Genomic DNA, 72,089 nt, shown 5'->3' with positions numbered 1-72,089 from the left:
TTAGTTTTCTAATATTTTGTTGAGGATTTTATGAAAGACATTGGTCTATAATTTTCTTGCGATGTCTTTGTCCAGTTTTGGTATCAGGGTACACTAGCTTTATAAAATCAGTTGAGAAGTTTCCATCATTCTCTTCTATTTTTTGGAGGGTTTCTGAAAAATTGGTGTTAATTCTTCTTTGACTGGTAGAATTCAGCGGTGAAGCCATTTGGGCCTCAGCTATTTTTTGTGAGTAGTATTTTGATTACTGATTCAATCTCTTCACTTGTTATAGATATATTCATATTGCTATTTCTTCTAGAGTCAGCTTTGATAGTTTGTGTCTTTGTAGAAATTTGTCCGTTTCATCAAAGTTATCTAATTTATTTCTTTTCAATTTTCATAGTATTTTTTATAATCTTTTTTATTTCTGTGAGATTGATATCAATATTCCATCTATCATTTATGATTCTAGTAATTTCATTTTTCTCTCTTTTATTCTTGGTCAAACTTGGTAAAGTTGGGTCAGTTTTGTTTTGTTTTATAAAGAACCATTTTTGGTTTCATTGATTTTCTACATTGTTTTTCTCTTTTCGATTTTATTAATTTTTCATTCTCATCTTTATTTCCTTCCTTCCACTTTCTTTAAGCTTAGTTTGCTATTCTTTTTCAGTGTCTTTTAAAAAACTTTTAAAAGTAATAATTGACAAATATAATTATATATATTTAAAGTGTACAATGTGATATACATATACATTCAGACAATTAAGTTCGTGAACTTATTGCAATGATGTTGCTAACCTTTTTTGATATCAAAGGGATTATTCATTACGAATTTGTACCAACTCAACAAACATTTAACCAAGTTTACTATTAGGTTGGTGCAAAGTAATTGTGGTTTTTGCAATTATTTTTAATCTTTTAATCCACAATGACTTTTGCACCAACCTAATATTTGGAAGTGCTGAAAAGGCTGCGTGAAAAAGTTAGACGACCTGAACTTTTCGCCAACAATTTATGGCTCTTGCATCACGACAATGCATCAGCTCACACGGCACTGTCTGTGAGGGAGTGTTTAGCCAGTAAACAAATAATTGCATTGGAACACCTTCCCTATTCACCTGATCTGGCCCCCAATGACTTCTTTCTTTACCTGAAGATAAAGGAAATATTGAAAGGAAGACATTTTGATGACATTCAGGACATCAAAGGTAATAAGATGACAGCTCTGATGGCCATTCCAGAAAAAGAGTTCCCAAATTGCTTTGAAAGCTGGCTAGATGCCGGCATCAGTGCATAGCTTCCCAAAGGGAAGGTGACCATAGTGATATTCAGCAATGAGGTATGTAGCACTTTTTCTAGGATGAGTTTGCAAACTTAATTGTCAGACCTCATATTTCATGAAAATGGAAACAAAATGAAGTAAGCTGTGGTAGCAACACTTATACCAGACAAAATAGACTTTAAAACAAAGGCTATAACAAAGGACAAAGAAGGACACAGTAAATCCAACTTCTGGCTATTTATTCAAAGAAACCCAAAGCACTACTTTGAGGGGACGTGTGCATCCATATGTTCATTGCAGCATTGCTTACAATGGCCAAGATATGCAGGCAGCCTGGGTGTCCATCAATGGATAAATGGATAATGAGGAGGTGGTACATATATACAATGGAATATTGCTCGGCCACGGAAGGGAATGGGTTCTTGCCACCTGTGGTGGCATGAGTGCACCTGGAGGATACTGTGCTGAGTGGAGTATGTCAGACAGAGAAAGACAGATGCAATGTGATTTCACTTATATTGGAATCTAAAGAACAAAATAAACAAAAACAAAACAGAAACAAACTCATAGATACAGAGAAGATTTTGATGGTCTTTAGATGGGAGGGGTGTTTGGGGTGGGTGAAAAAGGGGAAGGGATTAAGAAGTCCAAATTGGTTGTTACATAGTCATGGGGATGTAGGGTATAGTATAAGGAATATTGTCAACAATATTGTAACTATGTATGGTGTCAGATAGGTACTAGATTTATCGGGGTGATGGATGGGGGGATTGTGGGACAGAGTAAAAAAAGGGAAGGGATTAAGAAGTAAAAATTGTTACATAGTTACAAAATAGGCATGGAGATGTAAAATAAAGCATAGGGAATACAGTCAATAATATGGTAATAAATATATATAGTACCAGGTGGGTACTTGACTAGTCAGGGGGATCACTTCTTAAATTATATAAATGTCTAACCACTATGCTGTACACCTGAAGTTAATGTAAAATAATATTGAATGTCAAAATGAATAAAGTGAAAAACAAATGTTCCTCTTTGACTCTAGTAAGACTTTTTATTTTAAAGTCTATTTTGTCTATTAGTATAGCCATTCCAGCTTTTTTGTGTTTGCTACTTGCATGATATACCTTTTATTCCTATCCTTCTACTTTCAACCTATTTGCGCCTTTGAATATAAAGTATGTCTCCTAAACATAGCTGGATCATTTTTGTGCAGTCTGAGCATCTCTGCTGTTTGGTTGTTTAACTCATTCACGTTTTATGTCATTTTTTTATATATAGCTGGATTTATATCAGCCATTTTACTTTTTGTTTTCTATGTCTCATATCTTTTCATTCCTCTTTTGTACCTTTACTACACTTTTACATTGAGCAAATATTTTCTAATGTAGCATTTTAATTTAATTATAGATATGATTGATCTAGGGTTTAGCATTCACATGTTAACTTAAAATAATCAGCTTCAGTATTATGCTAGCTTAATTCTAGTAATATGTAGAAATGTTCTTCCTACAAAGCTCTATTCCCTTTTTCTCCATTATGTGGTATTGCAGTTATATGTATTACATCTATTAATGTTGCAAACCCAATAATACATTTTTACAATTATTACTTTATCATCTGTCATCATTTCCTTAGCTCATTATAGCTTTGCTCCCATTGCACATATATTTCTATATATTATAGACCCCATAAGACATAATATGGGTATTATTTTATACAATTTATTTTCAAATCAATTAAGAGAAGAATTGAAAGGAAAAGCTTTTATAATTACATAATTAATTTTAGCAGTGCTCTTTGTTGTATGGATTCAAATTACCATCTCCAATTCTTGCAACCTGAGGAACTTCCTCTAGTATTTCTTGTAAAGCTAAAATACTTTTGTCTAATTAGAATGACGTGTTATTTTCCACCCATAGAGTGGAGGTCCCTTCCTACGATTCTATGTTAGGCAGCAAAGAGTACCCGCAATGTATAGGACAACTCCTGAATTACAGTGAGCACAGTCACCCCAAGAATAATCTCAACAAATGATGTCCTTGTCTTACCTGTAAGGGATGCTTGCAAAAGAATCCAAAAAGGACTAATATTTTTATCAGTTAATGTTGTTTGGCCATATTGAGGAATTATTTTCCTCTGGATCAAAATTTTGATCCTTATTTTTTGTTGAAGTCAGTTTTCAGGCCATTCCCTTCTTCTTTCTATAATTATTTTCAGCTACTGAAATGATTAATTACAGTTGAATAAATATTAAGTGTTTATTAATATTATCATATTCCAAGGTTAGGTTTTAACATGGGAAATCATGTAATTCAAACCTTTAATTTTAGTGATGAAGAAATACAAGCTCAAAAGAGTAAATCATTGGATAAAAATATAGATCAGAATTCTGATCTCATGACAGTGAACACAGTGCTTTTTTCCACTGTACAACATATAGTCACTAATTGAACTCCAGAGTAACTCTGATTAAGTGAAATATTGCTTTGTATTGGAGGGATATTAAGTTGAGGTGTGTGGAATCCGTAGAGTGAAGTTTCACTCAGCTTTTGTTCCAGATCCTCTTCTGATCTCACATAAACTAATATGTTTAATTCCTGGATTTTGGACATTGGCATAACTGGGTTGAATCCAAATAATTAAAATCTTATATCCCTTAAACTCACTAATTCTTAGTAACCTACTCATTAATTAATTAGTTGACCAGATATTTACTGAATGCTAAGAAGTATTCTGGGTGCTGAAGATTCAGCATTTAACAAAAATGCAGGTCTGCCATGATGACTGAGAGGTAACACATCTAGAAGTGTTGCTTTGCTAGAGCAAAATAATAAGTATGTCATAATATGACTTCCTCAAATTGTCCTGTGACAGTTAGCAGGTGGGATCATGGACTTTTTCACAATTTTCATTTATTAACTACAGGTACTCAAGCATCACTAGCAGGGAGAGTTCTGCATCACAGCCACTTTCTTCTCTTATAAAACTAAGCAGGGACTTCCCACAAATGCATGAAAAATGCCATGTACCCTCTCCTCCCCAACTCCACACTAAATACTTAGATCCTCATTCTCTACTCTGTTTCACAACTATCAAGTGTGGAATTTTGGCTCTAAACATGGCATATTATTAGGTCTTTCCATAAATCAATGTTGTCAGTTGCTCCACTCACCACATATTGGTAATCCTGCCTCTCTTCCACCTTCTCAAGACCTGGGATCAAATCAGACCTTCTTAGTAGACACATCAGCTGGAGACAAGTGACACTGTTTCACTCTCTATTCTTATTGGTTGAAAAGAAAGGTCAATAAAGGGAGGGGATTTTCCAGAAATGCTTTTGTTTCTTAAAATGCCTCAGTGCAAAAAACTGGAATGCCTTCCCAAAAAAGGAATTAACCTGAACCTGAATTAACTGATGAGGCAGATTTTGGGTTTGAGGGCTGAGTCTGTAAGTGCTGTTTCTTAAAGGAGAGAAGATGCATTTCTTCTAAAAGGATTCATCCTTCCGTCTTCACCAAATTATTTTTCCTAGCATGATTATGAGAATATTAGTGTTCAGTAAATCTAAAGCCTCCATTCTGTCACTACCTAGCCTTGTAACAACACTGGGGTTACCAAAATGACTTCTTGTTCGTTTTCCCTTCTCTATGCAGATATGTAATTCTTTTGCTTTGTTGGGATGTTCCATCCTGTATATCTTCTCCAATTCCTTAAGAAAGACTTTTCTGTCAGCTGGGACTCTTCTCCCTGCCTGCATCTTTCATTTTTGTTGTCCCTGCATATCATTTTATTATATTTTCTTTGCCCTTTCTTTCTCTTAATCAACTTCAGTTATACTCCCTTTCCCCTTTTTATGAGGCTTACTATTTCACCTACATGTAGAACTCCAATCTTTAATTTTTATGGTTCTTATAGATTTGTAAAACATTTTAACACTTTTGAAAATTAATGGTTCTACCCATTTAACTCTCACTGTATGTTATAAACAAATATATCGAAGCTCATATAGTGTATCATAGCAAAATTATGTAAGCTTTGAATTCATAAGAAACAAGATCTACAGATCCCATTCATCCTTGTAATGCCAGCACTCTGAAGAATGCCTTACACAATTGTCGCACTAACACATTTTTACTAAATTTATATTCCCAAAAGAGGATATCTTTTTTAAAGTCAGGATATAGTTCATGTATTTCTACTACCACTTTCAAAATGGTATGAAATGTTATTTGCAGAGTTGTTATAAAGATTAAATGGGATAGTTGAAAAATCGGGGCCTAGAACTATTGATTTCATTTTCTGTCATTTTCCCTTCACTTTGTCATAATAACCAGAAGGTGGAGTGATGGCTCTTAATATCTTTCTCTCTTCCTCTCTTTCTCTCTCTCTCTCTCCTTTCCTCTCTCTTTTCTCTCCTCCCAATCTCCTCCCCACCACAGAGATTAATTTTCTATCAGCAATGAGATGCTAGCATCATAGCATTCTCCTTTCCGCTTAATCCTGGCCTGGGGCTTTCCCACAATGCCTGAAAGTGAACACATATCCTGATTACAGTACTCTACACCCATCTAAATCATGGCTGAAAACCAAAAGCAGGCAAGGGGTGGGGGAGGTTCCTGGCAACCCACATAGCCATAGCCTTTTTCTTCCCACAAACTCCAGACCTTCCTCTTACCACGTAACTCACAACCTGCCCCTGCTCCACTATCTCATAGGATCTTGAAACCAGACTAATGCTCTTTTAGTAGCATTACTTCGTGGAAGCAAGTGATGTGACTTCACCAAGTGGTTGTATAGGAAGGAAATTGATAAGTACAGGCATTTTCATAATGTCCAGCAAATCGACCTGCTTTATCCTACAGGAAAAAGTCTAGGACTCAGGAGAGAGAAGCAATCTGGGATTCAAGGACTGAATCTTTGGATATCACTCCTGAAAGAAGAAAAGAGACAGCTCTAAAAAGCTCTCCATTTTCTTTCCCTATTCCTGCAACAGTGCAAGTTTGTGAAGACGCAGGACATTCAGCACTATAGCTCTCGAGTCCCACTGTTACCTCCCTAGTCTTGATGCTCTTCATGTACCTGTATGGCACCTGGGTTACTAACCGTTGGTTTGGCTGCTTTGCATTTGTACATTTCAGTTCATCGCCTTCCCGAAGAGGTAACTCCTCCGTCCAGCTTCCCGGCCTTTCCTACAACAGGTCCTCTCTGCTTATCTTTTCTTATCCCAACTGTTCTTTAATCTGAACGTTCGCTCCTTACATTACTGCACCCCACCCCCCACCCCCCGCTACTGCTCTCGCTCATGTGACTCATGATTGTTCCTTTTCCTCTGAGTAATAGCCAGCTCCTTCTCTGCTTTACGTCTCACTTCTGTAAATGAACTGCATTTGAAAGTTTCCTCTGAATACTCCAACCTATATGAATATGCCCTTTTCTACTATTTTAAAATCTTTTACTTTCAATTATACCCATTTGTTTATTCATTGTAATTTATAATGCCTGTATTCGTCCTTCATGTATTATTTATTGATTCAACAACTATTAATGATTACTGACTCTGAGCCAGGAGTTTCTCCAGGAACTGAGGAGAGGATGGGACACAAAGAACGTAGCGTATGACTCCAGGAGTGGACACTGTCTGTGCGTTTCTTTCTTCCCGAGGAGGTAGTGATCCTCCCAAGATCTTCATCTGGGTATTTCCAGCCCCTGGCACACTCTTTTGAGCACAGGAGGTTTTCAATAAGTGTTTGCTATTTGAATTTCACCAGTTATATTCCATGCTTCTATAGTTCACAGAGCACTTAGCATAATGCTTGACATTCGTAGGTGATCAGGTGAAATTTACTGTTTAATTGATATCATTGCATCAGGAAGAAATTAACATGGACATTAGAGAAAAGTTTCCTTTTCTGACTTCAGACGTGCTTGGTGCTTGGGGGGTCGTCTCTCTCATGCCACTCCCCCCCTTTGCATTTGTACATTTCAGTTTACCACCTTCCTAAAGTTCACCTTGTTCCCCACATGTAACTGCCCCTTTCCCTTCAGTGATTTCCAGAGGACCTGAGGGTCTGCTCCTCTAGCCTTCTTATCTCTTTTTTTCCCAACCAGAGATACGGGAGCCCAGCTCAGGGGAGGCTTCTAGCATCAGCATGATATGCTCCTTGAACGTCCTTGGGAGTTCTCGTGTACAGCTCATGACACTCACTAGTCATGCCCAATAATTTCTTACTGTGTCTATTTAAATGTTACACTTGTGACTACCAGTTTGTCTTTTTCTTTTTTTTCTTTCTAATCCCTTCACCTTCTCCCCATCCCCTAACCCCCCTTCCATCTAGCAACCATCAGTTTTCTCTCTGCATCTCTGAGACTATTTCTGTTTTGTTTGCTCATTTATTCTGTTCTTTAGGTTCCACATATAAGTGAGATCATATGGTATTTGTCTTTCTCAGCCTGACTTATTTCACTCAGCATAATATTCTCTAGGTCCATTCGTGTTGTTCAAATGGTAAGATTTCATCTTTTTCTTTATGACTAGTAATCTTTGGATCCTATTTTAAAAATATTTTTTCTACTTAAATATCATAAAGATATTCTTTAATATTATCTTCTGAAGGTTTTCTTGCATTGCTTTTTACATATAGAAATACAATTCAGCTGGAATTAATTTTGTGCTTGGTGTGATATAGGTGTCAGATTTCACTTTATTTTTCCCAATAAGGATATCCAACTGATCCAACAGCATTTATCAACAAGACCATTCTTTCCCAGCTATTCAACTGAAAACAGTTAAGGTACAAAAGAAGCACAAAAAGAACATACTGTATGATTCAATTTATATAATGCTACTAAGCGCGGTTAGAGATGACTAGCAGGTAGGGAAGATACACTGAGAGCAGGGAAATGATAGCTATAGGAGTCTGGATAGTGAATCATCCTGGTGACGAGGGAGAGGAGTGTGGATGGGAAGAGGTGCATCATGGGCTTACGGGGCATTGCCCGGTGTCTTGTTTCTTGATCTGGGTAATGGTCCCATGCATGTTGGCATTAAAATAATCAAATAAGTTGTACACTTATGTTTCATGTGTTTTTATATGTGTGTTCTATTTCTTTATAAAATGTTAAAAATGTAAAATATGTAATTTCCTGACCAGAGCCTAGTAATCGATCTCTATTGAGTACTACTAAGTGATCAGCATTTTTCAATGTGCTGTTGACAGAACATACAGTGGATGCAACAGTTAACTGAAAATATAGGGGGATACAATGTACCCCTTGCAAGGCTATGATGAGAATTAAATGAATAAAGTATCTGGAAGTACATAACTCTGTGTGCCTGGCAGAAAATAAAAGATAATTTATTGCTTCATTTCCCTTTGTCTGTGCATGAATCCATAGAGCTCTCTCACAGTGCCCATCTCTTCTATGACAGGAATAGCAGGGAGATACCGGCATCATAGCTTTTTTATTTATGCCTTTTAATCACAGCCAAGGACTTCCCTCATAGGTATGAAAAATCAGGCATCACGCCGCTATCATTCTGAATGCCCAGCTCCTCCAATCCTCACTCCACGTTTTGTTTTAATCTGCAAATACTCCTTCCTAGCTGTCCACATAACCACGTCCTAATTCATTCCATTAAAGGAAATTTTCAGCCTTCTTATCATCTACCTTAGTCATCCTGTCCTCTCTGACTTCTACCCAAGACTTTAAAAGAGAGCTTCTGCTCAGATGTATCTGCTGGAGATAAGAGGTGCCATCTCACTGTGTATCCCCATTGGTTATAGAAAAAACAGTTGTCTGAGAATGGATGGGGATTTCCAGCAGATCTCTCTACCTCTCTCTCTTTCCTTTTTCTCCAAAGTGTCTCATCCAGAAAGGAAGAACCAACGCCTACACTGATCTGAGGATTGATCCTTTGGTGTTACCCTTATTCATCACACAGCGGGTTTTAATGCATATCTGGGAATCCAAAAGACGCGCGGTATCCTTATCATGCATCTCTGTAGGTCTATTCCTTTTGTCATCACTCTAATCTCTGTGCTCAATCCTTCACATCTCACCTTGGATTGCTAAAGGTTTTCCTAGTTAACACTTTTTCTGCTCCCATTTGCACCTTTCTAAAAGATGTCATTTCTTTACCAATTTTTTAATGCTGTCCCGAGCATAGTTTAACTCTGCACATCCACTCTGGTCTTACAGCATTATTTAAGGAGGAATTTCAATTGCTATCAAACAAGACCCCTCTCTATCTACCACCTCTTGACTACCCCCCACCTATGCTTTTCACTATTGCTCCTGTCCCCAGCTAGTCCCTAACCACCTTAAACATAACCCCTTCCTCTATGTTCTAAGTCTCACTTCCTCCAAAACTCACACCTATACAAATGCTTCCTTTTTATTGTAAATTTTAAGTTTGTACTTAATTTTAATCATTTTATTTCATCTTGAAAATTAATGTCACCAATTTGTGTTTTGACTTTTTTATAGATGCATCTATTGTAGATCTAGTCATGTTATTTTATATTAATTTTAAATGTCTAGCTTTACTGTGAGTTTTAGCTTCTTTAAAAGTAGGATCTAAATCATATCTTTGTATCCCCAGCATTAGAAAAATTTTGCACACATAGGAAGCACACAGTAAAGTTTTTGTGAATACACCCAACTAGATTATATATGTATGTACATATACATGTGGTAGGTTCTCAGCTAAAGATTACCAAATGGTGAATGGATAACATCAGTGAAGCAAAAAAAACCATGAAAGATAGATATTGAGAACATTTATATGACTGTGAGGATATTAGATTTGTAAATATATGAAGAGGAACAATCCCTTTCACAAAATTCTTTTTTCATCAAATTATTGCTTACTGCTGCCACCCTGTGAGGCTCCAACAATTTCTCCTGTGTCGAAACAGGTGACTTTTTCCTCCTATAAAATGGGAGGATAAACTGACTAGTGAATAAGGATTAACCTGTCCCAGGACCATGTCCTAAATGATACCTGATGCTCCTCATGTTATAATTCAATTATCAATCACAAATGATTTTTTGGATGCTGGATGTTTGGATCTTTTGGATGTCCTTTATTTCTACTTTCTCCCAATCCTCAATATACCTACAAACAGTCTTGTCAAAACTGGATCCTGATATTTCACAGAATTACTTCTTTCTAAATAAAGATTCATCTCTCTCATTTACTCATTCCCCAATACCAAGTGCTAGACTCCATCCAGTGAAAACAGGCTAGCATTAGCCATGTGCTTATTTTGGGGCCCTGGTTAAAAGCTTTTTTACAATATCCTATGGGAATCAGTAAACTTGCCCCAATATTTCTCATTATTTTCACATTATTCACGATCCCTATTCAATGCTACTGCTGAGGTATTACTTCATTTTTTAACTAGACTGTAGTAACCCTGGCCCAGGGTGCCATCTTGGTTCATTCTCCGTATGTTATTGTCTTTCTGTAATTCACACGTGCTACGCCACATGAACCATGTTCTTTGTCACAAAACACAATGACCAGCTTTTCCCCAGGTCTCACTCCTTTCCCTCAACTTGTGCACCCATTTGCTATCCATCTCCCTTTACTATGCTTGCCCTCTTTTATCTGCCCCAATATACACAAAAATATCCTGTTTTCCTGAAGCCTTTCATTAAAAATTGCTATTTTATTTGTTATGCATATATATACATATGAACATATGCATTTATACTTTTACTTATTTACATATTTGAGAACAAATGTCAGGTTAGTGCCACTCTTCCATCCCCATCTTTCTACTTGGTAACGATCTGCATTTTCGTGGGAGCAGTGAGAAGAGTGGTGAACAGCTGGTGAACACATTCATGTTCAACAAACACTCAATTTTGAGTCCCCAGCCTCCATTTCTGCCTTTGGCACTTGTCTTACCTTGGCTGTACCTCTACAGATTACTGGAAGTATTATTAATATCTTCTTCCTTTCATGCATCTGAAAGTTCCCTTCAGCCAATTGCTTATTTATAACTTTTAAAATTTTTATCAATGAGCTCTGCAGTCACCCTCCCCCAACCACCATAGATAATACTCTTTCTTTATATAACTTTATTAAATTGCCTTTTAAATGGATTCTTGGTATTAAAATTACATCTTAGGAGAAAGAAAAAGTCCAGTGTGTGATTCCTGGACATGATCTTGAATAAGAATATTTTTTAAAATTTTAGATATATTAAAAAATGTAATTAAGGTTCATATACTGTATCAATTAGGAATTTAATTCACTTGTTAATAATCTCAGACACGAAACCCAATAATAGTTACATTTTAAAATTATATATTTTACTGAATGATTTTGCTTTGTATCACATAAATTTTGTAACAATACTTAAGCATCATATTGTTTACATTAATTTAATACATTTAATAAATTTCATTATTATAGAAGAAAATTATCTTTATCTCAGGCTTCAATCAGTAGGACATTCTGTCAAATGTCTTCACTGAATTACATTTTCATTTCACATGCTGATCTTTTGTCAAGGGTTAATGAAAGATACGGCCATTTTATATGTTACTTCTAGAAAACAGGTATGTGGCTCTTCAACATTTGTATATCATTCACTGTGACTGTAACATAGAACCATGAAAATTTTTAACTGGAAGCATAGAGAGTATCTCTTCAAGCTCTCAGATGCTTTCCCTGATATGATAAGAGAAAGTTCATCATCCATCATATTTTCCTATTTCACTTTGTTCCAGAAATTTCAGCGTTAAAGGTAAGGTACAGTCAGTAATTCTGTTATCTTTGGTTTTATTGTATTTATTAATATGTCTTCCCTACCTCTTTCTATATACTTTGTTAATGGTGGTTCAATCACAAAAATAATACACGCTCATTACAGTAATTTAAGCATCTCCGTAATGTATGATTTAGGACATAAATGCCCCATCCTGCAGTTTCTAATCTGCTTTTTCAGAGGTAAGAATGGCTAATAGCTGGAAAGAATACCCTTTCAGATATTATATACAACACTCCTCCCCGCAGCCAGAATTAGTTTTAAATAATTTAAATCTTTAGCTTGCCTCTCTGAAAATAAGAACAAAACATATATAATTCATGATTCTTACACTACTTTTTCATTTAACCTCACTGTCTTTCATTCGATAGTGTATATAATATGTACTTACCAATATCCTTTCACAGGACTTTTTAAATCTCATCCCCTCCCCTGTCCACATAATTCCTTCATTACCTTGGTTGGCTAAATGCTCCCAGCAGCCTCTGGAGTTTCATTCACAGTATCTCTCTGCTAGTTTCTCCTATTTCCTATTGCCAAACCCAGAAACCTGACTTACCTAACATTCCTCAGAAGCCAGGGGCAAAGGGAAAGGCATATGGAAGGGGAAACAGGACGACATTCTCTTCCAAAGACAGTCAGATTTCCCAGGCACCATGGTGACTCCCCTGGAAGGGAAGGCGGTACAGCTGTGGCTCTAGAACAGGTGGTCACAGGGAATAGGCCCTGCCTGTGAGCTGTGAAATGCACGGTCTGTATGATTAGATGAGCAACTTCAGGTTTCTACAATGTCACTTGTTACATTAATACTATACTCTGGATTCTGAAATACAGATCCATTTTCTTATTTACACAAAGGAAGGGAATTAATCTAACCAAGCTGTTTGTTAGTTGAAATCCTTAAATATCACTTGCAAACAAAGAGGAAAAAAATTATTCTTGAACTGATTTCTAAATAGTTTGGTAAGTCCGATTCTTTGAGGAAGTAGATTGAACCATGAAAGGAAAGTTACCTTTCTAGATGATGTATTATAGAAATGTATACTTGAAACATATATAATTTCACTAACCAATGTCACCCCAATAAATTTAATTTAAAAGAAAAGTTACCTTATTTCTCCAAAAGAGTTTAAAAAGGGTAATGAGTTTCTAACTTCATTTTTTTGTATTGAAATGGTCAGTCACAATTATAAGTATTTTGATAATCATTTATATTTTTCTAACTTAACATTCTATCATTTTATTCTCCAAAAAGAAACAATTGTAAATTATAATAGGATATTAAACTTGTGAGATACATATTTATTCATCTTTTTTTTTTTTTTAAGATTTTATTGGAGAAGGGGAACAGGACTTTACTGGGGAACAGTGTGTACTTCCAGGCGTTTTTTCCAAGTCAAGTTGTTGTCCTTTCAATCTTAGTTGTGGAGGGTGCCATTCAGCTTCAAGTTGTTGTGCTTTCAAGTCTTAGTTGTTGAGGGTGCAGCTCAGCTCCAGGTCCAGTTGCCGTTTTCTAGTTGCAGGGGGCACAGCCCACCATCCCTTGCGGGACTCGAGGAATTGAACTGGCAACCTTGTGGTTGAGAGCCCACTGGCCCATGTGGGAATCGAACCGGCTGCCTTCGGAGTTAGGAGCACGGAGCTCCAACCGCCTTAGCCACCGGGCCGGCCCCTAGTCATCATTTTTTTGAGAGTGCAGACCATTTAGCAAAGGTAAAAGACTGAAACAATAAAGAAAATCTTATCTACATAAGCTTCTCACAAATGGTATTCAGATTGGCTGAAGTTATGTGATGTTTTTCACTGGCAATGTCTAGCATTAAGTGGTCCACAGAGATGTAGACTGTGGACAGGAAATACTATAACTAAGTAATATAAATATTTATCTCCTATTTGTTTGTTTGTTCTTTTTTTTTTATTTTTGCAAGTTTGGGAGTTCGACACTGTTTCTATTATTTGGTGATCACTCTAGAAATGACAACATACATACTTAAGTCCAAATTGAATTTGTATCTTTACCCAACTTTTGGATAACACATGGATTTTAGAATGATTTAACACCTCACACTCTCAAATTTATATTATAGTTTTGGGGTATTTAACTATATGTTATGTTTACCTTTGAACTCCAAAGGATAATTTTAGTATTGTTTTATTAGTTGATACATTTTAGAATGGCCCACCTATTTACCGCTGTTTGTTCTTCATTTCTCATTTCATCCCAGACTTTCTATCTAGGGCTACTTTCCTTTGGCCTGAAATATATCCTTCAGAATTTTCTTCATTAAAATTTACTAGTGGCAAATGATCTTGATCTTTGTTCATCTAAAAATGTTTTCCTTGTGTCGTGCGGGGTGTCAGGCGGGGTCTCTGGTCCCACTCCCCACATAAGAACACAGGACATGGTGAGGCCAAAAAGGAACACCCACGGAGCCATAGGTAGGGGAGTCATACCACCATACTCTCACTGGCGGCTGGGTTGGAGACACAGGAACCAGGAGCAACACAATTCTCAACCCTCACTCCGCCGCTTGCAGGCTCAGCCACCATCTTCTTGCTAGCTCCCCCTTTTTCTGCTAGCCTAGCCACGGCAGTTATATTAATGCCCAATGGCTCACTGGTTACAGCTGACAGCCAACTAGCCACAGCTGATGGCCATTTGATCACAGTCGATGGCCATTTACTACCTGAGCCAGCACCTTTCTATGTGAGGCCGAGAGCCTGGAAACTGCTTTTTGGGGCTCTGTCCCCACACCTTGTTCTTAAAAGATATAGTCACTGGGTATAGAATTCCAGGTGAGCAGTTATTTTAATTAAGCACAAGGAAAACATCACTGCACTGTAGCTGGTTTCCGTTATTACTGAAAGCCAGCAGGTAATCTAATTTTTACTCTTTGAAGATAAATCTGTTCACCACTGTGGGAACAGAGCCAGGAGTGCAGTTTCCAGGCTCTCGGCCTCACGCTAAAGGGTGCTGGCTCAGGTAGTAAATGGCCATCAACTGTGATTGGATGGCCATCAGCTGTGGCTAGTTGGCCGTCAGCTGTAACCAGTGAGACATTGGCCACTAATATAACTGCTGTGGCTACACTAGAAAAAAATGGGAGCTAGCAAGAAGATGGTGGCTGAGCTAGCATGAGCAGATTGCAGAGAGGCGGATGCCGCCAGCGAGAATATAGTGATAGGACTCTCCTACTTATGGCTCCTTGGGTGTTCCTTTGTGGCCTCACCATATCCTGCATTCTTATGTGGGGAGCGGGAGCTGAGACCCCGCAGGCCGCCCTGCACGACAACCACTCTGGCTGCTTTTTAGATAGTCTCTTACATGTTGTTATTTCACCAGGGTATGTCTACTATGTTTTCCTTTTTGTTTATACTACTTGCGTTATTTTGAGCCTTATTAATTATGTGAATTGGTGTTTCATCAGTTCCAGAAGACATTAGGTTGGTGCAAAAGTAATTGCAATTTTTGCAATTATTTTTAATTGTAACAACCACAATTATTTTTAATTGCAACAACCATAATTATTTTTGCAGCAACCTAATATTTTTCATAAGAGGTGGCATCATCACCAATGCTCATGAAGCATTCTCCAACATCTTCAGTATCTGGTATTAGCATCTGGCTGGCTGGCGGTGGCATAGGTTCAGTTTTTACTAGAGGGACAATTGACTTTTCACCAGCTGATGGTGACCATGGTTACCACAGTGCAATTCAGCACCTTCTAGCCAATGGTGATTGTATATAATTGTAGGATATCTGTCTGTACAGTAGGTTTTTCAGGCCACTGGGAGGGTTCCTGGCTCCTGATTGGGGGATGGTGCTATAATGACTAATGGCAACAAAATTGCCTTTCAGGTTAACGACTGTTTCTTGTCATGTTTGCCATATGTGCTGCTGTGGAGATCAGAACATTGTGACCCTGATACCTTTGGGCAGTTTTATAACATAAACATTATCAAATGTTTTATCTCCAGGATTCCATGTTTGAGAAGGGAGAATGAATTGAAGATGATACTAAAAGACAGCTCTTAACTTTAGATTTTCCATAGAAGCTGGGATCCAGAGATGCTTCTGTAGGTACTTGTACAAAAGGCTTCCTTTTATATAAGACTTCTTAACCTAGAGAACCCTTCATTACTGTCCCACTGTCAGTCTTAGAGATCATTGTTTTTGTGGGTTTGGAGATAATATTCAGATACAGTTAGGAGTAATGTTCCACCTATCGAGGATATTTTCCATGTTTCTGATCAGCATACGTGGCACGCTGATGTGTACTCTCTGTTGAACCCATGCAGAGACCAGTAAACGGCACCTGTGGACTCAAAGGCAGGAACCTGCTTTCTAATGGAACTCATGCATCTCTACGCAGAGGTTACAGGGTCTTTAAGGTATTTGAAATTTGGTGTTTTAAGGACATCCTCGCTGAAATCTTTGGACACTGTATCAGACTGCATTCTGAAAGTTTCTGAGTTTCTAGCTGGGTGTAAACTTCAAATCTGGAGGTCCAACTCAGAGAGAACTATCAGTCTGTTCCCATGAGATCAGCCTGAATTGTACTGAGTTTCCTGATTTCATTGTTAGTTGAATGAAATTGCAACAGACATTGCAGTCACAATTTCCAACACATTTTGGTTAAGAAATCTATGAAGAGTTTGAGCATATTTCTTCACTTTCCCAGAAAGTTTTATATTTAGACTTCACGGGTGATATTGTAAGAGTTATCTGCCAGAGGTATGCCAAAGACTCCTGCATGCCACAAATTTTTCCCAGATTTCATGACCTACTTGAACATTCTTGAACTTACTAGAATTTTACAACTCACTTAATAGTTTAAATCTTTATTGTGGTAGTGATTGTTTTTAACTAATAAAGAGGGTAACTAGAGGCTCACTTAGAAGCCTATCTAGGTAAACAGTCCAGTGAATTGTCCACATGAGAACACAACACAGAGTTTGTTTCTAACTGTCTTAAGTCACATGGCTATAAAACTATAGGCAGAGAGACAATGGTCAAGATTAATGATATTACAGTTACCATCAGCAATGACACTGAAAGAATTATTGACAGTTAAAATAATTTAGAGTTTAGCTCCTTTTCTAAAAGGAAAATAAACCAACTGCTATGTGTTTTGCCTAAAGGGCAGAACCAATCACCAATAGGACTGATTCTTGTTACGCTTTTGTCTTTTTCATAGCTTAGAAATTGTAAAAGCAATAAGGATTTCTCACTTCTGGAGAAGTTTAAAATTTCTAAGAGTCCTTATGTTATCTTCTGTTGTGGTTATTAGAAAGCATTTTCCTTCTGGTTCACAATTTTTAGATAATTTTTTTATTTACTGGCCCCTTTGATCTTATTTTAACAACTGACCGGTCAGACCCCCTGAAAGCTTTTTCTTTAAGGTCAGATCCCAGATTCGGAACTATAGAGACTGACAGGGTATTTTTTGCACCCAAACATCTATAGAGTCTCTAGATGGGTGTGTAACATCAACAAGTTTTGCTCCTTTGTCATGCTCGTTACCAAAACAGGAATTCCCGCAATAATTAGTAAGGGTCATATGCTCCAATGTTATCAAAATTGTTCTACAATATTGAAAGAGTTGGTTTGTTTGGCAGGTACCCACCATGTTGGAAGAGATGTCAAGACAAAGGTAGTAGCTTGTTCTTTCTTGGGGAGAATAATTACTAGTAAGTTTATTTTTTCAAGGTAGAAACTTGTTTATAAGGCTGGACTATTAGCAAAATAACTACCAAATGATTTTATCGTTTATTTTGAATAAAACGACATTCCAGGCACACAACCGGATCACTGGGCAGTTGCTAGTAAAATACCAAATTTTGAAAAATTAGTCTGGCTAGTATTTGTGCTGGATAAAGGGGTAGATTCTTTGCCTCAGCACAATGAACACAAGGTCTAAAACAAAGCAAAAGAAGACTAAAATGCTTCCTACGTACAATAGTAACGGACAGGCCCATGAGAATTCTCGATTTTCTCTGTGCCTACTCAATGGCAAATATTTGTTCTAGAACAAGTGCCGTGCTAAAGTATTATGAAACAAAGATAAGTTGAGTCAAAGAATGACCTTCGGAAATTAAAGAAGGCCTGTCAAATGACAGCACCCTGGTGTAAAGATGGGCTCCATCCAAAGATCCCCAATGGAGGACATGGCCGAGATCTCGCTGGGAAGGATCTCATCAAGCCTGCTGAGTGCTAATATGGCTTTTAAATGGCACAGTCTTCTGTTGAAAATGCATGTCTTCCCTAGTGAGAAGAAATTGGATCTGTTTATCCATTTCTTTTATTATATACAAAAATATTTATTTATATTTTCCCCTTATCTATAGGGACCAGAGACCTACTTCTCACTTTGAGTTCCAAATTAATAATGGTAGCTTTCTGAAAACCACAGAGAATAGTCTGTGGATAACAGACAGACATTCTATGCTAACTGTGGCTTGGTGATAACCAAAAGAGCCCATTTTCACCCAGATGTATGCGGTTGGACAATTAAATTTGCAAACTCATCTTAGAAAAAGTGCTACATACTTCATTGCTGAATATCACTACGGTCACCTTCGAAGTCCTCCCCTTGGGAAGCTGTGCACTGACACCAGCGCCTAGTCCACCCTTCAAAGAAATTTTGGAACTCTTTCTCTGGAATGGCCATCAGAGCTGTCATCGTATTACCCTTGATGTCTTGAATGTCATCAAAATGTCTTCCTTTCAATATTTCCCTTATCTTTGAGTAAAGAAAGAAGTCATTGGGTGGCAGATCAGGTGAGTAGGGAGGGTGTTCCAATACAGTTATTTGTTTACTGGCTAAAAACTCCCTCACAGACAGTGCCGTGTGAGCTGGTGCATTGTCGTGATGCAAGAGCCATGAATTGTTGGGAAAAAGTTCAGGTCGTTTTCATCTAACTTTTTCATGCAGCATTTTCAGCTCTTCCAAATAGTAAACTTGGTTAACTGTTTGTCCAGTTGGTACAGATTCATAATGAATAATCCTTCTGATATCAAAAAAGTTTAGCTACGTTTTTGCAACAAGTTCACAAACTTAATTGTCAGACCTCGTATAGCAAACATTTAGGCTTACTACATACAAGTAGGTCCCATTCTGATAATTGGTAGTACTCAGGACATTCTGTAATGCTATAAATTTCAACCTGCTTGTTCAACAAGAGTCTGTGCTTCTGATGTCACTTATTTGTTGTTCCCAAGAGTGTTGTAATTTATTTCATATAAAAGCAAACCTATGTTTTCACGCAAGAAGAGCAGAGACTGTAGAACTTCTGTACTGATAAGCACTTTCTTTTAGAAACCAATTTAACTACCTTTTCCTCAGGAAATAAGCTCTTATTCGATACTTCTCATACAGGATTTCTTCTCCTCTTGCTTTCAGTGAAGAGTTTCAGCCTAGAGATCACCTGCAGGATTGATGGTTTGATGGCAGTCGCTATTACCTGAGCTAATCTATATTGTATTATTATTGAAGAAAAGAGTGAGATATATAATATTTAAAGCAGCATATTTTTGTCGCTTATAAATGTATACAGCATACAGAATAACATCATTACCTGTCATAGTAGTTGGCCTATTCTTTTTAAAAATAGATTTGTATGATTTGTAAATTATATGTCAAATTTATAAACACAAGTTTTGATAGTGTTCTCTTTAACTATATTTCACTACGTTCTTGATTTAGAATTACTTTTCTTTTCCATTCCTTTCATTCTATAACACGAAGATGAAATTTAGCTTGGCTTTGTCAGATTATCACATGTCACAATTAGTTTGTTACTTTCTGAGTAAATTATATTTTGCTGTTTGTCAAATTAAATTCTACTGGTAGCAGTTGTACAACTTCTAGTAGTACTGAATTGTCATTGGGGTTTAAGGACATAGTTTCTTTTCAGATCTGGGGGAAATAATGATTTCTTCCCAACCTCTTCAAGAATATTTGACCTTTCCATATTAACAGAAATATATTTTTCCAAACTAAGTAAGATAAAATTACTATTCTATTGTGAGATTTTTCAAATTTTCACTTATATGCTGAAAAACCTGAAATAATGATTGAGAACTATAGATTGGATTTAGAAATTTGGAGGCCACAGTTATCTTTAATGAGAAGGGGACTTGTGCAGGAGCTATGGTGTCATTAATAAGATAAATGAAAAATTTGTCATTTCCAGGGAAGGGTAACTAGTTATGTGGAAATCCTTTGGAAGAACTAGAATTGCTACACTGTAGCTGTCTCAAATTATATAAAATGCTGTCATTCATTAAAAGGAGTAATCTTATTGTTATGTATATCCATGAATTAAAGTGATAAGAACAGTATTTTTTACATTAAAGTTTATTGGGGTGACAATTGTTAGGAAAGTTACATAGATTTCAGGTGTACAATTCTCTATTACATCATCTGTATATCACATTATGTGTTCACCACCCAGAATCAGTTCTCCTTCCATCACCATATATTTGATCCCCTTTACCCTCATCTCCCACCCCCCTCACCCTTCACCCTCTGGTAACCACTAAACTACTGTCTGTGTCTATGAGTTTTTGTTTCTTCATTTTTTGTCATTTTTTTGTTGTTTTTGGTTCATATACCACATATCAATGAAATCATATGGTTCTCTACTTTGTCTGACTTATTTCGCTTAGCATTATAATCTCAAGATCCATCCTTGTTGTCACAAATGGTACTATTTCATCTTTTCTTATGGTAGAATAGTATTCCATTGTGTATATATACCACAACTTCTTTATCCATTCATCCATTGAAGGACACTGGTTGTTTCCATGTCTTGGCCACTGTAAATAAAGCTGCAATGAACATTGGTGCACATAATGTCTTTATGGATGAATGTTTTCAGATTTTTTTGCTATATGCTGGGTTATATGGTAATTCTATTAAGTTTTTGAGGAACCTCCACACTGCCTTCCATAGCGGCTGCACCAGTCTGCATTCCCACCAACAGTGTATGAGGGTTCCTTTTTCTCCACAGCCTCTCCAACACTTGTTACTATTCGTCTTCTTGATGATAGCCATTCTGACTGTAGTGAGGTGATATCTCATTGTGGTTTTTATGTGCATTTCTCTGATGATTAGTGATGTTGAGCATCATATGTCTATTGACCATTTGAATGTCCTCTTTGGAGAAATGTCTCTTCAGGTCCTCTGCCCATTCTTTAATTGGATTGTTTGTTTTTGTTGTTGTTGTTCTTGAGCTGTATGATGAGTTCCTTATATATTTTAGATATTATCCCCTTATCATAAGTGCTGTTTGCAAAAATATTCTCCCATTTGGTTGGTTGCCTCTTTATTTTGTTGATGGCTTCTTTTGCTGTGCAGAAGCTTTTTAGTTTGAGATAGTCCCATTCATTTATTTTAGCTTCTACTTCCCTTGCCTTTGGAGTCAAATTCATAAAATGCTCTTTGAACCCAAGGTCAATAATCTTAGTACATATGCTTTCTTCTATGCAGTGTACTGTGTCAGGTCTTATGCTTAGGTCTTTGATCCATTTTGAATTAATTTTGGTACATGGTGACAAATATCAGTCTAGTTTCATTGTTTTGCATGTGGCTTTCCAATTCTCCCAGCACCATTTATTAAAGAGGTTGTCTTTTGTCTATTGTATGTTTTTGGCTTCTTTGTCAAAAATTATCTGTCCATATTTATGTGGGTTTATTTACGGATTCTCTATACTATTCTATTTGTCAGTGCGTCTGTTATTCTGCCAATACCATACTGTTTTAATTTATTGTAGCCCTGTAGTACAAGCTAAAATCAGGGAGTGTGATACCTCCAGCATTGTTTTTTTTCCTTAGGATTTCTTTGGCTATTCGGGGTCTTTTGTGGTTCCATACAAATCTGATGATTTTTTGTTCTATTACTTTAAAAAATGCCATTGGGATTTTGATGGGGATTGCATTAAATCTGTATATTGCTTTGGGTAACATGGCCATTTTAACTATGTTGATTCTTCCAACCCATGAGCATGGAATGTTTTTCCATTTCTTTGTGTCTTCTTCAATTTCTTTTAAAAATGTCTTATAGTTTTCAGTATATATTCTTTCATGTCCTTGGATAAATTTATTCCTAGGTATTTTGTTCTTTCTGTTGGAATTGCAAAAGGAATTTTTTTTATTTCTTTTTCTGAGATTTCATTGTATATATATATATATACATATATATACACACACACACATATATATATGAATGCATATATTGTGTATATATATAGTATTGTATTGTATTATATATATATACATATATATTATACAATATATATTGTACAAATATATATTGTACATATATACAAATATATGTATATATATTTTGTTCTTTCTGTTGGAATTGCAAAAGGAATTTTTTTATTTCTTTTTCTGAGATTTCATTGTATATATATATACATATATATATGAATGCATATATTGTATATATATTGTATTGTATTATATATATATACATATATATGTACAATATATATTGTATTGTGTATATATATATAGATATAGATATAGATATATGCATGCAATGGACTTTAGTACGTTGATTTTGTAGCTGGCAACTTTACTGTATTTGTTTATTTTTTCTAATAGCATTTTGTGGAGTCTTGAGGGTTTTCTATATATAGCATTGTCATCTGCCAAAAGTGACAATTTCACTTCTCCATTCCCAATTTGGATGCCTTTTATTTATTTCTCTTGCCTGATTGCTCTGGCAAAGACTTCCAACACTATGTTGAAAAGCAGAGGTGATAGGGGACAGGTGATAGGGGACAGTTCTTTCCACAAGTTTGGGAAGTTCTCATCAACTATTTGTTTGAATATACTCTCTGTTCCCTTCTCGCTTTCTTCTCCTTCTGGTATGCCCATTATTCTTATATTGCTCTTTCTGAAGGAGTCAGAAAATACTTGTAGAGTTCTTTCATTTCTTTTAACTCTCAAATCTGTCTCTTCTCCCATTTGGTTCATTTTCAGATTTCTATCTTCGACATCACTGATTATTTCTTCCATCTGGTCAGCTCTATTACCTAAACTGGCTATTTCATTCTTCATTTCTTGTATTGACTTCTTAATCTTCAGAAATTCTATTTGGTTCTTTTTTAAAATTTCAATCTCATTGGCAAAACATTCATTTTGTTCTTTGATTGTGTTTCTGAGTTCATTAAACTGCTTCTCTGTGTTTTCTTGCATCTCGTTGAGTTTTTTCAGAACTGCAATCTTGAATTCTCTGTCATTTAAGTCACATAGTTCCATGTCTTGAAGTTCATTTTCTGGAGACTTTCATTTTCTTTCTGAGCTGCCTTGCTACCTTGATTATTCATGGCAATTAGCGAATTATTATTTCTCTTCCTAGGCATCTACAGGAGTGGGTTCTGCAACAGGTTGGTAGGAAGAGGTCTTTCCTTTGCATTCCAGTAGATGTTGGTAGAATGCTTTATTTTCTTTCCAACGGCAGCCTTTTATTCTCTCTCACGCTGTAGTGTTATATTTTATCTGCACTGTTCTGGCTTCTCACACATTGGGGGAATTCCCTGGAAGATGAGCTTCTCCTCTGTGAGCAGGTTGCCTGATTCTCAGGGAACTGCTCCGTTGGGGTTGTGAAAAGTTTCTGCAGTTCTGAAGCTCTTCCTGCACCAGATTCAGGGCCTGTGTGTTTCAGAAGCTCTATTTACCATTGCAGAGATCTATCCCGATAGGTGGTGGTGCAGGCAGGGCGGGTTGTACAAAATGGCGGAAGATGGCTGCCACCACCAGTACTGCCTGTCCTGCACTCAGGGCTCCCTCCCCTTCGCTGGAACTAGTTGGGCTGTGAGTCGTGGCTGTGGGCCACAGTCCTTAGAACTGCAAATATTCTGTCCTTTTGATCTGACACTACTACTGTTCCACTTCCAGCACTGCGCAGGTGGGGCAGGGCGAGCTCTGGGAGGGTAGGAAGGTGGCAGCTAGGCTCAGTGCCTAAGGCTTCCGTTCTCTGCTCAGCAGTGAGGGTTTAAACCACTGTTTTCATCCTTCTTCCCTCAGTCTTTGCTCTGAGGTCTCTGCCAGGAGCGTTGGGTTCAGCCCAATATATGCTGTCCCCTCAGCCCTGTGGGCCATAAATGGAGCCCTCGCAGGCTGAATTTTACCCTCTCCCACAGCTGCAGTATTACCGGAATGCATGGAGCTCGGAGCTCCACGGGGTCTGTCCTGTGCCTGCGCTGCACACTTCTCAGCACTGCCCACTTCCCTCCTTCCCTGCTCACACAATTTGCCCACATTTAGATTATTTCAGTTGCACATCTTTTAGTCTTGCCTGTCTGCTGTGTGGGGAGTCCTTTGTGGAATTATAGTTGTTTAATTTTTTGTAAATTCCAGGGGAAAGTTCAAGAGGCTCACCTCACGCTGCCATTTCTAAGAAATCATCTGATACGAATAGTTTTAATATAAGATACTATTCTCTTCAGAAATTGAATATAAGGTGATAAGATGCAATGGCTAAGCTTATGGGGTTTGGAAACACAATCACTTGGCTCAATCTAGAGTGTCCTATTTACTACTGTAGCTGTGTATCCTTGCAAAGGTTGTTTAACTTCCATCATTTTATTCTCTCCATCAGTAGGGATGAAAAAGGTGAGCATTTTAGTTTGTAACCCGAATTATACAAGGAATTTTTACACATCATATTTTATTTAATCCTCACATCATCTCACTTATCTCACTGAGATGATGTGAGGATTAAATAAAATATGATGTATAAAAATCCCTTGTATAATTTTGGGCACAAACTAAAATGCTCAAAAATTGCTCAATAAATATTAATCATTTTCATTGTAGCCTGTGAGAACTCTGTCACTAGAAATATCAAGGCACATAAGAAAGGACTGTGTATCAGAACTGTGATGGAGTATAAATTAGTGCAGAACTTAAGATATATAGTTGTCATTTAAAGTCCATTCTAAATCTGAGATATACATTTATATTAGTATAGTATATAATAATCTAAATGTAGAATTATATAATTACATCAAAGGATATAACTCATAGTTTTTCCATAGTATTGTATTCCCTGAACATTCTATAATGCATTCATTTGCAAAGTCTTCTTATATGTTTCCTTAAGATAAGCAAGAGAAGGTGAATAATAAGGGGATATATCTCCCAATAAACTGACAAAATCGTAATGTGGACCAGAAGTAAGGAACTGAATGTTTTTCACATGAAATATTAATTATTCTAAAGCAGAGCTGTTGTGCCAAAGGCTGACTTTGAAACTTTATCAGTTTCTCAGCCCTCCAGATACTTTGATTTGGACAATTGGCTTTATCACATTGTTAAGTGTTATACAAAGGTACTGTGGGGACAGAGCCAGGAGTGCAGTTTCCAGGCTCTCAGCCTCACGTGAAAAGGTGGTGGCTCGGGTAGTAAATGGCCATCAACTGTGATTGGATGGCCATCAGCTGTGGCTAGTTGGCCGTCAGCTGTAACCAGTGAGCTAATGGCCACTAATATAATTGCCGTGGCTATGCTGGCAGAAAACGGGGGCTAGCAAGAAGGTGGTGGCTGATAAGCACGGATTGAGGAGTGTGGCGGAGTGTGGTGGAGTGTGGATTGAGGATTCTGTGGCTCCTGCTTCCTGTGTCTCCAACCCAGCCGTCAGCGAGAATATAGTGGTATGACTCCCCTATCTATGGCTCCGTGGGTGTTCCTTTTTGGCCTCACCATGTCGTGTGTTCTTATGTGGGGAGCGGGACCAGTGTCATGCAGGGTGTCAGGCGGGGTCTCCACTCCCGCTCCCCACACAAGAACACAGGATATGGTGAGGTCAAAAAGGAACACCCACGGAGCCATAGGTAGGGGAGTCATACCACTATAGTCTCACTGGCAGCTGGGTTGGAGGCCCAGGAAGCAGGAGCCACATTGTCCACAACCCGCCGTCCTAACAGCAATCCGCGCTTGCCAGCCACCACCTTCTTGCTAGCCCCCGTTTTCTGCTAGTGTAGCCACAGCAGTTATATTAGTGGCCAATGGCTCACTGGTTACAGTTGACGATCAACTAGCTACAGTTGATGGTCATCCAATCACAGTTGATGGCCATTTACTACCCGAGCCAGCACCTTTCCACGTGAGGCCGAGAGCCTGGAAACTGCGCTCCTGGCTCTGTCCCCACAACCAGAGACCCCGCCTGACACCCTGCATGACAGGTACTATTAAGACCCTCTATGCCACAATCTTAGATCGCCTTCCCTAATCCCCTTTCTTTATGTGTATTCTTTATGTGTACTCAGTGACAGCATCAGGGGACACACCTGGAAAACCCTTTCACTCAGGTTAATTTATTGACCAACTCTCAATTTCCTTCAGTTGACCAGAGACATCCCTTCCCGTGAGGAGGTGCAGACTACACTCTCCAATCCACAGCTGTAAATCAGTCACATCATCAGTTATAGGGGAGGCTGCTCCGCGAGGTGTCCACAGAATCACAGAAATCCACTATTGAAATACCTGGAAGACCGCAGTGCCTTCATTTAATCTGTGAGAGGTTAAGTATTTCCCCAAATGTACAACTGTATACAACTGGATCAAGCCTTTAAAGCACTAAGTTAAAACAATCTTTTTAACGCAGGAAATTCTAAGTTTCAGAAGAGGACCTTCACACTGAATCTCTGCCCAGCAACTGATGATGCTATTCATCTCTGATGTTGATTGGTTCTCCCACTCTGTTATTCAATTCAGGAACAGAGAAATGAGTGCCTTGGTTTCTGTTATTTGGGCTGAGGCTGGAGGAAGGCCATAGTCCCCTCTGACTGAGACTCGCCTGTTCCCTGTGCCCTGTCCTCTCCGTTCTCCAGCATGGTGTGCCTGTGGTTCCCCAGCGGCTCCTGGACAGCAGCTCTGACCGTGATACTGATGGGGCTGAGCCCTCCCCTGGCCTGGGCCAGGGACCCCCCACGTAAGTGCACACCTTGGGGGGTGAGCTGTTGTGCGGTGGGGGAAGGAAGGGAGTTAACTTTGTCACTGTGTCCAGACCACGTCCCTTAGAAAACTGTGACACTTTCTTCAGTGACCGCATATATTTATCACATGGATCCCAATGTTTTCCACAACCAAAGGAGCCTGCCTGCTTGTCCTCTACGAGAGCTGTGTTAGGGCCTGTGTGTGTGAGTGTGTGTGTGTGTGTGTGTGTGTGTGTGTGTGTCAACTCTCTTCCAATAAAACCTCTCTAGCCTTGCATCCCATTCCCTTGGGACCTTGAGAAGATTTAGAAATGATGATGTCAAGATACTTCCCCATCCAGTGATTCCCTTTATTATGTTGAGTTGTCCTAGAAACGGGAAAGTTTCTCTCAAAATTTGATGGGAAGTCAAAAGGAATTAGAAGGGCCTCTCCTCGAAGATGCTGTGTTGTGGCCTCAGCAGGACCTGTGACGTTGGTGCCTCTCCCTAATACGGGGGATGGATCAAGCGGTCTCCCAATGATCTTTCCTTTCTCCCTGAACCCCAATGTTTATACAGCCTGTATCCCTAATAAGGGAGGCTCTCGGACAGAAGGTGGGGTGAGTGCCCTCTGTTCCTCCATAGAAAGCGCCCGGCAGCGGAAGCAGAGACCCTTACGACGGGGGCTGAGCCTGTCGATGAGGGGCGTCTGGGGGGTGTTCTCTGAAGCCTTGAAGAACTCCAGGCACCTTCTGAAAGCCTGGCCAGGTTCAGGTTCATTATGAATCTATTTTGAACCTTTGTAACTATCAGTTTCTCGTACATCTGCCATTTTTCTGGCCTGAGCATAGAAAAAGTTTCAACTAGTAGAGGACAAATTATACGAAATTGTTTGTGTAATAAAAAGTAGTCAAATATCAGCAATTTCTTATGGTTCAAACTCCACACCCTGAATGCTGAGAGAATGTGAAGTTTTCTTACGTCCCACAGGCTGAAAGCCAGTAACCAAGTCAGTGGGACTCATTGGCCTCCTGGGGTCTTGGCCCCACATTCCATAGGTTCACTTGTCTTGTCCTCGCTTTTCCTTAATTAGCCATGCTTGGTTACCTTTACTTCCAGTTCCTCCCTGTTGTTTCCCAAGCTATGTCATGACTTTTCCCGAGAATCTCCGAAGTTTGCACAGCCCTCAGCACTATAACAGATGTATCAGATGAGATGAAATTTTATCTGTTTCTTAAAATACCATTTCCTTACCTGTGACGTTTCTTCCAACTAGTAGGAGGAGAAAGAGGAAGTTTGTGTAAATTTCTCACACGAAGAGGAAGGGATATAATGTGTCATCAGAATAAAAAACTGTTGGGGCTTGAGCCCCTTCTTGCTTTCCAGGATCCCCACAATGATCAACTCCCAGCACCCCAGGTTTACTCACTTAGACTACAGGTACCCATCTGAGCAACATTTCTGTACTGGGCTGTTCTAGGCTCAGAAAATTCTATTTGAATAAGATAGAAAAGTCCCCTATCATGGAACTTACCTAATGTCAGGGGACAAAGTACAATAAACATTTAACAAAGAAAAAAATTTCAGGAGCAATATGCACTCTGAAAAAAAAAAAATCAGGATTATGGGACAGAGAGAATTGGATTCACCTGACTTCAGTTCAAGTGGCTGGGGAGCTCTGCCTGAGAAAGTGACATTTAGAGACATTTGAGACATGAATGGTGAGAAGCCAGCCATGTGAAGACCTAAGGGACAAGTGTTCCAGAGAGAGGGACTAAGGGAAAGGACAAAGTGTGGGAAGATGTGTGCTGTGTTTACGGGTCAGGAAGGCTGAGGTGGCTGAAGGGGAGTGAGACTTGTCTTCACTCCCGCGTTTCCACAACTCGGAATGCCCCACAGAAGCCTCCCTGTCAGTGCTCAGGATATATATATTTTATGTCAGCAGACTGCCTTGTTCAGATTTTTAGCTGATAAGCTTCTACATATATTGAAGTTTGATATGATTTTCTTCTCATAATGACATAGTTTTCAAAGTCTTCATTTACTAGGCCATTTGAAAAGGTGGATATAGCCTAAAGTCTGTGCCAAACATTTCTTAAAGTTGATTTATTAATTATTAGCTCCATAATAAACATTAGCAGCTGACCTCTTTCAGAAAGCTGTGGATTTGTAGGCATCTATAAACCTCAGTAAGAACAGAGTTTAAAAATTGTTTATACTTGCTCTTCATGAGACAAGAAATTCCTTGGTTCTAAAATTTCAACAGAGCTATCATACTGGGGGAAATGAAAACCCAGAACTTTACTTGTTATAAGAAGCTCACGAGAGCTGTATGTGGAGCAATTGTACGGGGACAGTCACGTTTTAGAGTTTTCTCACAGCCCAACTCGCCTGCACTGAACATAAGCCACTGACACAGGCGGTTACTGAACCAGCTAGAAAATATCTGTCTGGTTTTTCATGTTTCCTTCTTTGAACATAATGCACATGTAAAATGCCTACGCCTTTCAGGTATCCTGGATTTGGGCTTTTTCCAGTCACTGCCCACTGTGTTTTGGGGGAGCCTGCAGCGTGAGCACACTCAGGAACAGTCATCTTTTGGTTGGGATCAGAATAGCTTTCGTACTTTCTTGTTAAACACTGTGGATGGTTTCTTAGGGTCTAGTCGCAGTGCTGAGCTATTTTTCCAGCAAAATACATTTGTTCAGGACCAAGGTTTTTATCACATATAATATTGGCCAGTTTTTCAGTGTGATTCTCAGCTGCTTCATAATTACCAGCAGCTTTTTCAACCACAGATTTTTCAGATGGTTTAAGTCATAAACTGTGACCACCACAAGTATTTTTCGGTAAAATGTATCCAACTTTTTCAGTAATTCTATTCTATTGATAAAGTCAGATGCTCCCATTTATTTGTCTCACTTTCAACCACAGAATTTTTTAAATCTCTTTCTGAAATCTTCTTAGTTCAGTTAAACATAAACTGCAGAAGCACATGTGGCCATTTGACCGATAAGAGCTCTGAGACCTGTCTGACTCTCTTTGCCTCATCAGGTCAGATTTACCATGTGAGTTGGCCCCACAGATTTGATTCTCTCCGATTTCTGGATTTGGAAATTCAAATAGGGGATTGTGGGCCTGTACTGAATCACAGGTCTAGTCTCCTTAAACGCATCAGTAGTCTCCTGATACATTTAGTATAAAGTCACACCCTAACGTCACCCACAGGCTTTGCAGCACCAGCTCCACCTGACTTCTCCAGGCTAACCTCTCACCCCTTCCTCTCACTGCCTGTGCTTCAGGGAACGGGTTGCTTCCGGTTTCTGGCGGAAGTCCATCAGTTCTTTCAGGCTTTTACACGTGGTATTACCTTTACCAGAAACGTGCCTCCCTTCTACACACACACACGCGTGTGCGCGTAATTCTCCAGCTCACACCAATCTAACCTTTCTTGTTACATTTTAAATGTCACTCAGGGACCCCTTCCCTGCACCCTACTGTAGTTTAGATCATCCCACTATTCTCTGTTCTAGAACTTTTCCTCTGACATTTCTCCCTCCCGTGTGAATTGTGTGTGGTGGGTTTTGTTCCTCACTTGCACTGGATGTTAAGCTCCAGGAGTGGAGAGACGTGGGGTTTCCTTCCTCGGTCCCCGCGCAGTAAGGATATGTTTATGGAACGAAGCAGGCGGTGCACGTGTAAGGAGCAGCCGTGGGATGGGGAGCGGGGCGGTGTGTGTAGTGTGGAGGCTTCTAGAAGGAGGTGGCGCAGGAGGCGGTGGAGGGACGCACCCCTGCCCCGCTCCCCCGTGGGCGCCTGCAGCCCAGCACGGAGCCCAGTGGATCCCAGAGCCCCCGGGTCCGAGGGGTTTTCTCAGCCCCGCCGCCCCCCTCCCGCACCGCGGGCGGATTAAAGATGAACCGGTGGATGGCGGGGTGGGGGCGCCCGCGGGGCCATCAAAGGGGGCGTCCTCGTGTCCCCACCCGACCTGGGCGCCCCGCGTGGGGGGGCGTCGCCGTCAGTGTGTAACCTGTGTGACCGGATCCTTCCTGTCCCCACAGCACATTTCTTGGAGCACGCTAAGTCCGAGTGTCATTTCACCAACGGGACGCAGCAGGTGCGGTACGTGCAGAGATACATCTACAACGGGGAGGAGGCCCTGCGCTTCGACAGCGACGTGGGGGAGTACCGCGCGGTGACCGAGCTGGGGCGGCCCAGCGCCGAGTACTGGAACAGCCAGAAGGACGAACTGGAGCGGAGGCGGGCGGAGGTGGACAGGTTCTGCAGACACAACTACGAGGGGTTTGATAACTTCTTGGTGCATCGGCGAGGTGAGCGCGGCGGGGGCGGCGTGTGTGTGTGTGTGTGTGTGTGTGTGTGTGTGTGTGTGTGGTCAGTGGGTGAGTGTGTAGGACTGTGCGCGAGCACAATTGTGAGGGGACATGTGAGGGCGCCTTGTCTGAGACAGTGTGATGTCCGTGTGTGATTGTGAGGCGAGGGAGTGAGGGGTGCGTGTGCGCTGAGGTGGGACAGAGAGTGTGTGTGGTGGGGGGTGGCCTGGGGTGTGAGGACCCGGAGGGACAGTGGAGGTGTGAGGACCCCGGGGGAGAGTGGGGCTGTGCTGGAGGGAGGCTTCAAGGGACCACGGTGGCCACTGTGGACAGGTGACATGGGGGAGAGCGGCAATGCAGGGACAGGAGGTGGAGGAAGCATTGATGGGGGGGTCAGAGGTGAGGGAAGGGAAATTTACGGTGGTGTCTGTGGTCGGGCGGAGGTTTAGGGGAGCAGAGATGAGGAATGTGAGGGGGGCATGTGAGGCCGTGAGTCACCGTCTGTCTTGGCTACACGGCTCCTTAATTCTGAAACCATTCGAATAAGGGTGCTGTGTTTGTGCATAAACATTTCATTGAGAAAAACTGTTAGACTAATTTTTGAGGAGTGGGGGGAACCTCTGAGCCACCTCTGATCTTTCTGAGGCTTCTTTTAGTTCTAAATTTCCTGTGTTTTTCCTTAGTATATGTATTTTTACATAGTTGAAATGATTATGAAACCAGCTTTTCGAATTATAATTTTGTTACTTGTACCGATAGTACTATTTATATAATGCTAGTAGTTCCTAGGTAGTTACATATTATTTTCTTATACAGTTGTAACAATTTACCTCACATTGCCTTGAGTTAGATCTTGTTTCACTATTGCCACTCAGTTGAAAATTAACAGAGTTTTGTTTTTAATTCATATTTCTTTGATTTCTAAAGTTCTTAAACATTTCCCACATAGTTTTGGCTAATTGTTGTTATTGCTTCTGAATTATCTATTGTCTATTATCTCTGACGTCCTCCTGTTTTTCTAGCAATTTTATGTTTCCTATGCAGTATGATTAACACTCTGCTGATATTTGATCCACCATTTTCTCCAGTTTGTGGTTTATATTTTGATTTGGTTCATTATTTTCCATGCTATGAATTTAAACATTTTTATTTAATGAAATTTACTGCAATCTTGTTAGCAATGATTGACTACCAATCTAAATGTATCACTTTGTGGTACTGTAAAAATGTTTTCCCCAGGTTTATCCATCTTTTTTATTTATTTTTAAAATTTCTTTCAGGTGTACACAACAATGTTCTAGTTAGACATTTATCATTTATGTCCCTCACACTGTGTTAACCCCCCGCCCCCGTCCACTACCCCTCTGACATCGCACACAGCCATTACATTTCCACTGTCTCTATTCCTAATGCTGTACTCCGCTTCTAGTAACTATATACAAAATATATATATAAACCTGTAGTTGACATTATTATTGTTCAGCTTCAGCTTCAGGTGTACAGTGCAGTGATCAGGCATCTACATCATCCCTGAGGTGGTCTCCCTAATGAGACAAGTGTCCATCGGATGCCCTAAAAAAATCTTTACATTATTGATTATATGCCCCAAGCTGACTTTCGTATCCCGTGGCAATCTTGTGGTTACTGACTGTGCTTTCTAATCCTCTCCTCTTCCCCTTTATCCCCACCCCCCCCATCTAGCAACCTTCAGTTTTTCCTCTATGTCTCTGAGACTCTTTCTGATTAGTTCATTCATTTATTCTTTTCTTTAGATTCCACGTATAAGTGAGAGCATATGGTATTTGTCTTTGTCTGACTTATCTCACTTAAATGTTCTCTAGGTCCATCCATATTGTCGCAAATGGTAGGATTTCATTCTTGTTTATGGCTGTGTAATACTCCATTGTATATATCCATCTTTTTTATTAAAACAAATTGTATTTACTGAGGCTGGTAGTGTCAGGGATTGTCTAGGACACTACGCACACATATTAATCAGTTCCAGGCCCTGCCCTGAACTCAAATGTTAGCTGCAAATGAGAGACAATTGTAAAATGATAACAATTCCAATAATATATCTGCTTGTTTGCAAAGAAGAGAGAGGAATCCGCTGACTGTAAATATAAGAACCTTTTAAATGTTGTCATGTTTTGCTCCTTTCCCTCTCCTTCAGGACTCAGGCTTTTCTGGCACTCAGCTCACAGAGAATCACCTGTGTCCTTCCTGCTTCCCAGGGTAGAACATTTCTAGGTGTTCTCAGGTGTGAGTGTAGCATTCCCAGGATGTCATGCTCTAGCTCACCATCTACCTGCAGCTGTCCCCCAGTTTATCCACACGCTTTGGCTCATATTCTTCTCTCCAAGTAAATAAGGATAATAAATAGCTAACATATATTGAAGGCTAAATTCCAGGTATTACTTTACATATTTTGGGTGCATTGATCCTCACATAACCCTAAGAGGTAAGTTAGTGTTATCCCCCTTTATAGGTGAGAAAGCTGAGGGAGAGAGGAATGTAAAAATCCTCCCAGGATCACCCAGTAAGAGGCAGAGCCTGGATCTGGACCAGGCAGCCCTGCTCCAGAAATCATGCTTTGAATGAATGCATATGTGCCTTGCAAAGATTTGTAAACACTTCAATTCAACAATGAATAACTACTTCACACTAGGAACATCATACCCACAAATGTCCTCAGCATCTCTCAAATCTAATGGCCCGTGCTGTAAGGACTAGACCCAAGGCTCATGCTGACTCCTGGGGTCACATGGCCCGCTGTGAGGGAGGCCTGCCCGAGACCTGATCTGGGACTGGAGCCTGGCAGCCGGACGGCAGCCACCCAAGCAGACGTCCTCTGTCTTCCTCACGTACTCCCCCCCACTTTTCTCTCCTAGCTGAGCCTACGGTGACTGTATATCCTGCAAAGACCCAGCGCCTGCAGCACCACAACCTCCTGGTCTGCTCCGTGAATGGTTTCTATCCAGGCAACATTGAAGTCCGCTGGTGGCGGAATGGCCAGGAAGAGGAGGCTGGGGTCGTCTCCACGGGCCTGATCCGTAATGGAGACTGGACCTTCCAGACGCTGGTGATGCTGGAAACAGTTCCTCAGCGTGGAGAGGTCTACACCTGCCAAGTGCAGCACCCAAGCCTGACGAGCCCCATCACAGTGGAATGGAGTGAGAAGCTTTCCGACCTCACAAGTGCCTCGCCCACCATGAGGGGACTTTCTTATCCCTGGGTGTCAGGGTTCTCCTCTCCCCGCCCCATGTTTTCATTGGCTCACATTCCCCTGTCCTTCAGCACAGGTCATGGGGGAGCCCAGTGATAGTTTCTATAAATACTGTAGCTCCTGGGGAGGACCAGGTCATGGGGGGGCCCACTGATGGTTTCTATAAATACTGTAGCTCCTGGGGAGGCCCAGGTCATGGGGGGGCCCACTGATGGTTTCTATAAATACTGTCGCTCCTGGGGAGGCCCGATGCCTGGCAGGCAGAGAGGACGTGGCCCCCACTGAGTCTTCTCATGATGTCGCAGCTCATGGTTCTCCCTTGGCCCTGGGCACCAATTGGCACTTCTGCTCTGTTGCTCTGAGTTGTTCACTGTGACCTGAGAAGAGGCACATCCTCTACAATGTGGGGACCTTCCTGACACGAGGAGAGTGCAGTCACTGCTCTGCCTTCTATGAGCTCTGTCACTATAGACAAGTGACCCAACCTCCCTGAGTCCCGGGCTCCTCGTCCATCGATGCTGCAGTAGTGACCCATGTTGGGGTTGTGATGTTTCAATGAATTCAGTGCCCGGTCCTTGTATCTGCTCAGTGAATTTTAAATCTCTTTCCCAGAAATGGCCAATTATTCCAGTTCTTCCAGGGCAGCTTTCTTCCCCATTCTCGAAGTTCTCAATCCCGGGAGTCTCAATGAGAGAACTTGGATTTGGGGGAAAAATCACTAAAAGGAGCTTCTTGTCTCAGGGGCACAGCCTGAATCTGCACAGAGCAAGATGCTGAGTGGCGTTGGGGGCTTCATCCTGGGTCTGCTCTTCCTCGGGGCGGGGCTGTTCGTCTACTTCAGGAATCAGAAAGGTAAGGAACCTGTTGGCGGCTGAAACTCCCCAGCGGCTTTATGGGGGAGGAAATAGGACTTTGCTCGAGTTGGTTCTCTGTATATTGGAGGCCTTGTATGAGGACTTTCTTTCCCCAGTTGACCTCAGATTCCCTGGAAATCCAGAAATCAACAGCCCGTGGTTGGTATATTGAAGTATAAGAGGTGAAGGCCTGTGGAGATGAGAAAATGGTTAACATGCCTGGAGCACTTGGCTCAAGATACTGGGGCAAATGAGGGAAGAGCCATTAGGCTGATGAATTACACGGGATCTGGGCTTGGCACAGAAACTCCATGGGCTCAGGCTCTCAGTTTCTGCTCTCCTCTCTATTCTGGCATCAGGCAACGTGGGTTGTGATGTTAGACATATTTTAGGAGGGGTTTCTGGGGCTGGGAACATTGTGTTTGGGGACAGATTTACCTTTATATCTTTTAAGTATATATCCTTCCTTCTCTTTCTCAGGACACTCTGGACTTCAACCAACAGGTAACGCTGTTTAATCCTCTTTTAGAGACATAATCAGTTTCCCAAGAATAGAAGATAGAGGTGGCAGACGGAGACAGAAATAATGGGAAGCCTTTGGACCTGACTTCTGGTCAGGCCATTTACACTAAAGCTTCTCTCCACTTAGTAAAAGGCTCAGGGAGACCTAGGATTTTCCCCTTCTTACTGCACTGTTACAACACGAGGCCCTGAGAGAGGAGGAAGGGAGCTGCTTGTAGAGTTAGGTCTGGAAAGGACACTGACCTCTGTCTGCAGGACTTCTGAGCTGAAGTGAAGGAGGGGACACTCAGAGAAGAGCCTTCTGGCCCAGCTTCTTCGCAGCATGAAAAGGTTTCCTGCTTGACTCTGATTCAACAAAGAGAGAGCTTCCTCAGGATCTGGTTTGCTCCTGGTTCAGTGACTCTGCAGAACACGTGTCCCCTCCCAGCTCCCTCAGTCCCCACCCATGACCTGGAAGTCCCCCCAGTACTGATTGCAGTACCTTCTCCTCATTCATTCCTGGTCCCCTTTGTATTCAGCCTCACTGTCCCCTGTGCATCCGATCTCACCTTCCGCGCACATTACTTTACAGCATTTTTCTTAAATAAATATGGTGTGAAAATCACCTGCTTCATACAGCTTTAAGGACAAGAAGTACAAAGGAACAAACAGAGGATTTCATCACAATTCAGTAATGGTTTTCATTTATAGTCCTGGATTTGGTCACGTGATAAACAACATTTATTTCTTCCTTTCCTGTTTTTTCTTGGGTTTTTGTGTTCTGTAATTAGCTATATTGAGCTGAACACCCATATCATGCTGTCCTCCGTCTTTGCATTCTTTGAACACCTTTTATTAGATTAAGGGCAGGCTTCAACCCCTCAATCTCTTTTCTGTCTCTCAGATAAAAATCAGTAGCATGCTTACACTTTGGCTTCAGATGCACCCTTCCCCACAAATGGATTCCAGGCCATCAGGACAAAGGCACAACTCTAGTGGAAAAGAAGAATTTCTGAGGCAACCTGTGTGTCACAGGAGAATCCTGTATGGATCTTAGAAACCAGAGACAATGCTAGGAAGCAAGGGGGAAGGTGTGACTACCCAGATGTATATCCAAACAAGGAAATACTCTGCAGCTGGGAGAAAATTTGAAACTGCCGTAAAATAATTTCTAAAATATGTTTGGAGGAAGGCGCAGGAGTTTGTATATATGCAAGCTTTCCTTTAATAAGATATAGGAGGAGAAGAGAAAAATATGGCTATACCCATTTACTTTAGCTACCTAGCTCGCTACTCATATGTATAAATAGAAACAATGGGGAAAAATATAAAAAATTATTGCATATAGGGCAAATTAAAGGTTGAGGGAGATGGAGATGAAAGCTGAACTTTCCTGAATATATTTTATTTAATAGTTTTATCTTGAGAAACATTCAAATATTTTACATAATAGAAAAATTAAGTCAAAAGTTTAAAAAGGCAGTACATACAAACTGAAAATTATAGCAATTGAAACAAACTTGACAAAAAGTATGTGACAGGAAAAAAAGCTAGAAACGTAAATCAAAACATTTTTTGACCCTTGCGTGAAACATTCTGGAACTATAATTGTTAATCAATATATAGTTCTCAATTCTATGAACTTCAGTAACATAAAGGAGTTGGATAAGTTTCAGAGAAAGGCAACTAAATTAGCTAAAAAGATGATGGGTTCTGCTATTATGTTCCATCTGAAGTCAGCTTCAAATGTAAATCAAATCCAAAGAGCAGATCATTGATTCATAAATTAATTTCAAAGTAATATTCATTTAAATACAATTTCTCCACCGTCAGAGACAAGTATCATTTTTAAACAAATTCAAAGCTCATTTTATGCATATTTTAATTATATTTCGTATTATTTGTGCAAAACGTTATCATCCTGGAGAATTTGGTAAGCCAGTGGTAATGTCTGCAGCGTGCATACAGCTGGGGAAAGTTCTGTTTGATTCCAGGGTGGCAACATCACTCTTGCTCTGTTCTTTGAGATGAAGAAATGAGATGTCTCATTTCATTTGAGAACTGTGATGTGAAATTATCAGGTAGAACTAACGTGCATGGCACGCATATTTCAATGGAAATGCTTCCTGCTACTAGTAGCAGAAAAGCCAACCAAATTTGCTTTTCTTGTCTTTAGCTTATTATCTTTTTTTTCTCCCCCTTCTTTCACCTACTGTATCGATAAGTATTATCAATTGCTGTATACAAACTTAATTTTAAGTCTCAATACGTAAGATATACTGCCACAAGCCGGGATGAAGGGGTTAAAGAGTTTTATTACAAAGCGAAAGTAAGTAAGACAAGACAGAGATTAGGGGAATATATCATCATACCACTAACAAGCAAGGAGGCAATTCATCATACCACCAGGGCCCAGTCAATTAGAGTCGCAGAAACAGCACCAGCCCTTCAGCAGCGCGGGCGAAATATCTTGCAGCAGCAGAGGTTTTCTGAGGTTTTGAGGACTTCACCAACAACAGTGACCAGGAGCCAATAAGCAACGTGTAGCAACACGAGGAACTGGTCTGGGATCTGGCTAGGAGCCGGGGCCAGGCCTTGGTACGAGAGTAGATGTATCGGAGCTCGGCCCAGCTGCGCTAAGGCGAAGGCCAGGCTCCACATCCTGTTGTTTTCTTGGTCCTTGGGAGGGTAGCCAATCCTTCCAAGGCCAAGCACGTATCCCAGCCACTGTGAGAGTTTACATCCCCAAATGTCCCCAGGCAGACCTTCATATATTCTATTCCTTACACCTCCCCACCCCACTCCGGTTCAAGCCCTTGTTTCTCAGTGTAGTTGTGTAGGACACAGCTCCCTGGCCCATGCAGGTATTATGGTATTATGAGCCTTGCGCTCCGCTTCTCGTGGCAGCACACAAGGCAGCCCTCGGCAGCCCGTGGCAGCTCACACCAACCTAGGGCTGCTCACGGCCGCCCAGCTTCAGGGACAGCTGCTTCAGGGAGAGCTGTTGTTCACAGTCTTAGCTGTAGAGGGCGTAGCTCACTGGCCCATGTGGGACTCGAACCCTCGATCTCGGGGTTAGGAGCACACCACTCCAACCACCTTGGCCACTGGGCAGACCCCAACTTATTATCTTACATAGCAGATAAACGCAAGATGGGGCATCTCCAGAGTTGGTCAATTCATCAGGCATCACCAGCAATCCTGAGGCTTTGTATTTCATCTTTTTATCATATGTCACATGTGAGCATTACTGAGATGGTAGTAGGATACCTGCCGCAGCTTTTAGGCTTCAGATTCTCTCACAACTTCCAAAGGCAGGAAAAGAGAACTATTTCTTCTCATGTTCTTATAAGGAGCAATTAACTTTACCAGGGTCCTCCTAGCAGACCCACTCCCCACATGGTAGAAGACCCTGGGACACAGACAAAGCTTGATTTGTGGAGAGAGCCTGCCTCCCCTGAAGCAAATGGAAAGAAAAGGAGCAAAATCATATATTTTAGAAAGAAAGAAATGGTAGATGGGGTAGGGGAGAATAATTTTCAGCACGCTAAAACTGTAGTTCCTGGTACTATTACACTGTATTTTTAATTATTTCCTCGTGAAGGCTGATCGATCCCTAATGGGCAGCATAAATTCAAGGTTTTGCAGGTTGTTTTTGTAACACAGAATATTAAATGCCAGCCATAAATCCAACTACCAAAAAAGCACCCAAAAAGACAAAAGTAAGCAAGCTAGAGGATTATTTTTAGAATGTAATATGTGTCATGGCCACTCGCTCATGGGTTGTGAAAGGATTCACAAGGTGCAAAAAAATAGAATTTAGGGGCGGACGGGTGGCTCAGTTGGTCAGAGTGTGAGCTCTGGGTAAGGGGGCTGCCGGTTCGATTCCCACATGGGCCAGCGGGCTACGCCTTCCGCAACTGGAATGAAGTCAATGAGCTGCCGCTCAGCTCCCGGGTGGCCAGATGGCTCAGTTGGTTGGAGTGTGGGCTCTCAAGCACAAGGTTGCCGGTTCAACACCCACAAGGGATGATGGGCTGTGCCCCCTGCAACTGACAATGGCAACTGGACCTGGAGCTGAGCTGCGCCCTCCACAACTAAGACTGAAAGGACAACTTTACTTGGAAAAGTCCCGGAAGTACACACTGTTCCCCAATAAAATACTGTTCCCCTTCCCCAATAAAATCTTTAAAAAAAAAAAAATAGAATTTACAAGGTTTATTTAAGAAGGGAAACACTGGCAGAGCTGTTGCCTGGGCGAAGACTAGAGTAGACAGCTGCCTGAGTTTCTGTACAGCTGGGCTTTTATATTCTCCAAGCAGGATGTAAACTGCTTCAGCCTATAGAGTAGTCCTCTATCGTGTTCAGCTTTGTCCATTGCAGTAGCGGAAGGTTTGGTTAAAAGTCTTACCACAACCTTTGCATACGTTGTGTAGATTTAAGCAAGAGCCACCCTCTGGAGTCAAACGGCTGACCCTAGGCTCAGCCTAGGCTCAATCCTGTGTACCTGTACCTGTCTTATCAATATGCTGATACCTAATTTTATGAGGAAAAAAGTATTTTCGTGGGCATTTTTTTTTGGGGGAAAAAGACACATAATAAGGCATGAATGCTAAGTTTTATAAGATGTTAAAACCTATTATACACCTATTTTAATAAACACATTTTTTTGTTTTAACATTGATTAATTATTGATTAAATACACCAGTAAAACAGCCCAGAATTAGATCCCTGAACACTTAAAGTTTAGTTTAAGACAGAGAGTTTTAAGTTGTTGGTAAGGTGCATCCCACATTCATTCCTTTCAACAGAATGGATCCCTGATGAATAAAATTGAAACATAAAAAGTATAAAATTGATAAAATAGGGGTTATTATTATTTCCATTAGTATCATCATTGAAAGATTATGTTTGAAGATAAAAAGTCTTTCTGATCTCTGATGCATTGCTGATGGAAGTGTATAATGTTACAACCACTTTGGAAAACACTTGAGCAGTTTCCTAAAAAGTTAAACATACATTTGCCATACTACCCAGCAATTCCTCTCCTTGGAATCTACCCAAGAGAAATTTTAAAAAGTTAAATTAAATTTTAAAAAATAATTTAAAAATCATGTTCTCACAAATATATGTGTGTAAAGATTCATAGCAGTATTAGTGCCAATAGTGAAGAACAGAAAACCATCCAAATATCTGTCAGGTAGTGAATGGATAAACAAAATATGCTATATACGTATAATGAAATACCATTCAACAAAATGGTGCAACTGAAAAACAAAAAGGAAATGATTGAGACCTGCTATAACACAGATGAACCTCAATAGTATTACATTAAAGGAAAAGCCAGACACAAAAGACATCCCATAAGGTTCCATTTACATAAAATATCTAGAAAAAGCAAATTTGTAGACACAGAAAGCAGATCGGTGGGTGCCTGGGGCTTGGGATGGGGATGGGATTAGCTGCAAACAGGGAACTTTTGGTGATGGTGGAAATGTTCTAAGACTGGATTGTGGTTGATGGGGTTCACAGCAGCCATCCCAGGATGTGCCACTTTGGCACATGGATGATTTGGAGCTGAAGACAATCAAGGCCCAACAGACTCAGAAAGAGCTTTTTACCTCTCCTTTAACTGCCGAAAGAAGTTAAGTAGGGTGTTTATACCAGGAAGAGAGCTATTAGCAGAGGTAACTTTTTATATCAGAAAGCCTTATCTGTGCAGCAGGGCAAACATTTGTTTACCAAACATTTGCTCTTCCCATCTTCCTGTGATTGTCATCCTTCCCTTTGAAGTCCCAGACCCCTCCCCCCTTCTCAGGATGGCGTACCCACCCCACTTGCCTGACAGTCAGGGAGCCCTCATGTTCTTGTGGAACTCCTGTACAAATGATATGAAATCTGTTTTCCCTCCTGTTACTCTGTCTTAGGCCACTTTAAGCATTAGGCCAGCCAAAGAACCTAGAAGGGAAAAAAGGAAAAAAAGTTCCTGCCTACATACATGGTAATAGCTGTATACATCTACATATTTACTAAATTCATCGAATTTTATAAGTGCAACGATTGTATTTTATGGTATGTAAAATATATCTCAATAAATCTGTTAAAAACAGCCTTTTGAAAAAGAGATCTTTCTCAGCAAGACAAAGTACAAAAGACAAAGAAAAATATATTTGATAAAAATTAAAAATTTCTTTGTATGGAGAAAATAAAATTAAAAGAAATGTGTAAAGCTCAGGGAAAAAACTTGCAACACACATGGTAGACATTGGGTCTTCTTATTATTTAAAATTTCCAAGAAGTCAATAAATAGATGAACAAAAACCAAACAGAAAATTGGGCAAAGAGTGTAGACTATTTATAGAAGAGTATTTAGAATTTAGTCAATAAACATAAAATATGTATTCAAATTCAATAATCAGACAAATTCAAATTCAATTCAAAGTGCAGTGAAATATTTCTTCTTCCAAATTGGCAAATATAATAGTTTTTTCTTTTTAATCAATACTTTAGAAGATTCTATGGGAATGGACTTTTTCCTATACTGTCATTAGGATTGTGAATGGGTGGCAACTGTATCCATTAAATTTCAAAATGCAAGTGCTACATGATTAACAACAAAAATTCGTTTCTAGAGTTTTCTCTTTAAAAAAAAACATACTATGTAAGCCAAAGGAAATATAAAATTAAGTGTTTATTGTACCAGGGTTTGGAGTAATAAAAACATATCCAAATTCTAAAAGAAAAACTGTCAAATTTATCTACATTGAAAAAATTCTGTACATCAAAAAAACTATAAAATAGGCAAAATTACAGTATGCTGCAAGATGGTCTTTGGGTATTGTACATGGTGCTGTGAGCATAAATTGGTATACCCCTTTAGGTAGTTTGGGTACTCTAATGCTTCCATCCTAGGTGTTTACAGTCCCGATAAAGACTCACCTACATGCCCAAGATTACATATAAAAAATATAATAAAAGAGGAAAAATATCATATAGAGAACAGATAAATTAGTGTATAGGCATATTAGGGAGTAATATGTTCACAAAGCTTTAAATAAATAAACTAGCACTATCAACATGGCTAAGAAAAATAATCATAAATCATAGTGCCAGATAGGATAATAAAAGTTACAAGGATCATCACTGCCTGCCACTATCAGAACAAAAATAATGTGTAAACTCAATTAAATAAACTGGAAAAAAATATATTTTTTTATTAGTTTCAGGTGTAAAAAACAATGGTGATTAGATATTTATATGCCTCAGAAAGTAATAACCCCAATAAATCTATTACCCATCTGACACTGTACATAGTTATCAGAATATTAGTGACTATATTCCTTATGCTGTATTATATACATATCCCTGTGACTATACGTATTTTTAAATTCTAGTTGACATTCAATATTATATTAGTTTCAGGTACAGTGTCAGGTGGGTACTAGAAAAAATTATTTTTAAAGACTTCAAAGAGCTATAGATACAAAGAATTCTAACAATGCCAAATGCTGGAGATGGACAATTTCTGCTTAGGTGAGCAGAGACAAGTGCTCACTCATCCCTCGGGTCATCTGCTGAACATCAACATGGGTGGGAGATTGGGCTTGGCACAGAAAGGGAGACTGTGATGGGGGAAGGAGAAACCTAAAACGTCTTAAATAACCCTGTGGGCTTGTGTGATGGATTGGAATCTACAGAGGCCCCAAATATAATATATGGCTACTTTTCCCTGTCAACTGATTCTCTTTCCAGAACTTTTGCTGAGTTCATGGTGGTTGTTTGGGAGTTTGGGAAGCAGATAGAAGGCAGAAAAACTTTTCTATAATTTCATGCAAACAGCATCAGTAAGGAAATCAAAGATATGAACAATACACTTAATTATTTTGACCTAAATGACATTTATAATAGATATGTATATTGACTACATCCAGTAACTACAGCACTAATATTATTTTTTTAAAAGATTTTTATTGGGGAAGGGGAACAGGACTTTATTGGGGAACAGTGTGTACTTCCAGGACTTGTTTTTCCAAGTCAGGTTGTTGTCCTTCCAATCTTAGTTGTGGAGGGCGCAGCTCAGCTCCAGGTCCAGTTGCCATTGCTAGTTGCAGGAGGTGCAGCCCACCATCCCTTGCGGGACTTGCGGGACTCGAGGAGTTGAACTGGCACCATTGTGGTTGAGAGCCCACAGACCCACGTGTGAATCGAACACGCAGCCTTTGGAGTTAGGAGCACAGAACTCCAACCACCTGAGCCACCGGGCCGGCCCCCACAAATATTTTCTTAAATGTCATAAACAAGTCAATGAAATATACCATATGCTATGGTCATAAAACAAGTCTCAGTAAACTTCACAGGATTAAAATCACATAAATATATATGTTTTTTGGCTACTACTGTCTTATTAAATTACAAATCAATAATACTGAGACAATAGCCAAGTTTTGGGAAGTAAAGTAATACATTTCTCAATAACCCATGGCTTATCAAAGAATAAATAAGATGAGAAATTAGAAAATTATTTAAAATAAGGGAATTTGAAAACAGATTTTCAAAATTTAGGATATGCAGTTCCTAGAGGAAAAATATTTTTAAATTAAATTTATTGGGGAGACATTGATTAGTAAAATTATATAGGTTTCAAGTATACATTTCTATATCATCTATATATTGCATGATGTGTTCACCACACAGAGTCAGTTCTCCTTCCATCACCATATTATTGAAGGTGCCATAAAAATGTATACACATTTTAAGAGATATTATCTTAAAATGTGCATGTGTCATTTTTTTGGCACTCTCTGTATTTGACCCCCGTTACTCTTCTTTACCATCCCCTTCCCCCTTATCTTCTGGTACACTAAACTGTTGTCTGTATCTGAGTTTTTATTTCTTTCTTTGTCTTGTTCCTTTGTTGCTTTCAGTTTTATATCCCACATATCAGTGAAATCATATGGTTCTTGACTTTTTCTGTCTATTTTGCTTAGCATGATAATCTCAAGATCCATCCATGTTGTCACAAATGGCAGTATTTCATCTTTTCTTATGGCAGAATAGTATTCCATTGTGTATATATACATCTTCTTTATCCAATCATCTATCAAAGGACATTTTAGTTGTTTTCATGTCTTGGCCACCATAAATAATGTTGTAATGAACATCGGGGTACATATATCTTTCCAGATAAATGTTTTCAGATTTTTTTTTTTTTGGTAGATACACAGGAGAGGGATTGCTGTGTGGGTCATACGGTAATTTTATTCTTAATTTTTTGAGGAACGTCCATACTGTTTTCCATAGCAACTGTACCAATTTACATTCCCACCAACAGTGCACAAGGTCTGACAATTAAGTTCATGAACTTGTTGCAACGATGTTGCTAACCTTTTTTGATATTAGAGGGATTATTCATTATGAATTTGTACCAACTGGACAAACAGTTAACCAAGTTTACTATTTGGAAGTGCTGAAAAGGCTGCGTGAAAAAGTTAGACAAAAACAACCTGAACTTTACACCAACAATTCATGGCTCTTGCATCACGACAATGCACCAGCTCACACGGCACTGTCTGTGAGGGAGTTTTTAGCCAGTAAACAAATATTGGAACACCCTCCCTACTCACCTGATCTGGCCCCCAATGACTTCTTTCTTTACTCAAAAATAAAGGAAATACTGAAAGGAAGACATTTTGATGACAGTTAGGATATCAAGGATAATACGATGACAGCTCTGATGGCCATTCCAGAAAAAGAGTTCCAAAACTGCTCTGAAGGGTGGACTAGGCACTGGTGTCAGTGCATAGCTTCCCAAGGGGAGCACTTTGAAGGTGACCGTAGTGATATTCAGCAATGAGGTACGCAGCACTTTTTCTAGGATGAGTTCGTGAACTTAATTGTCAGACCTCTAATGAGAGCTCCTTTTCCTCCACAGCCTCCTAGAGGAAAATTTATAGATTTAAATATTTATATGATAAAAAGAGACATGCATAAGAAACAGAGATCTAAACTTTTAACATAAGAGTCTAAGAAAAGTAAACTTAACTCTAAAAAGTAGAATAAAGGAAATAATAAAGGTAAAAGAATATACAATTGGAAATAGATGCATATGCCGAGGACATCCACAAGGGCGAGGTGTTCACCCACCAGGAGCTCAGGCAGTGGGCCCGGTACCTGGCGGAGAAGTACGAGTGGGACGTGGCCGAGACCCGCAAGATGTGGTCCTTCCGGCCCGATGGCACTGGGCCCAGCATCCTCACCGACGTCACCAAGGGTGTGCGGCGCCTCAGTGAGATCAAGGACAGCGTGGTGGCCAGCTTCCAGTGGCCACTAAAGGGGGAACACGAGGGGCACACGCGGGCTGTGCGCTTCTATGTCACTATGTAACGCTGCGCGCTAATACCGCCCACCGCGGCGGGGGGGTGGAGGGGGGTCACCAGATCAACCCCACCTGCCAGGCGCTGCCTCTATGCCAGCGTGCTGACCGCCCAGCCTCAGCTTATGGAGCCCTTCTACTTTGTGGAGATCCAGTGTCCAGAACACCTACAGCCTCCTGAACAGGAAGCGGGGCCAAGTCTTCGAGACGTCCCAGGGGGTCGCACCCCCATATTTGTCGTGAAGGCCTACCGGCCTGTCAATGGGTCCTTTGGCTTCACCGCCAACCTGAAGCCCAACACGGGTGGCCAGGCCTCCCCTCAGTGCGTGTTTGACTCCTGGCAGATCCTCTCCGGAGGCCCCTTCTTCAACACCAGCAATCCCAGCCCAGTGGTGGCCAGGGTGCGCAAGCACAAAGGCCTGAAGGAAGGCATCCGGCCCTGGCCAACTTCCTGGACTGCCCTTCCTGCAGCCTGCCACCCAGGTGCAGCCCCTCGCTGGCCTACGATCGATCACAAAAGCAAGCCCTCACATTCTCAGGAAGCCTCGAGACTGTCCAGACCAGTGCCACGAGCCCGGCAGGTTCTGGGGCCACTCCGTGCCATTGCTCAATATGAAAACGTGACGCCTCTTCCCATATTTATTTCAAGACTGCAGAGGGAACAGAAATGCCCTAGCTGCAGGGACTTATTTGGCTGGTGGGGAGGTGGGATGGGACACCCAACATTTTTCCCCCCCATTTCAGAGGGAAACTCTTGTCCAAAAGCATTAAGAGGTATATTTGGGTAAATGGCACCTAGTGGATTTTCCCCCAGAAAGGGGAAGGAAGGAGCAGTAGACATTTTTCTTGTACAGAAGCTAGAAAGGCAGGAAGTATTGTGCAATGTCACCATGAGCACCTCCAGCTGTATTAGTGCCATTGGAATAATAAATTTGATTATGGTGGTGAAAAAAAAGAAAAGAAAATAGATGTATAATAAAGAAAATCAGCTGAGCCAGAGCTTTCCTCTTTCTTTCTTTCTTTCTCTCTCTCTCTCTCTCTTTCTCTCTCTCTCTCTCTCTCTCTCTCTCTCTCTCTCTCTCTCTTTCTTTCTTTGTTTTTGATAAACTCCCTTAAGATTGATAAAGTACAAAAAAATCAAAAGTACAAATTATTAACATCTGCAATGAAAAAGAGGACATTTCTGCAGATCCTACAGGCATTAAAAAGATACTAAGAGAATTTTATAAAGATTTTGTATTAGTACATTTGATATTTTAGATGAAATTCCTTGACAAACACAATAATTTATTTTCTATTTCTGTGCATCAAATTACCCAAAACTTACTGGCTTAAAACCATAGCCATTTAATGATTTTTCACAGTTCTGGGAGCTGATTGAGCTCAGTGGGTCGTTCTCCCTTATGGTCTTTCATGGGGTTGCAGTCAGATTGTAGCTGAGTCCGGGCTCCTCCGAAGGTTCAACTGGGGCACTGAGACTCTCTCTCTGCATGAAGTTCCAGTGGCTCTAATGTGGCCTGTGGCCCCACCAGCAGTGAGACAAACTTCTTACTTGACGTCTTGGGATTCCAAAGAGAAAAGTGAAAGCTGCAAGACTTCTTTAGACTTCGCCTTAGAACTTGTGTGGTATCATTTCCACCACATACTAACCAGCAAAGTGAGTCAGGGCCGGTCCAGATTCCAGGGGAGGAGAAATACAGCCTACCTCCCCATGAGATGAATGGCAAACAATTTGTACCCTTCTTTAATCTGACCCCTATAATTTACTGACTGACACCCACACACACAGACAATCTGTATGGTCTTACATCTGATTAAAAAATTGCAACTGTTAATAAAACCATGACTCCGTGGAAATTCAAGGCCCAGTTTGCTTCGATTTTGAATTTTATCTAAATATTTTCAATCCATCTGGAATTGACTTTTATTGATAATTTAAGTAGGTATCACAGTTAATTTTTTTAAAGGGACATTCAAATGACTTAGCAGCATTTATTGAAAAGACCATCTTTTTCCCGTTGCTCTGCAGTGCCACCATAGACCAGAGCATTGTATTTGGAAGGGATTATGCTTGTAGAGTTTCTATTTTGCTCTGTTGTGCAGTTTGTTTACACTTGAGCCAACACCACACTGTTAATTAATATACTACATTATGTTAACAAATATAGCTAATACCACACAATGTTAACTCCTTTACCTTTTGTTATCTTCTACTAAATTTTTCCAGTTTTGTTCTTATTTTTCAAACGCTCCTTGGCTAATCTCAGATTACAATATTTACACATGAATTTTAAATTCGGCTTGACAATGCTCCCATACTAAAGGAAAAAGAAACAAGAAGAAAAAACAAAGCAAGCGAACAAACAAACAAAAATTTTTGCCATGATCTTAATGAGATTTTTACTGAAAATAGATTAATTTGGAAAGAACTGTCATCTTTAAAATATTTACTCTTAAGATCTCTAAACTGTATTCTCATCATTGACGTAGGTCCATTAATTTTTCCCAGTGAGGTTTTCTAGCTTACAGAATAGAAATTTTGTTCATCTTTTGTTAGAGTTATTCCCAGATACTTAATATTTTGACTGCTAGTGTGAATACTATCATTTTCTTTATATAATTAAAAACTTATTTTCAATTACAGTTATCATTCAGTTTTATATTAGTTTCAGGTACAGCACAGTGGTTAGACATTTATATAACTTGAGAACTAATCCCCCTGGTAAGCCTAGTGCCCACCTTAAGTTATACATAGTTATTGCAATATTATTGACTCCATTCCTTATGCTGTCCTTTCCATCCCCATGACTATTTTATAACTGCTAGTTTGTACGTCTTAATCCCTTCACCTGTTTTCATCCAGCACAACAATCACCCTCCCATCTGGCAACCATCAGTTTGTTCTTTGTTTCTATGAGTTTGTTTCTGTTTTGTTTGCTCATTTATTTTGTTTTTTAGATTCCACATATAAGTGAAATCATATGGTATTTGTCTTTCACTGTGTGAGTTACTTCACCTGACGTAATACACTCTAGGACCCTTCATCCTGTTGTAAAGAGTAAGATACCATTTTCTTATGGCCGCATAATAGTCAGTTGTATATATGTACCCCTTCTTCTTTATCCAACTGTCTATTGATAGACACTTGGTTGCTTTCATAGCTTGGCTAATGTGAGTAATGCTACAAAAAACACAGGGGTGCATATATCTTTCTGAATTAGTTTTGGATTTCTTTAGATAAATACCCAGAAATGGGATTGCTGAGTCATATGGTACTCGATTTTAATATTTTGAGGAACCTCCAAACTGTTTTCGATGGTGTATGCACCAATTTGCAATCCTATCAACAGTGCATGAGGGTTCCCTGTTCTCCACTCCTTCGTCAGCACTTGTTTGTTGATTTATTGATGACAGCCATTCTGACAGGTGTGACGTAGTATCTCATGGTGGTTTTAAATTGTACTTTTCTGATGATAAGTGACGTTGAGCATCTTCTCATATGTCTATTGGCTATGTGTACGTCCTCTTCGGAAAAATGTCCGTTCAGGCCTTCTACCCATGTTTTTAATTGAATTGTTTGTTTTTCAGGTGTTGAGTTGTGTGAGTTCTTTAAAGCATTTTGGCTACTAACCTGTTATTGGATGCATCCTTGGCAAATATCTTCTCCACAGGAGGATGTCTTCTGTTTTATTGATGGTTTCCTTTGCGGAGCAAAACCTTGTAGATTGATGGAGTGCCACTTGTTTATTTTTCCTTCTGTTTCCCTTGCGCTAGGAGACATATCCAGAAATATGTTATTATGAGAAATGTCAAAGAGTTTACTGCCTATGGATTCTTCCAGGAATTTTATGGTTTCGGGTCTTATATTTAACTTTTTACCCTATTGTTAATTTTTTCTTGTACATGGTGTAAAACAGTGGTCCAGTTTAATATTTTGTCTGTATCTGTTTGCTTTCCCAACAGCACTTATTGAATAGACTGTCGACCTCATTGTCTATCCTTGCCTCCTCTGTCATAAATCAACTGACCACATAATCGTGAGTTTAGTTCTGGGCTCTCTATTCTGTTCCATTGATCTATGTCTGTTTTTATGCCAGTACCATGCTTATTAAAGGTTTTTTTTTATTATTAAATTTATTGGGGTGACATTGGCTAGTAAAATTATATAGGTTTCAAATGTACATTTCTATAATACCTCATCCATATATCGCATTGTGTGCTCACCACCCAGAGTCAGTTCTCCTTCCATCACCATATATTTGACCTCCTTTCCCCTCTTCTATCAGCGCCCCACCACTTACCCTCTGGTAACCACTAAACTGTTAGCTAGTATATAATAATATATTAATTTCAGGTGTATACCATTCTTATTCAACATTTATATACCTAGAAAAATGATCACCGTGATAAATCCAGCAACCAACAGAGATTGTTCCATGCTATCACAATATTATTGACTATATTTCCTGTGTCGTATATTAATTAATTAACCTTGCAAAGACTTATTTGTTTTACAGCTGGAAATTTGAACCTCTTATTCCACTTCACTGTTCCCTCCCTTTTTAAATTTTTTCAATTACAGTTGACATTCAATATTATTTTATATTAATTTCAGGTGTACAACAGCATAGTGGTTAGACAGTTATATAATTTAAGAAATAATCCCCGTGACTAGTCTAGTACACACCTGGCACTATACATAGTCATTACCATACGATTGACTATATTCCCTATACTTTACATCCCCACGACTAATTTGTAACAACCAATTTGTACTTCTTAACCCCTTCCCCTTTTTTACTCAGCACCCTAATCCCTCTCCCAGCTGGCAACTACCAAAATGCTCTCTGTATTTATGAATTTGTTTCTGTTTTATTGTTTGTTCATTTGTTCTTTAGATTCCACATATAAGTAAAATCACATGGCATTTGCCTTTGTCTGTCTGACTTACTGCACCCAGCACAATACCCTCTAGGTCCATCCATGGCGTTGCAGATGGCAAGATTTCATTCTTGTTAATGGATGAGTGATATTCTATTGTCTATATGTACCACTTTTTCTTTATCCACTTATTCATTCGGGTACACCCATGTTGCCTTCATATCTTGACTATTGTAAATAATGCTGCAATGCACCTAGGGATGCACGTGTCCTCTTGAAGTACCATTTGGATTTATTCAGATAAATACTCGGAGGTGGGATTACTAGGCCCTTATCTCCTGTGACAGCCTTTGTTTTAAAGTCTATTTTGTCTCGAATAATTATTGCTACTCCAGATTTTTGTTTTTGTTTGTTTCATTTTCATGAGACATCTTTTTCCATTTCTTTACTTTTAGTCTGTGTGTGTCTTTCTATATGAAGTGAGTCTCTTGTAGGCAGCATATTTAAGGGTTTTATTTTCTTATCCATTCAGCCACTCTATCTTTTGTCATTTTAGTGGGGTTTTTGTTTGTTTGTTTGTTTGTTTGTTTGGTCTTAAAGAAGTCCCTATAACATTCCTTGTAATACTGGTTTGGTGGTGATGTAGTTTTTCTTGTCTGTGAAGCTCTGTATCTGTTTTTTGATTCTGAATGATAACTTTGCTGGGTAGACTAATCTTGGTTGTAGGTCTTTGTTTTTCATCATTTTCAATATTTTATGCTAATTTCTTCTGGCTTGCAAATTTTCTGTTGAGAAATCATATGACAATCTTATGGGATTTGACTTGTAGGTAACTAGTTACCTTTCTCTTCCTACTTTTAGGTTTCTTTCTGTGTTTAACCTTTGCCATTTTAATTATAATGTGTCTTCATGTGGGCCTGTTTGGGTTCATCTTGTTTGGGACTCTCTCCACTTCCTGGGCTTGTATGTCTATTTCCTTCATCAGGTTAGGAAAGTTTTCAGTCATTTTCTTTTCAAATATGTTCCCAAACCCTTGCTTTCTCTCTTGTCCTTCTAGTAACCCAGTGAGGTGTGTGTTGTTATGCATGATGTTGCCCCAGAAGTCTCTTACACTATCCTCATTTAAAAAAAAATAATAATAATTTTTTTTTGCTGTTCCAGTTGGGTGGGTGTTTTCTGCTACCTTGTCTTCTAAATCAGATTTGATCCTCTGCTTCATCTAGTCTGCTGTGATTTTTTTCTGCCCATTTTACTTCTCCACCACTCCTACCATTCTTGACATGGCTTCTTCTTTATATCATTACTAAGGTTTCCAGGCGGGAATTCCCACCCGTTCTTGTGAATTTTTTTCACTTTCCCATTCCCAAATCCCAAGAAAAGTTGGTTGGGAAATTGGGAAAATCGGCTCCAGTAATACCCACAATGGGAAATAAATGTACTACTCACAATGTATCTCTTAGACATTTTTCTTATTTATTTCTAGGGTTTCCCGTTCTCGGGAATTTTTTTCGCTTTTCCATTCCTGAATATTGAGAAAAGTTGGTCAGGAAATCGGGAAAATCAGCTCCTTGAACCAAGGTGGTTGGTAGTATCAGCCATCACTTTGTGGAAATGATTCATCGTGGAGAACAGAAAACAGTTTATATCTCGGAATTCGGGAACAGGAAAGTGAAAAAACTTCCTGAGAGCGGACGGGAATTCCTGCCTGGAAACCCTAATCATTAGTTATAAAAATTTTATTCAGCTAGTCTTCAGGTGGTTCTCAATGATACTTGTTGTGCAATTTAGTTATAATTGTGATGTGCTCGAGGGAGGAGGTGAGCACACCTTTTCTGCCATCTTGACCAGAAGTCTGAGGAGCTCATCTTTGAATAGAATATTGTGTCTCTCTATCAGTTCAGCTGCTTGGATCCTGTAAGCTAGTTGGAAATTCCACAAAATTCCACTTTCTGAACAACTTAGGATGTAACATGGATAGATACCTTGATCTGAATCTGTGATACCTGGTGGGCCAAGGAGATGAACATTTACCTGGTTAAAAGGGAGTTACATAATGGGAGGCAGCATTTCTAGAACAAGCCAGCAGGAGTCCAGTGAAGGTATTGATGATGGTGGTTGTATACCTACTAGCTCCTGCAGAAGGCAGCAGGGGCCCAATAAAATCGTTTTGTCATACCTGGTAGGGTAAGTTTTCCCAGGGCAGAAGTCTCCATCTGGGAGCCTTCCAGAGTTTTGTTTGGGAGTGAAAAGGGCAATTATCTACCAGTACTTTGGCTAGAACTGGGTGAGGAGATTGCCGCAACTATATACCCGGTCAGTGAGTACTGTCACTCCTCTATTTCCTGATGTAATGTGGGCTCACTGTGCTAATAGACATGGCGTGTCTGGAGGAATAGTTGTGTCTGGGGCTGTGTCTGGTACTCTGGGAGTGGCTTGTTCAGGGCCTTGGAACAGGCATGTAATTTGGATGAGGAGTCTACAATGTTACTACAATGTGCTTCTTTTGGCGTGTGTATACTGAGATGAGTGACCATTATTGGCATATGTGAGTTGCCTATTTCTTTCCAAATGGAGACACTCTAGATGTGCTTTCACTCCATTATGAAATTTTTTTTACCATTGTCCAGACCAGATTGTAAGCTCTATGAGAAAAATGTCAGATATCTGTAAAAATGTGTGCCCTTAGATGTGCCATTTTTATGGCCTGTTATAAAGCCAGCTGCACCACCACCAGCTCTGCCAGTTGGGATGAGCTTGAAGACCCATCCTGGACTAGGGCTGTGTCACTGCAGGATGATATTCTGCAGCCTTCCTGTGGGCTACATTGCGTGCAGTGGTGGAAAGTACACTAGCTCCCTTTCCATGTCAGATGGTTGGTCCCTAGGGGCTCCCCAAACTGCTAGAGAGGCCGGCAATGGGGACACCACTTGTTGTACCTCAGTGTGAGGGGGAAAGGGGTTGAGCATGGGGGAAGCCTAATCCTCCTGTGATTTGGAAAGGCCTTTGACATCAGGTTTAGCTCTTCCTAAAGACACCATTTCCATTTTAACATTTCTATGTTAACAATGAATTCTCAGTGTCTGTGCACAGCTCCTGATATGTTGAATCCCTGACTCAAGGCACAGTGGGGACTTGAGTGTGAAGTAGTATGGGCAGTGAGTTTGTTAAGGTCTCTATCTATAAAGGGGCCCAGTAGGCTGCCAAGATTTGGTGCCTGACTGGCATGTACCAGCCTGATGTCTGGAGCAGACATTTGGTCCAGAACTCAGTGGCAGCCAGGTACAGCTGTGCTTAGTTCAGAGACTCCGTGAGTTGTAATCAGGCATCTCCAGTGATTCAATTCAGAAGTCAGAGCCCAGAGGGACAAAGGACAAGGCCTGTTGTATGGTTTTCTGAGCCAGTTCTGAGACAATTTGTAAAGGTCCTTCCCATTGGAAAGAAGCCAGTGTGCATGTAACAGGATAAATAGGCCTAAGTAAAATGGGTAAGTGTGGAATATGTTGCCTCCAAAAGGTAAAGAGGCCTAATATGTACCTACTGTGCCTGCCATAGCGTACTGGGAAGCTCAATTGTGAGGAGCTGGTGTTTTACAGTGAAAGTGACCACGCTATGCTGAGAAACTTGACAGAAGTGGCCAGTCCTTGGATCTTTTATTGGGCAAGGGCCCATCCTCTCTGCTGTAAGTGTGTTACAGGTGCAAGTCTTCCCAGGTATGATACTCAGAGGGTCCTTTAGTACAATGTCACTTATATAATTCCAAAGGTGTAAGTGGGGTAGTGTGAGTGAATTTAGGTGTTGATTGCATAGGTTATGTACAATGGCGGGGCTATTTATTTATTTATTTATTTTTAAGTAAATTTTTTTATTAGTTTCAGGTGTACAAAGCAACATAATAGTTAGACATTTAAGCCTCTCATAAAGTGATAAGCCACCCCCTAAGCTACTACCCCTCTGACATCTCATATAGCTATTACAATGTCATTGACTAGCTTCCCTATCTTTTCCTCCACATCCTGTGACTATATATACCTATATATTTAGTTATAGTTGACATTCAATATTATTCTACTTCAGCTTCAGGTGTATCGTGCATTGGACATAGTCTATAAAGTGATCCTCCTGGTAAATCCAGTGCCCATCTGGCACCTCACATGATCTTTATAACATTGTTGATTATATTCCCCATACTGCATTAATTACTAATTTGTATTTCTTAATACCTTCACCTTTTTCACCCCATTCCCATCTATCACCCTGATAGATCTGGTACCTATCTGGCACCATACATAGTTATTACAATATTATTGACTATATTACTTATGCTGTACCCTACATCCCCATGACTACTGTGTAACAACCAAGTTGTACTTCTTTATCCCTTCCCTTTTCACCCATCCTTAATCCCCCTCCCATCTTAAAGAAGTCCCTCTAAGATTCCTTGTAATGCTGGTTTGGTGGTGATGAACTCCTTCAGCTTTTTCTTATCGGGAAAACTCCTTATCTGTCCTTCAATTCTAAATTATAGCTTCACTGGGTAGAGTAATCTTGGTTATATGTCATTGTTTTTCATCACTTGGAATATTTTCTGCCACTCCCTTTTTGCCTACAAACTTTCTGTTGAGAAATCAGCTGCCAGTCTTATGGGGGGCTCCTCTATAGGTAACTAACTGCTTTTCTCTTGTTGCTTTTAAGATTCTTTCTTTGTCTTTAACCTTTAGCATTTTCATTATGATGTGTCTTGTGTAGGCCTCTTTGGGTTTATCTTGTTTGGGACTCTCTGTGCTTCGTGGGCTAGTATGTCTATTTCCTTCACCAAGGTAGGGAAGTTTTCTGTCATTATTTCTTCAAATAGGTTTTCAATGTCTTACTCTCTCTCTTCTCCTTCTTATACCCCTATAATGCAAATGTTAGTACAATTGAGGTTGTCCCAGAGGCCCCTTAAACTCTTCTCAATTTTTTGTATTCTTTTTTCTTTTTGCTGCTCTGGTTGGGTGTTTTCTGCTACCTTATCTTCTACATCGCTGGTTTGATCCTCTGCTTCATCTAATCTACTATTGATTCCTTGTAATATATTTTTCATTTCTGTCATTGTATCCTTTATTTCTGACTGGTTCTTTTTCATGGTTTCCATACCATTTTTATGTTTCTTATCTCTGTTGAAGTTCTCCCTAAGATCACTGAGCATTCTTATAACCAGTGTTTAGAACTCTGCAGCTGATAGATTGTTTATCTCCATTTCACTTAGTTCTTTTTCTGGAGCTTTGTTCTGTTCTTTTATTTGGGACATGTTTCTTTGTCTCCCCATTTTGGCTGCCTCCCTGTGTTTGTTTCTATGTATTAGGTAGGGTTGCTATGTCTTCTGCTCTTAGTAGAGTGGCTTTATGTAGTAGGTGTGCTGTGGGGTTCAGTGGTGCAGTCTTTCTGGTCACCTGAGCCATGTACTCCATGTGTGTCCCTTGTGTGGGTTGTGTGTGCCCTCCTCTTGTAGTTGAGCCTTGGTTGGTAATTGCACATCAGTGGGAGGGACTGACCCTTGGGCTCACTGGTTGTGAGAACTGGCCTTGACTGCAGTGGAAGAGTTGTTGTGCAGATCCTACAGAGCAGAATCTGCCTCAGCTGGACTCTGGTGCCTGCCCAATCCACCCCTTGGGTGTGTCATACTTGGAGGTGGCTTGGTAATGCTCCAGCTTGTTTTGAAGTAGGCCAATTGGAGCATCAGCCCCAGGAACACGTTGGAGGGGATCCACTGTAGGTCAAGTTCAGCCACAGCCCATGCCCCACCTGGGGAAACCTGGCAGGAGCCACAAAGAAATCCGCAGATGACCACCACCCCTGCTGTGCTTGGAAGTGCCTTGAGAGGCCAAGCTGCGAACCAAGCCTGGCTGCTTCTAGTGCCAGCTTAGGGCTGCTCAGCCAGATGCTGCTTGTCTGGGTCCTGTGAACCTTTGAGAGATCCTAGGAAAGTCTGCAGCTTGAGCCAAGGAAGGCAGTCTCCATGAAAAAAGCCACTGGAAGCAACCTGAGTGGGCCCGAAAGTTGGACAGGGAGGAGTCTCGAATAACCAAGGCGTGGTGAATGAACTTCAGAGACTAAGATATGGCAGCCACCTGTATTCACAAGCTGGGATGTGGGAGGGTTCAACAAAGAAACAACGGTCTCCACCAGCTCCCCCATCCAGGAGAAAGCCGCATCCCCAGCTCCTGTTCCAAGCCAGACAACTCAGTTCCCCACCATATGTCCCTGCTATCTCTCCAGCTGCTGCCTCAGTGCTGGAGCTCAGAGTGAGTGATTTCATTGATGGGTAAGTCCGCGCATGGACCCTTTAAGAGGAGCGCCTGTAAGTGCTGAACTCATTCTCACTCAGTCACAATCTCTGCTGTTTTCATAACCAAAAATTATAGGGACTTCTCTCCTTGGCGCTGGAACCCTGGGCTGGGGTGGGACTGGAATCTGTTGCTCCTCTAGGAGATGCAAGGGCAGGAGACCCCCGTGGCTGAAATAGCCCTACTGATCTTCAATGGTCACACGAGGGTATGAGACCAGCCCGTTCCGCATCTCTGCCCTTCCTTCCAGTCTGGAGTTGGCTGTTCCTGCACATCTTTACTTGAAAGACTTCAGTTCAGCTTGATTTTAGGCAATTCTCAATAAGGGTTGTTTGGTAGATTAGTTGTAATTTTGATGTGGTCATGAGAAAAGGTAAGCACAGCGTTTACCTACTACGTCATCTTGGTTGTCTCCAGCAGGGTTATTTAGATTACCCATGGGCAGCTGAGTAAAGTTATACTGGGTGCCCTCCAAAGTGCAAGCAAATTGAGGTTGTGAGTCTTCTATTATTGGGAACAAGGGAACCATGGAGCCTAAATCTAGGATATCAAAGTAGGGGCCCTGAGGTTTTTTGATATGTGTCATCTCCGTAATATTGGGAATGGGAGCCTCAATGGTGGGAACCTGTGTATTTAAGTTTTGATAGTCAATTGTTAATCTTCATTCATTGGTGGCTGGCTTTATTAAAGGGTAAGATTGGGGACCTAATAACCCCAGTGTCAAGCATATCTTTAATGACGGACTCTCTGTACCTTGCTTCACCTGATATTGTGGTATATTTACTGTTTTGACTGGAGCAGCCAACTAGACAGGTTCCCATTTAACCCCTCCTGTGAGAAAACCTGGAGAATTGGTTTATTCCACTAAGTGTTTTGCTCAGTGAGGGCATTCATATCTATCGTAGAAAGAAAGAGATTTTGGAGGGGGCTTCACAACTGGCAACTGTTTTAGAAATATGGTGCCAATAGACACATCCAGCTTAATTTGTACTATCTTTACAGTTTTACCTGCTTTGCCTTGTAGTCTGCAGGAGGTTTCCTTGGGAGGATTTAGAAGGGTTACCTGGAATTAATATGAATTTGACTCCTGTGTCTAATACAGCCAAGAATGTCTGGTTATTGCCTTTGTTCCTGTGGACTACCAGAGTTATAAACGGAAATTGTCCCTGGGTGGTGAGACAAACTTCAGAGAGCTGCAGAGTCCCTAGGGTAATGCTCTGGAGGGTTGCCAAGTCTACCAGTTAGAGAAGTAGGAGCCTCAGGACCATCTGAATGCTTCTGGGCCATTGAGATTGGGCCCTGCAGCAAGGTAATCACTTGATTTAAAGGGAGGAGTTTATGTCAGAGCTGTCCAGATATTAGATCATTCAGGACCCCCAGCTGGTGGAACTGTGAGTAGAAGCCCCTCTGCTGATTTTAATTGTTCCAGGCACTGTTTCCCTATAGGATTAGCATGGGGGCTCTGGGACCAGGTGGTGGGAAGAGTGCTCTACAAAGTGGGTTGCAGGGCCTGGCACCGCAGGGCTTCCCTTGAGGTTGTGGGCTGCCTTGCTGCTGTAAAATCATGGAATGGGTGAGCATTTCTTTCTGGTGGCCTTCCTCAGCACTGTGGTAGGTCTTCACAAAGTGGAAAAGAGCAGTCCTGTTATTTGGGGGAGCTCCCTGTTAAAAAATTCTTTGGATTTGGGGTTGACTAGGGCCTGTCCAGGATTGGAGATGAAATCCAGTTCATCCAGGTACTTATGTTCAAAGAAGTGATAGACCCATTGGATTACACCAACTGTATGGAGAAGGAGTTGGGCTTCATCTAATGTGTTCCAGTGACTGGCTTTGTACCTTTGCAGTAAGAAACATGATAAAAGAGTGTTCTTGATGCCAAGCCCTATATATCCAAGTAGGCAAGGCAAGGGGTTCTTCTTCTATATCTTTAGAGCTGGTGCCTTTGGGTGTGGATTCTCCTTTGTCATAAAAAGTTTCAACTATGGTGTTGGAGCAGTCCATTGGTGGAAGCTTTTCTTTGATTCTAGTTGACTTTGTCCTGGGGTGGCCCCTCATGGATGGGGATCAGGGTCACCCATGTCTCTGAAAAATTTGCCCCAGAATCTGGGAGTCTTTCAAAATATTATGCATTTTGGGATCTTTGGAAATTCTGGTAGTTTCCTCATTTCAGTAGTGGTGAGTAGTACCTTAATGCTAGTGGTTTGTATTAAGCACTCTCAACAGCCAGTTAACCCCTTGTTCTCCCTCTTGCTGTTCAGTCTTTTAAAGCATCTTGAATCTTGAGACAAACAAAGTTTTGAGTTTCAGTTTCTAATACTTTATTATCCCTGACTGATTTGACTTCCTTACAGGACATTTGGTCCTGTCCAAAATATCCACAGAGACATTTGGTCCATGTCAAAGTGTCCTTAATATTTGTTTGTATTTCATCCTGAAAGGTTATTATTGGCAATACAACCACAACACACTTATTGAACCAATAAAGCATAATAGTATTTTTTATGTATATTGTAAACCAGAAGTATAAATAAATATTATGATATCTTTGAACCCAGGGACTTTTGTAAGTATGGACATTGTTTTGAATAGAACCAAATATCAATGACCATTTGAAATCTGAATCTACATTGGCCTGGTGAAACGCACTTGCTCCACCATGGTAATTCCCTGGGACCCTGCCCCACCCAACTCCCTCAATGCCAGAGGCACTTTCTCAGCAAAGGGCCAGTGCCACCCACATTGCACTATTTCTTGGAAAACTATGGGAGTCCACAGACCCCAGGGAGGTGGCAACTGGCCTTGATGTGCTCTGAGACTTTTGTTGAGTAGCTTCAGTCTCAGCACTGGCACCAAACTAGAATCTACATTAACCTGGTGACCACAACTCTTCCCACTCTAGTGACTCCCTGAGATCCTGCTTCACCCAAATTGCATACCAAATAAGACTTTGTCAGTGGCTGAACCTTAAAGGAGCCAACAGTTGGCAGCAGACCTTGGGGTGCCCTGGCTTTTTGTGGAGCTGCCCCAGGCCTGGTACCGGTGGCATGCATCCTCTGTTCACAGAATGGCCTCTGCCACACACCTCCAACTTTAACACAAGCAGTGAACAACACGATGGCTTTGTAGCTCCCACCAGGTAGTCCCCAGCCAGTCACAGGCCATCGTTGACATGGGCCTGTACCAGAGCCCCTCCCAAGAAGCCCCAGAATGAACATTCTTGGAGGTTGGCTTCAGACCACAGCAGAGCACCACCCAATTAGTCCCACAAGCAGCACACACAAAGGGAAGTCTCAACAGGCACAAGATTCCACTGAGGTGAATCCCACTCGGCAGAGTAAGCCCCCTGCAAAGCGCCCATAGACTGTGGACAACACCAAACACCACAGCCAATCAGCCTGAGGGTCAATCCCACCTACTGATGTGCCAATAGCAATCAAGACTAAACTATAATAAAAGGGCACACAAAACCCACACAAGGGACACTCCTGGAGCACCTTGAGCAGGTAGCCAAAGAGACTGTACCAGGGCCCCACAGTGCACCTACTACATAAGCCCACCTGGCCAAGACTGGGAGACCTAGCAGATCTACCAATACGTAGGAACAAACACAGAGAGGCAGTCAAAGAGCAGAAACAAAGAAATACATCTCAAGTGGGAAAAAAAAATATAGAAGAAAACTCCAGAAAAAGAATAAAATTAAATGGAGGCAAGCAACCTACCAGATACAGAGTTCAAAATACTGCTTATAAGGATACTCAAAGAACTTAGTGAGAACTTCAACAAAGACACAGCAAGCATAATAAAGGACATAGAAACCATAAAAAAAGAACCAATCAGAAGTGAAGAATAACTGAAATAAAGAATGCAGAAGAAGGAATCACCAGCAGACTATATGAAATAGAGGATAAAATCTGATTCAGAAGACAAGATAGCAGAAAACATCCAATCGAAACAGCAAAAAGAAAAAAGAATTTTAAAAAACGAAGATAGTATAAGAGACCTCTGGGCCAACATCAAGCGTACAAATATTCACATTATAGGGGTATCAGAATAAGAGAAAGAACAAGGGATTAATAACCTATTTGAAGAAATAATGACTGAAAACTTTTTTTAACCTGGCAAAGAAAATAGACATAAAAGTCCAGGAAGTGCAGAGAGTATTACAGAATTGTACACATGAAACCTATGTAATTTGACTAACCATTGTTGCCCCAATAAGTTTTAATTTAAAAAAAAGTACTACAAAAGCATCAAATGTAATTTTTAAAATTTTTTAAGTAACTTACAGAAGGCAGAAAAAAGAAAACATCGAAATGAAACGTATAAGGAATAAACAAAAAAGAAAACATAAAACATCAGGCTTAAATTTTAACATATCAATGTTACATTAAGTGTAAATGTTTAATACACTAATTAAAATAATGTCTAATAATTATGTTGCTTTATACACCTAAAACTAATAATAATAATAATAAAGACTGACAGATGGGGAAAATAATGATTTACTTTTTAAAGTCTACAAGAAATTCATTTCAATTGTAGCCATACATTGGAGGTAAAATGATAGAAAAGATACCATGAAAATATGAATCAAAAGAAAGAATAGACGATATTAATATCAGATATTAATATCCACCAAGAAGATACAGCAATTCTAAATATATTGCACTGAACAGTAAAGCTACAAAATAGGTGAGGCAAAAACTGGTAGAACTGAAATGAGAAATGGACATATCCACAATTATTCTTTTTCCTTTCTCTCCTTTGTTAATTTTTAAATTACAGTTGATATTCAATATTATTTTATACTAATTTCAGGTGTACAGCATAATAGTTAGACATTTATATAATTTAAAAAGTGATCTTTCTGACTAGTCTAGTACCCACCTGGCACTACATACATAGTTATTACCTTTTAATATTAACATATTATTGACTATATTTCCTATGCTTTACTTTACATCCACATGACTATCTTGTAATTACCAATTTATACTTCTTAATCCCTTCGCTTTTTTCACCCTGCCCCCAACCCCCATCCCATCTATCACCCCAATAAATCTAGTACCCATCTTACACCACACATAGTTATTATAATATTATTGGCTACGAGTATATTCCTATTGCTATACCCTACATCACCATAACTAAAACTGCTTTTAAAAACTTTTTTTTCAGTTTTATTGATATATAATTGACATATAACCTTGTGTAAGTTTAAGGTGTATGATATGTTTATTTGATACATGTATATATTGTAAAAATACAAAACTATAGAGACAGTAAAAAGATCAGTGATTGCCAGGGTTTCAAACAGAGGAAAAGAAGGATGAATAGGTGGTACACAGGAAATTTTTAGATCAGTGGAATTATTCTGTATGATACATGACATTATGCATTTGTCAAAACCCATAGAATTGTGTAATACAAAGAATGAACTCTAATGTAAACTATGGGAATTAATTAATAATAATGTATCAATATTGATTCATCAGTTGTAACAAATGTACCACATTAATGCAAAATGTTAATAAGATAAACTCTATGTGGAGCGGGGTAGGGATGAAATGGGTATACGAGCATTCTCATACTTTCTGCAAAATTTTTCTGTAAACTTAAAACTGCTCTAAAAAGTAAAGTCTATTTTTAAAGTGGTTTTTTTTAATGTGGAAGAATATAAATTCATACTTTTTTATTCCATATTGAGTTCTAGTGTACATGTATTACACATCTATTTATTTTATAATAAAACCTTGGGGCCATGTAAAAGCAATAACTGTGCCTATTCCATCTTTAATTTTCTGAAGACTTTGCTTTGATTCTCTAAGCCACAGGTATAGAAACTTAGTACTTTATTAATGAGTCTTATAAGGTTATTGAAGATAAACTGAGGCACACTAAAATTTTCAAGAGTTTATTTCAGCAAACATCAATTTAAATCTGGCAACACCACACTAAAAGTGGTTAAGAGCACTCAGCCAGCAGGAACTAGGGGAAAGTCTTTTATATAAAAGACAAGGAAGCAAAGCAAGGAAATTATTTGATTGACTATAGCTTAAGTGCTTGATGTACTTGGAAAAGCTTAGTTGGCTGTTTGTGATTGATTGTTCCTAAATTTCATTTTCTGAGACAGTGAATTTACAGAAATTGACTCTGACTTGCCTTTAGGTTTTCCTAGGCTACCAAATCATTAGAGCCCTGTCAAACGAATGGTCTCCCAGTTTATTTACTTTAACAATTCCCCCCCTTTCGGTCATCCTCTCATACTTAAGAGACTAACTAAAAATTTGGTATTAGTGCTGTTGTCAGTCACCATTAGGGTTAAGTTGTTCTTATTTTTCTGTGAAACTCATAGGTTATGATGTCAGGTCTGGGGAAGGTTTTTGTTATTCATTTCATTGTTCACCGTGTTTGATTTTTCAAGCACAGTGAGACCATCTGATGTACTGCTGATGGCCGTGAACATGTATTTAAGACCCCAAGAGAACACAGCTCACCAGGGAGGCTACAGTGATGACTGTCAGAGGATAATACCAAGAGACTGAAACACTCGTGTGCTCTGTATCCAGGCCCACAGGAACCAAACCAGTTGGTATCAAATAAATAAAAAAATGCATCTGGAGAGATAGCAATCTGTTTTAGCCAAGCAGTTTGTTAATTTCTTGTATTTGAGTTTCTGCGGTACCAGAGGTGTTACTCCAGGTAAAACAGGAGGTATTTACTATAGCACAGACACCTCGTTGTTCAGCAAACAAGTTATCTAAAGCAATTCTATAATCTAAAACCACATTATCAGCCCAAAATAATCCTTATGCCCAGAAGCATACTTTGGAGTGGCATTGTCTGCTACCCTTCAAGTAATGCTGCTTCGATTTGTGCTTTTTGTTTTGATTCTCTTAAATTTTTATCTTCAGGCTGCAGACATTTTTAGGAAAAACAAGGAAAGTTGTAATTTTGTAACATTGTTACCACTAAGCATGGTACCCAATTATTTTTCTCACATTTTTCCTTTAATTTTTATAATAACACAATGTGACAAAAATTAGCATCAATATTTTCATGAAAGAAATCAGGCTAAATAGAGTTAAGTAAGATACCAGTGAATATATAGATAGTAAATGGTGAAGCTAAGACCAAAGCCCGCGTCCGCTTCATTTCAAAAGAATTTGTAGGCCAATCCTCAAAACTGTCATGGATAATTAACCTTTACGATTTGGTGTAGGTCCTGAATAATTTTAGAAATAAATATCGTCATAATTTCACAGATACATAAACAAAAACTCACTTTCAAACATTCTTTCGTCCCATTTTAATGCCATATTCCTCCCCTTCTCCATTTACTCAGTTTTTCCACTCAGCAACATATCTTCAAACACAAGGTGGTTCTAAGAATAATTCAGACTATTCATTCTCCTGGTAATGAAACAGGCACCCAAGTCTATGTTGATGAAATGGGTAATGCTAATCCTCAGTGTCTAATCTCATCCCCCATGAAGTCTGGAATGGGTGACATTCGTATGCAAATCCTGTAATGTATATGGATCCTCCTTTATTCTACTCCCCACTTCTTTCCATCTGTCTCACCTATTGTCAGAGGCAACCCTAGGCTTTGAGGGTGATTCTACTGAAGATTCAGACGTCTCATTGACTTGAATGCTCAAGAACCAAAACCAGATTCTGAACCTGTTGCTCAGTAGAGAACTCCTAACAAACCTTATTGTAATGAGTTTTCCACGTGAGGAATGGACCACAGCAATGGGATTGCAATAAGATCAAGCCCTAACGAATCAGGATTTTTAAATTAGTTAACAGTGCTTATAAAATATATTCAACATTCAGACATTTCAGGAGGAAAGGATTGCATATATTCCCCGACTCCTGTGAAGGACTGGCTTAGACAACAAAAACTCCACCTAATAGTGGTCCAATAGTTTATTGTATTCAGAAAAATCACAATCACAGTTTAAAGAAACCCCAAGCAATAAGTATGTAGGAGACGCCCCCATGGGACGTTCAAAAGTTTCCATAGCAAAAAAAAAAGGATCTTACAGGACCTATTCCAGAGGCATTGCAGGCTGAAAGTAAAAAGATCATGGGAAATGGAGGGAGAAAAGATACAAGAAGGGACAACAAACAGGGAAGCCCAACTAGCTGTTAGAGTATGGCGAGACGGAGATGCAGCACCACTCTCAGAGCGACTGAAGGGCTGGAAAGTGCTGGAGAGTGGTAGTCTTCACAGAAGTGAACAATTGGAGGAGAGCCAAGTGTGTAAAGATGCTAAAGCAGAAATCTCTTCATTGATCTTCTCTCTAAGATAGTCCATTACCTGTAATAGGACACACATAGTTACTAAAGAGTTTAAGATGAATATTTTGAGCACTTACCTTCAGATTCCTTCCTCTTTTCCCTTAGCCATTTGACTTTGAAAAAGTCTCTTCACATTCATCTGACTTCTAGCAACCCTTCCAGCATGAGGTCCAATACCCTATTCTCCAAGTGAGTATGAATGAGCAGATCATGCTTTACCTTCTCCCAGAACTTCTGAAACCACTTTTTAGATTGGAGGAGCAAACACAGAGGTTGGCTTTCCAAGAAATTTCCAGCTCATACAATGAATCTATGCTAACCCCAGAAGATCCAAGCTCTGGTAGTACTTTTGACCTGATGGCCTGCCCCAGAAAATATAAACCAGGAAGTGCCTAAATCTCAAAGCTAACTTTCTTAGATCACTGGACCCCATATTCTAACGTGAAACAATGGTCTCAGGTACTGGAGAGAATTTCCGAGACTGAAGATGTAGGTGCACATGTATGGAAAGGGATGAGGGACCCTATAGCTTTGAGATACCAGACAATGTCAATGTCTGATTCTGTCCTGGCAAGGTAAGTCAAGAGCCATGACTTTTGCTATCTTTTTCCCTTAGAGGCATCACATGTTCTCTCCCCACTCTGTTTCCTTCCTTTGGTAACTGACAGCTGTCTTTTTCCGACCATCAGACCCACCTGAAGTCGCTCACAGCGGCCCTCGGCGTTCAGCAGCACCGCCTTTGCGCACCCCCTTGATGATGAAGATGGTCCCAGCAATGATGCCGACCAGGCCCACGACCAGGCCCAGGGCACACACCACGTTCTCTGTTGTCTCTGGGAGGGGGGTTTGTGCTTCAAACTCTGGGGGGGAAATAAAACAGTACAGAAGTAATCAGTGTGGTAGGCAGTAGTACTTAAGATCAAATGTAGGGCACTCAGTTAAAAGAATAGTTATTAATCAATAAAGAAGAGGAGGACAGAATGATGCATCAAGAGAATTACAAGTCTGAAAGTGGGGAAAGCTGGATAATGGGAGAAGACAAAGAACAAGAATTGTAGCACTTGTTATGAAAAAGTTAGGGGACTCTAGGCCCCAAAGGACCAGCCACACGCATCACAGAAGGAAACCATAACATAAGGGAGGGTGAAGGCTGCTCCATACCCCAGTGCTTGAGAAGGGGCTCCTGCAAACCCCAGTGCTCCACCTTGCAGTCGTAGACGTCCTCGGTAGAGGGCAGGAAGGGGAGATAGTGGAACTTGCGGAAAAGGTGTTCTTTCGTGGGCAGGAAGACTGTCTCTGACACTCCTGTGGTGACAGGTTTTCCATTCTGAAGCCAGGTGACATTGATCGCTGGTGGCGAGAACTTGTCAATGAAACAGATGAGGATGTTGGGCTCTCCCAGTTCCACAGGTTTGTTCGGAAGCACAGTCACCTCTGGAGGTACTGGGGGACACGTGACAGAAGTGAGCCTTTCATGCTTAGCCACGTCCCTTCCCCCCACTAAGGCTGAAAAAGCAATTGAGATTGCGCCCTGAGAATCTATGCCACAGTCTCAGATACCTATCTCTGGTACCCTCACCCATGAACTGGAGCCAATATTGAAGTATACGATATCCAAGGACCTCATTCCTGCCTCCCCCAGCATAGAGTCAGGGTAATACCTTTGTGAATAACTGTGAATGGCAGAGACAAGATGCAAGAAAATCAAGAAATGAAAAACCCATGAAGTTCTTGGGCTTGAGAATATGGGGCTTGCTTATGGCAAAGTCAGGACCGTGGAAGGAAAAGTCAGCGACTATAATTTAACACAAAGAGCTGAAGAATCCTTTTTAAAGCTATTGTTCCCACATCTAGGAGAGCAGCAGCGAGAGGTACCGTTCGTGATCGGGGTGTGGTTGGAGCGCTTTATCATGATGTCCAGGTTGGCTTTGTCCACAGCGATGTTGGCCAATGCACCCTGAGCCTCAAAGCTGGCAAAACGTCCAAATTCTTCAAGCCGCCAGACCGTCTCCTTCTTTTCCATATCCACATGGAAAATCTCATCACCATCAAAGTCAAACATAAACTCGCCAGATGGGTCAGGTGTCATATAGAACTCAGCCTGGATGATCACATGATTCTCTGAAACGGCAGGAAATGAAGTTAGGGTGGGAAGTAGGAGTGAGAGATGAGAAGGATCCAGGATGTGAGACACAAATTGTGGACAGGGGTGGAAGAAAGGGATAGGGCCACGTGGAACGGAGGAGAGTAGACATGTCTGGGAACATAAGGCCTGGATGAAGGGTGTTCGTGTTGAACAGAGATGGGAGGGGAGAAATTGAAGGGCAGTGTTAAAGAGGGTGGGGGCTGAAATCCCAGAACCTTGTGCAGCTGTTGTTTATCTCCACGTTACTAGCTGAGAAATGATTCCAGCTTTAGAAATCCAGCAGTAGCTCCTACAGGCCTATAACAAGCACTTTAGAAGCTGCTTTGTATTTAAGGACCAGACCCATGGAAAATATGACTGGGGTCTGAAGTACCCAGGAAATTTAGATTGAGACCGTGCAGTGTTGTAGAACACCCACTTTCTTGGATTATACCCACACTGTGGATACCTCTGAGGGAAGAATTATATTTATATTGACCTCGGCAATACGCCCTTGTATCTTAAAGCTCCTTAAATAGAGACTGTCATTATGGAACCTATTCTATTATGGTTGATACTAAGAATAATCTATAACCAAGGGGATAATCAACTTGAAATAAGAAAGCTACAATTGGAAAGTATACAGCCTATGTTGTATATGCAGAGGAGAAGGAAATTTTAAAGTCTGACTGTATATTGATAAAGCCAGGGATTTACTTAGCATTTGCTGCTATGTGCACGCACGCACACACACCCACACACACACAAATATTCTATTTGACCCTTTCCAACGTAAGGGAAGAGCCTCTGTCTTTCCAGGTATGCATCCCCACATACGGCTCTTTCTGGGCAATAGAAACCTACAGGTGCCATCATGGATCTAGGAGCTGGGCTATTACTTTATTTCCAGTCTATCTGCCACCCTCTGTCGGAGTCACCTGGGTAAAGAATATTTTTTCACAGCGGCTCAATGTTTGGTCAGGAGATGGCAGAGAATATCAGACTGTTTACTTTGTTACCCATTTGTCTACTTTCTTGGGAAAATCATTAAGTAACAGTGACCAAAGATAATTGTAAGCTCCTCTGTAAATCAGCTATCACTATCCCAAGAGGCAGTAAATTAAATGCAAGCAATATCAGCATACCTGCCCTTCTCGTTCCCTTGAGGAGATTGTTACTTTTTGGTGACTTTCCTTTCTTGGAATCCTCAATTTAATGTCAGTTCTCAAAATATGCTGACAGGATGCACATGCCAAAAAGTAACTACCGTGTATTCAGCTAAAAACTTCTCATATTTTCCTCACCAAATGCTCACAAAAAATTGTTTCCGGTTTTTGATTTTACTAATTTTCTAGATAGATAAATTAAAGCCCAGAGAAATAGCCTGTCAGAAAATATTTCCCCCACAATTTTGGCTTACCTCAAAGTCAATGGTATTGATCAATATATGTCAGTTTTGCTCCTCTAAATAAAAATTTGACTTGCTTCAAATTGTGGTGTGAAGAGAACTCTTCCATCTACAATTTATTACACTTTTAGATTTACAGCCACATAATACCCATCACACTTTTATTTCACATCAAAGTTAATCATGCAAATGTCCACAGTTCATTTCTCCAATGCTCTCAGAGCTTATTGTCCCCAGTTTGGATTCTCTCAGCACTTACCTTTGATAGCCCATGATTCCTGAAGGCTCATCAGGAGGACAGTGATGAAAAATCCTAACATTGAGACTCCAATTATGGCCATTTTCTTCTTCGGTGCTTTGATGGGTATCAATAGAGCTTAAAAGTGGGGCAGAACAGAGAAGAATAAAAGAAAGAGAATGTAGGGTGCGACAGTAGCTGATTGATTAAAATTCAAATCAGTTGATCTGCAGCCAATCAGAAAAGTGTTTTGAGATGACACATCTGTTGCTAAGGAAAGGAAGCTTGTAAAGGGTCTAGGAAAGACACTTCTGTTAAATGAATACACAAAGTTCTCAATCAAACAAATACAAAACAAACAAACAACAACAACAAAAAGTTTTTGAGAATCTTAGGCAATCACTCACACTCTTACATCTCAATCCAAGTTCTAGAAAGGGATATGCCTGAAGCACATTAGTGAGAATATAATCAATGGAAACAGCCTAAAGTGAGAGTTAATGAGAGACCATGTCTCTGTGCTGTGACAGCTGGGGAGTTTATTTTAAGGGACAAAAAATCATCTAAAAAGAGGGTAAATTGTCAGGCTATGGAGAATACCTCAATCTTGGCAGTATTGGGTGACAGAGCTTCACTTAAGAAGCTTCTTACTGCTTCAGGCTTCTCCCCCAGGTCCTAGACTCCAAGATGGCCAACTCTGCCCAAGAGCATAGGATCCCTGGTATTGTGCTATATTTAGGGGACATTGAAGGAGAAACTCTGAGTTTCAACACTCCCCAAAATGAAGAGGGATGGAAAGCTATCCCTTGGAAATGGGTAGTGGTCACTGAAAACAGTGAGTCTTTTACTAATCCCTACCACCTTAAATATGACCAGAGATCAGAGTAGACTGTTGGGGACTCATCTGAGAACTCGGGTGGATGAACAGGATGGAGTAGATTGGGCAGAGCTTGTTTTACTGGAAATGCTGGCATATCCTGCAGGAGGGCTTTACCATTACTTCCTCGTGCCCTAAGGTTATGGAAGTTCTCCACATGTCATAAGACTATTGAAGTTCTGATCCAAGAAATTAATTTTTATGGTTATTATTGAGAATAGTGCAAGTTAAGATGCTCTGACCCTCATATTTTGAAAATATAGTCCAATGGAAAGGAAAATTAAACCACACATAGAAAGGGCTGGGACCCAAACACTTCCAGTGAAGCGAGACCTGTCAGTGAGGCAGCCCATCAGATGACGAGTTCACGGTTTAATATCAGTCATGATACATATACTCAGGGTAGATTTTCCACACTCTTGTGCCAAGGTCTTGTCCTGCCCCGCAGCTGCCCTCACAAATCATGAGGGCAAACACCCTGTACATGACTGACTATCTGATCACATCTAAGGGCTTTGAATATTCTCTGACACTGACTTTCAGGTCACTTGGAGTAGATGCACAGGACAGCGCTGCCTTTTAAAGGGCCAGATGAGAGTTCTTCACTATCAGTCTCTGCTGAGAGTCCTATCCTATGCTTTAGGCTTGTCATCTCTTCTTTCTGAGAGAAAACCAAGTGTAATTTTTCTATGCCTGCCCTTTGCTGCCATAATGCCTCATTCTTACAAGGAGCTCAATAAATATAAGGTAAACTCAGATACATTTTACAGAAAAAATATTTTACATGTCATAACAGCACCTTCAATTCAAGGTGTTGCTCAGCAACGCATGATATTGTTTAGTCCTAAAACACTGATTGGCTCTCCTCATGAGATTACTAAATTTGGGAGACTTTAGAAGAGACTTTCAGTTCCCTTTCTCTGTAACAGGAGAGAAGTTCCTCTCTGGGAACTATTCATGATTCCCTTTTCTCTCCTGAGCTATAACTTCTGTGTTTGAGGAAATTTTTCAGGACACCTGATTGAGGTCTTCTTGGTGACATAAAATGGTGATGAGCCACTGTACTAGTCAGAATCCAACCAAGAAATAGAAAACCCTGTAGACTCTCTCACAGGATTGTTTATTACAATCTCCCTATTACAGGACATTATACTTAACACAGTTAGGAAGCCTGGAGGAGCACGAGTCAGTGCAGACCCCTAACTTAGAAGGTCAGAGACCTGTAGGAAGCCACTGCTGACATCACAGCTCCCCTAGAGCCCCAAGGGAAGGAATGTCCCCAGAACACAAGGATTTTGCCAAGACTCCTGTCTGTGAAACCCTGGTGTCCACTGCATGAGATGGCTTCAGCCCACCTGCCACCTCCCAAATCTCATAATACTGTTTCAGTGAGAGAATGTTGGCCATATTTAGAAACTTGGGGCAAGGAGAGCCTGAGAAATGTAATATTCTTCTGTTTACCACAATACAGACTAAACCATAGAATTGAATGACAATTTTTTAAAAAATGACTAAATGCTTCACAGAATAAAATGATTAAATGCAAATATATCTATATATCTATATCTAGTCTAAATCTAGATACCCAGCATAGCTTACTCTGGTCCTCCCATATTACCAAGCCTAGAACCAAAGAAAATATTTGCATTAAAGATTAGGGCTT

At 40.2% G+C, this 72,089-nt stretch overlaps 2 protein-coding genes and 1 pseudogene across 2 annotated transcripts; 2 read left to right on the top strand and 1 right to left on the bottom strand.

Moving 5' to 3' along the window:
- The first annotated feature begins 26,793 nt into the window (after nucleotides 1–26,793).
- On the top strand, nucleotides 26,794–36,520 carry LOC117020208 (DLA class II histocompatibility antigen, DR-1 beta chain-like). Its single transcript, XM_033102523.1, has 6 exons — nucleotides 26,794–27,000; nucleotides 31,045–31,314; nucleotides 34,206–34,487; nucleotides 35,282–35,392; nucleotides 35,875–35,898; nucleotides 36,172–36,520. Exons 1-6 carry the CDS (start codon nucleotides 26,901–26,903, stop codon nucleotides 36,183–36,185), a joined length of 801 nt encoding a protein of 266 aa, XP_032958414.1. The 5' UTR covers nucleotides 26,794–26,900; the 3' UTR covers nucleotides 36,186–36,520.
- Nucleotides 36,521–43,409: 6,889 nt separating this feature from the next.
- LOC117018591 (elongation factor 2-like) lies at nucleotides 43,410–46,883 on the top strand (annotated as a pseudogene).
- An 18,496-nt stretch (nucleotides 46,884–65,379) lies between these two features.
- Nucleotides 65,380–69,730, bottom strand: LOC117020754 (HLA class II histocompatibility antigen, DR alpha chain). Its single transcript, XM_033103406.1, has 5 exons — nucleotides 69,571–69,730; nucleotides 67,654–67,899; nucleotides 66,940–67,221; nucleotides 66,474–66,638; nucleotides 65,380–65,797 (listed from the first exon to the last, which is right to left on the bottom strand). Exons 1-4 carry the CDS (start codon nucleotides 69,650–69,652, stop codon nucleotides 66,484–66,486), a joined length of 765 nt encoding a protein of 254 aa, XP_032959297.1. The 5' UTR covers nucleotides 69,653–69,730; the 3' UTR covers nucleotides 65,380–65,797; nucleotides 66,474–66,483.
- Between the last annotated feature and the right edge of the window lie 2,359 nt (nucleotides 69,731–72,089).

Source organism: Rhinolophus ferrumequinum, chromosome 3 (assembly GCF_004115265.2).
Source record: "Rhinolophus ferrumequinum isolate MPI-CBG mRhiFer1 chromosome 3, mRhiFer1_v1.p, whole genome shotgun sequence".
Lineage (NCBI taxonomy): Eukaryota > Metazoa > Chordata > Mammalia > Chiroptera > Rhinolophidae > Rhinolophus > Rhinolophus ferrumequinum.
The sequence above is the reverse complement of the archived record's forward strand: the minus strand, read 5'-3'. Positions and strand labels throughout refer to the sequence as shown.

Excerpts from the sequence above, each read along its gene's own strand:
- LOC117020208 (XM_033102523.1), top strand. The coding sequence starts at position 26,901 with ATGGTGTGCCTGTGGTTCCCCAGCGGCTCCTGGACAGCAGCTCTGACC. Across the intron at positions 27,001-31,044 it reads CTGGGCCAGGGACCCCCCAC|CACATTTCTTGGAGCACGCT; the intron begins GTAAGTGCACAC and ends CTGTCCCCACAG. Across the intron at positions 35,393-35,874 it reads CTACTTCAGGAATCAGAAAG|GACACTCTGGACTTCAACCA; the intron begins GTAAGGAACCTG and ends TCTCTTTCTCAG.
- LOC117020754 (XM_033103406.1), bottom strand. The coding sequence starts at position 69,652 with ATGGCCATAATTGGAGTCTCAATGTTAGGATTTTTCATCACTGTCCTC. Across the intron at positions 67,900-69,570 it reads GGAATCATGGGCTATCAAAG|AGAATCATGTGATCATCCAG; the intron begins GTAAGTGCTGAG and ends CTGCCGTTTCAG. Across the intron at positions 66,639-66,939 it reads GCCCCTTCTCAAGCACTGGG|AGTTTGAAGCACAAACCCCC; the intron begins GTATGGAGCAGC and ends TTTCCCCCCCAG.